This window comes from Sciurus vulgaris, assembly GCF_902686455.1.
Source record: "Sciurus vulgaris genome assembly, chromosome: 7".
Lineage (NCBI taxonomy): Eukaryota > Metazoa > Chordata > Mammalia > Rodentia > Sciuridae > Sciurus > Sciurus vulgaris.
The window spans coordinates 128090678-128162766 of NC_136467.1; the positions used below are offsets into that span (position 1 = coordinate 128090678).

General features: G+C 35.1%; 3 protein-coding genes and 1 pseudogene across 4 annotated transcripts; 3 read left to right on the top strand and 1 right to left on the bottom strand.

Annotated features, from left to right (window-relative positions):
- The first annotated feature begins 760 nt into the window (after positions 1 to 760).
- On the top strand, positions 761 to 4757 carry LOC306666979 (tyrosine-protein kinase RYK-like; annotated as a pseudogene). The gene is made up of 3 exons: positions 761 to 787; positions 1893 to 3038; positions 3838 to 4757. The product of its transcript is annotated as a tyrosine-protein kinase RYK-like (transcript).
- Positions 4758 to 25298: 20541 nt separating this feature from the next.
- Positions 25299 to 26240, bottom strand: LOC306666665 (olfactory receptor 2H2-like; the record flags this gene model as incomplete). Its single annotated transcript, XM_079148889.1, has 1 exon — positions 25299 to 26240. The coding sequence occupies one exon, from the start codon at positions 26238 to 26240 to the stop codon at positions 25299 to 25301; it is 942 nt and encodes a 313-aa protein (XP_079005015.1).
- A 17054-nt stretch (positions 26241 to 43294) lies between these two features.
- On the top strand, positions 43295 to 44236 carry LOC306666664 (putative olfactory receptor 2B3; the record flags this gene model as incomplete). The annotated part of the gene is made up of 1 exon (XM_079148888.1): positions 43295 to 44236. One exon carries the CDS (start codon positions 43295 to 43297, stop codon positions 44234 to 44236), a length of 942 nt encoding a protein of 313 aa, XP_079005014.1.
- A 12880-nt stretch (positions 44237 to 57116) lies between these two features.
- LOC306666676 (putative olfactory receptor 2B3) lies at positions 57117 to 58055 on the top strand (the record flags this gene model as incomplete). The annotated part of the gene is made up of 1 exon (XM_079148898.1): positions 57117 to 58055. The coding sequence occupies one exon, from the start codon at positions 57117 to 57119 to the stop codon at positions 58053 to 58055; it is 939 nt and encodes a 312-aa protein (XP_079005024.1).
- Positions 58056 to 72089: the final 14034 nt, after the last annotated feature.

Sequence of the window (72089 nt, forward strand, 5' to 3'; positions counted from 1 at the left end):
ATCAGTGGATTAATCCATTTGATGGATTGATAATTTGAATCAGTTAAATCCCAAAGAACCAAAGGCTGAATGTTTTTCTTTGATATGCGGTGGCTAATTCATAATGGGAGGGACTAGGGAAGGATATAGGTACTTTGGATTAGACAGAGGGAAGTAAAGGGAGGGGAGGGAATACAGGGGTAGGAATGGTAGTAGAATGAATCAGACATTATTACCCTATATTCATTATTACCCTATATTCATGACTACACGACTGGTGTACCTCTATTTCATGTACAACCAGGAGAATGAGAAGTTACACTCCATCTATGTATGATGTGTCACAATGCATTCCACTGTCATGAAAAACTAATTAGAATAACAACAACAAAAGCAAACCTAAAACTAAAAAAAAAAAAAAAAAAAAAAAAAAACCAAATAATAAAGTTGAAGACCATGCAGCACAGCACAGCACAATTAATTCAGTTCATTTCAAGTGTCTAGAACAGGAAAATCCACAGAGACAGAATGTTCAATAGTAGATGTGAATTGCAATATTAACAACAGGAAAAAATTAAATAAAATGAACAGACAAGCGTGCTGAACAAATAGGCATGCCACACATAAAACAGACATAATTAGGTTGAGGGATAGGGGGGCCTCTGCAGCTACAGGGTTTATCTCCAGGTTGGCATCTGCTGTTTGGAGATGCTTAGTGATCCAGTTTCTGAGAACAGTTGGATACAAATGATACAAGTTGGAAGAACCTGAGTGAGACAAGATGAAAAGCAAAGTGGCTATTTCTAAAGTAAGGCTAGGACCCAGTGTCTGGAGTGTTGGCCCTAAGCTCTATGAGCCAGAGTTTTCCTAACTACTGGGACAACCATCTGTTCTGCTGTGAGACCCCAAGATGCAACCAGCACATTCCCACTTGGGCCACATCTTGGCTCCATTATTTTCTGAACACTTTTTTTCTTCATTCTCTGTTTTTACTTGGATTTAACAGCAGATGGTGCCAAAAGACCGGGGCACCCTCAGTAAATTCTTCACCATCAACTCCAGCCTCCTTTCTTGCCTTGCTCCACACTTCTTAGGCTTCACTGGTGAAGTCTCTTCAAATTTCCTTCCCTTGGCAAATCCTCCTACTGTCCTGTTGAAAACAATACTGGTTTTTCTATTAAAAAAATCCTTGTGCCTTATGATCAGCCACTTTAGACCACTTATAAAATAGCAATATTTGTCCTGTTTATATTCAATATATTAAAATTATTTCTTTATAAGTGAAAATGTATTCTAGGTATAAACAACTGGTTCTGGGTTTTCCATTTTACATAATTTGGTTCCTGAGTTTCAGAATACAGAACCATAGAGTCCAGAACTGAAAACTCACCAGTCAGGGCTATTACATATGCAAAATATTATTTTGGGAGAGGTTTGTCAACTCAGGAGCCAAAAGTTGGTGGATGTAAGTTAGGGAGAAGGAAAAAGTGAGAAAGGATTTTGAGTAAATAGAGCCTTGTGATGATAGAAGAAAACACACACACACACACACACACACACACACACACACACACAGAGTATGTTTTCCTCATTTTTTGAAATAAAACCTGTGGGAGTTTCTTATCCCATATTACTTTAAAAAGCAGAGCCTAAGGCAAGAATAAAAGTACAGATATTTTAATTGGAAGAAGTAAACACAAAATATATACAAAGAATCTTTGAGGTTTTATTTTATTTTGATATGTATTAGTAATTTCTTAAACTTTTTCCTGAAGTCATTATGAATAACTTTCATTCTGTGCACTGATCACAGAGATGCTTGATTTATTCTGGAAGACTTTAATATGATTTGAGGTGCTTTTCTTATTTTCCTCAGATAATTTAGACCATTTTGTTTATGTTCCCTCCTATAGTTTTTACAAAAGCATAAATCAGATAGCTCGAAGCTATTTAAGTATTACTTATATTCTGATTTACTCATTATTCCTACTCTAAGCCACCAGCCAGCAGCTGGAGGGCGGCGGCCTCCAGCTCGGGGCTGCGAGGGGCTTGGAGCCCAGGGTGGGCGGCGGTGCCGTGGGTGGCCCAGGCTTTTTCTCGATCGCTGCAGCGGCCATGCGCAGGGTGGCGTGGCTGTTGCGGCTGGGCTGTCTGCCTCCCCGGGGGCCCTCAGGGCCCCTCCGCTGCTGTTGCTCCTGCTTGTGCTGCTGCAGCTGCTGCCTGCCCCCAACGCCAATGCCTACCAGGCCCACAGACCCCTGCACTGCCATCCGTGGCCCCGGGGCCCAGCGTGAGCCTCTCTCTACCTGAGTGAGGATGAAGTGCTGATTGGTCTTGATGCAGAACTTTATTATGTTAGAAACGACCTTATCAGTCACTACTGCTCTCCCCTTTTAACCTGTTAGTACCCAGTGAGACAAATTTCCCACACTTCACTTGGCATGCGAAGTCCAAAGTTGAGTATAAGCTGGGATTCCAAGTAGACAATTTTGTGGCTACGGACATGCCCCAGGTCAACATTTCTGTTCAAGGGGAAGTTCCACGCACTTTATCAGTGTTTCGGGTCGAGCTTTCCTGCACTGGCAAAGTAGGTTCTGAAGTTATGATACTAATGCAGCTCAACTTGACAGTAAATTCTTCAAAAAATTTTACAGTCTTAAATTTTAAACGAAGGAAAATGTGTTACAAAAATGATCCTGTACATGCAGCTCCAACTACTTCTACGTGTGTGTTTTATATCAGAGTAGGGGTTTGTTGTACAGTAATATCTCTTGTAGCAATAATATTAGCTGTTTTGCACCTTCATAGTATGAAAAGGATTGAACTGGATGACAGCATCAGTGCCAGCAGTAGTTCCCAAGGGCTGTCTCAGCCATCCACCCAGACGACTCAGTATCTGAGAGCTGACACACCCAACAATGCAACTGCCTATCACCAGCTCCTCAGGTTATCCTACCTTGCAGATAGAGAAGAACAACCTGAGAAGTGTCACTCTTTTAGAGGCCAAAGTCAAGGTGAAGGATAGAGCAATATCCAGGGAGAGGATAACTCTAAAAGATGTACTCTGTCGCTGGCTCTTTGTGGTACAAAATCCGTGGATATTTGTCAGCGCTTACAGCAACAACTTGCACAGGTCTTATGGGTGGTGGACTGGAAACTGAGCTACTTCTATCTTTCTCTTTAGTGCACTGCTTTCTTGCTTGTGTGTTCATAGAGGATAGAGGAAATGAGGTTTACTTGCTTTGAGAGGAGAGAGAGAGAGACTTTGCTTAAGAGAGACTTTGAGAGAAGGACAGGCTTTGCTTAGAGCTTAGAGGAAGAGAGACTTGCTACACCTTGCTTAAGGTCTACTGCTTCTTACTGGTGCATCCTGCATCCTGTGAACTGAGGGTGCATCTACCTAAGGTGCTTCAGTGATGTGTCTCAGTTCTCTGCTCTGTGATCTGCCGTCCGCCTCTACCCCTACTCGCTGCTTCTATCGGCTAGCCACTTCTTCTGCCGTTCTGCTATCTTTTCTTTCTGCTTGCCACTTCTACTAGCTGCTGTGTTTGCTAGCTGCCCCTGCTTTTTCCTACTAGCTGCTGCTCTGTGGCGCTGTCTCACTCCGCCTACGCTTATATCACCTCCAGGTGATATATCACCTCCAGGAGGCAGAGAGCAGGGCCACGCCTCTTACACAAAGATTAGCAAGATGCTAGATATCCGAGCAGGCACAATTAGGAGTGCTTGAGAACACATGCGCATACATTGTGTGCGTGGACGACAAATCACCTGAGTGTGCTTATGTCAATTAACCTCCTCGCTGCCGATGTGATCAGGCGCCACCCTGGCGTGGTCAACATGGCACAGCCCCCAACAGTACTCCAAGAAGGTACTTTTGGATGTATTTTCCATGGGATTTTAGTAGATGAAAAAGATCCAAATAAAGAAAAACCAACATTTGTGAAAACAGTTAAAGATTAAGATTCTGAAATTCAAGTGACAATGACGCTCACTGAAAGTTGCAAGCTGCGGGGTCTTCTCACAGAAATCTTTTTCCTATTCCTCACGTGTGTATAGAAGAAGGAGAAAAGCCCATCGTGATACTGCTTTACATGAATTGGGGGAATCTTAAATTGCTTTTACAGCAGTGCAAATTAGTAGAGGCCAATAATCCACAGGCAATTTCTCAAGATCTGGTACACATGGCTATTCAGATTGCCTGTGGGATGAGCTACCTGGCCAGAAGGGAAGTCATCCATAAAGACCTGGCTGCTAGGAACTGTGTCATTGATGACACACTCCAGTTAAGATCACAGACAATGCCCTCTCCAGAGACTTGTTCCCCATGGACTATCATTGCCTGGGGGACAATGAAAACATGCCTGCTCCATGGATGGCTCTTGAGAGTTTGGTTAACAATGAGTTCTCCAGCACTAGTGATGTGTAGGCCTTTGGAGTGATCTTGTGGGAGCTCATGACTCTGGACCAGGCGCCTATGTGGACATTGACCTCTTTGAGATGGCTGCATATCTGAAAGATGATTACAGAATAGCCCAGCCAATCAACTGTCCTGATAAACTATTTGCTGTGATGGTCTGTTGCTGGGCACAGATCTGGAGGAGAGGCCCAAGTTCCAGCACTTAGTCCAGTGTCTCACAGAGTTCCATTCTATGTCTGACTGCCCTCACAGTCCCTCAGCCTCAGAAGAAGTGCCTGTCATGGACACTTCATACACAGCACAACACCAGCAGAAGCACAGTTGTCTTCCAGAATGCCGTGCCTTAGGAATGCTTTAGAATCTGAACTTTTAAAGACAGACTTAATATGGAATATTTTCTAGACACCATTTTTAATAGATTAAACTGAAAGGGATTTTATAAATTTTTTGGCCCCAAAATTTTAAAACAGTGACTTTGGACTAGGGGGTGCATTCTTAAAAATAAACAGTTTTTAAATTGTTTAGACACAAATAGTTGGAATAGCTATTTTAGTGCCAACTGCTTTTTATTTTTTTACTTCATCAAAGTGGTGACTCACCTTTAAAGTTATAATTTTATTTTTATCACTACTCTTGGGAATGGTTTGTCTTCAAGATGCAGTACTTTTAGGAAAGGAAAAACAACACAAAAAGATGTCTGATTTGCCTTGTACAAGAAAAGGCAGTGATGGAAGAAGAAACAAAAATGAGAAAAAGAAGAATTTTTGAAAAAAGTTATTGGAAGCAAGCCGCCCTTTTAAGTGAAATTGTTTATTTTTAAATTTTTTAGTGAAAAGGAGATCTGCTTTCTTATCTTGGGGGAAGCAGGAACAGAGTTCATAGCACCTTAAATTTGTCAGAAATTAATTTTCTTATGAGCCAGAAGTGGGTTTGGGGCAGATTAGTAGGAAGCAATGGTAATTTTATTTATTTTTACTCTCTGGGAAAGGAGATAATGCAGTTCCAGAAAGTTAATCATGTTTCGAAGGTTAAGATTCCCCCCCTTTTTTTTTTTTCTTTTAAAGATTCCTTTTTGTTGCACCTAGAATAGTGCTATGCACAGCGTGGGTGCTTGAGTTGTTATCGTTTCTATTTTTAAATTGTAATCTGGTACATTTGTGCTTATCTTTAAGGTTGACTTGTTTTTTTTTTTTTTAAAAAAAAACACTTGAAAAATTAAAGGATTTGTTTTATTTTATGACAGTATGGAAAATATTGTTTATAACTTGTAATTGGTTAATGTGTCTCCTGCATCTTTGAACATTCAGCAGCTTGATGGTCAAAAAAAAAAAAATGATGTTGGCCATGGGTTTATCATAAATAGTCTTTACAATGTTGAGGTATATTCCTACACTCCCTATTTTTTTCTAGTGTTTTGAGCATGAAGGGGTGTTGTATTTTGTCAAATGCTTTCTCTACATCTATTGAAATAATCATGATTCTTAACCATAAGTCTATTGATGTGATGAATTACATTTATTGATTTCCAGATGTTGAACCAACCTTGCATCCCTGGGTTAAACCCCATTTGATCATGGTGCACTATCTTTTTAATATATTTTTGTATGCTATTTGTCAGAATTTTTAAGGATTTTTGTGTTTATATTCACCAGGAATATTGGTCTAAAGTTTTCTTTCCTTGATGTGCCTTTATCCAGTTTTGGATCAGAGTGATACTAGCTTCATAGAATGAACTTGGAAGGGTTCCCTCCTTTTCTATTTCCTGGATTACTTTGAGGAGTATTGGTATAAGTTTTTCTTAGGAGGTCTTATAGAACTCAGCTGAGAATCTGTCTGTTCCTGGGCCTTCTGGGTTAGTAGGCTTTTTATGACTTCTTCTATTTCATTGCTTGCAGTTGATCTGTTTAGATTGTGTATGCCTTCCTGGTTCAGTTTGGGAGGATAATATGTCTTTAGAAATTTGTTGATGTTTTCAAGACTTTCTATTTTGTTAGAGTATAGATTTTCAAAGTAGTTCTAATTATTTATTTCAATATTGTCTGTCATATTTCCTTTTTCATCACAAATTTTAGTGATTTAAGTTTTCTCTCTCCTCTTTGTTAGTGTAGCTAAGGGTTTATCTATTTTGTTTACTTTTTCAAAAACCAACTTTTTGTTTTGTCAATTTTTTGAATTGTTTCTTTTGCTTCAATTTCATTGATTTTAACTCTGATTATAATTATTTCTTGTCTTCTACTACTTTTGCTGTTATTCTGTTCTTCTTTCTCTAGGGCTTTGAGCTGTAATGTTAGGTTATTTAGTTGTTGACTTTTTTTCTTTTAATGTATGAGCTCCATGCAATGAATTTTCCTCTTAGTACTACTGCTTTGAAAGTATCCCAGAGAGTTTGATATGTTGTATCATTGTTCTTGTTTACCTCTAAGAATTGTTTCAGTTCCTCCCTGATGTCTTCTGTAATCATTATATCATTCAATAGCATATTACTTAGTCTCCAGGTATTGGAGTAGTTTTTGTTTTTTATTTTGGCATTGATTTCTAATTTCATTCTATATAATCTGATAGAATACAAGTGATATCTCTTTTTTTTTTTTTTTTTTTTGCATTTACTAAGGGCTGCTTTGTGGCATAACATGTGGTCTACTTTAGAGAAGGATCCATGTGCTGCTGAGAAGTGTATTTGCTCACTGATGAATGGAATATTCTATATATGTCTGTAGAGTCTAAGTTATTGATTATGTTATTGAGTTCTATAATTTCTTTGTTTAGTCTTTGTTTGGAAGATCTATCCAGTGGTTACAATGGTGTGTTAAAGTCACCCAGATTTATTGTGTTGTGGTTTATTTGATTCCTGGAATTGAAAATAATTTGTTTGATGTACATGAATGCACGTTATTTGGGGCATAAATATTTATGATCGTTGTCTTCCTGATTTATGGTTCCCTTAAGCAGTATGAAATGTCCTTCTTTATCCCTTCTTACTAACTTTGACTTGAAGTCCACTTTATCTACTATAAGGACGGAAACCCCCACTTATTTACTGAGTCAATGTGCATGGTATATTTTTTCCTATTCTTTCATCTTTAGCCTCTGAATGTCCTTTTATATAAGATGAGTCTCTTGAAGGCAGCATATTGTTGGGCCTTTCCTTTTAATCCTATTTGTGAGTCTATGTCTTTTGGTTGATGAGTTTATGCAATTAACATTCAGTGTAATTATTGTGCTATGATTTGTATTCCTTATCATTTTGGCTTAGTTTTGGTTTCTAACTTGACTTGGTTTCTCCTTTGACTGTTTTTTCCCCCTTTAAGGTAGTTCCTCCCTTTTCTGACCTACATTGTTGTTTTTCATTTTCTCCTCAGGGAATATTTTGCTGAGAATATTCTGTAGTGCTAGCTTTCTATTTGTAATTTTTTTTTTAACTTTTGTTTATCATGGGAGGGTTTTATTTCATCTTCAATTCAGGTTAGTTTTGCTGGTTATAAAATTCTTGGTTGGTAACCTTGTTACAAGGCTCTTTCAGAACTTGAAACATGTTTTTCCAGGTTCTTCTAGCTTTTAGGGTCTGAGTTGAGAAATCTGCTAATATCCATATTGTTTTCCCCCTATATGTAATCTGATGCTTTCCTCCCGCTGCCTTTAAAATCCTATTTTTATGTTGTATGTGAGACATTTTCATTATAATGTGCCTTGGTGTGGATCTGTTATAATTTTGTGCATTTGGGGTTCTGTAAGCATCTTGTATTTGATTTTCCATTTCATTTTTCAGGTTTGGGAAATATTCTGATATTATTTCTTTGAATAGGTTGTTCATTCCTTTGGTTTGTATCTCTGCCTTCCTCAATCCTGAAAATTCTTAAATTTGGTCTTTTCATGACATCTTATAGTTCTTGGATGTTCTGTTTGTAATTTCTTACCATCTTCTCTGTTTTGTCAACTTTATTTTCAAGATTAAATATTTTGTCTTCATTGTCTGAGGTTCCGTCTTCTAAGTGATCTAGTCTATTGATGATGCTTTGCGTTGAGTTTTTTATTTGGTTTATTGTTTCCTTCATTTCAAGGATTTCTGGGTTTTTTTTGTTTGTTTGTTTGTTTTCAGAATCTGTATCTCTTTGTTGAAATGATTTTTTGCTTCCTGCAGTTGCTCTTTCAACTTATTGGAGTGACAATTTATTGCCTGCATTTGCTGTCTTATCTCATCCTTTGCTTCATGAATCATTTTAATTATGTATTTCTGAACTCCTTTTCTGACATTTCTTCTACCATGCTGTCACTGGATTCTATTAATATAGAATCTTGGTTTGTTTGGAACACTTTCATCCCTTGTTTTTTCATGCTGTTCATTTAGCTTTCCCTCTAGCAGTGCAGATCTGGGGTGTTTCAGTTTCCCTCCTATAGGCTTATAGTGACCCTTCAGGCTTCCAAACCTCTTCTTTAAAGGGGAGATCAATATTAGTAGCACTGACAATATGCAGCCCTAAACCATATAGCCCTTATGAAGACATTAACAATATTGTCATAACAAACAGAGAGGATGAGTTCAATTATTATCTACAGTATAGCAAATAGGTTTGCAATGAGGTCTGCAGTTTCTAATGGAAGACAGAGGATGGGGAGGGGTGTAAGATATAAGTGTTAATGGGATAAAAAATAGAATATAGAAGTTCTAGATCATAGGACAAGTGAAAGCGTAATCAAAAGAAGTTGGTTGTTAGTGTGAGAAAAGGGAGAAAGAGACTTTGAGGAAACAGGTAAACGAAAGGAAAATAGAGAGCAAGAAAAATAAAAAAAATTAAAACTTAAATATTTCAAAAAGAAGAAAAAAATATACACTATAACAGTCATATACTATTTAAATCTCCTAGTCTTCAATAGCCTGATGCATGAGAGGTACCCGACAATGAGCTTCCAGTCTCCAGCAGGTATCTCAGGATGGGATTGACCCCACCTAAAGATGGCTGCTTCTGCTTCGAGAATAATACGAGATGGCCACACTGGCTTCCAAATGTGTTGGCAAATGGGGAGCTACATCACAGAGCATGGGTGCTGAGCCCATGTGGGATGCTGTCAGTAGGGCTGAGGAGTCCTGCAGATATTGTGACTGTGGACTTTCAGGCAACAGCAGGCAGCTGACATCCACTGGCAGTCTGCAGGTGATCTGCAAGCTACCAGCGGATGATCAGCAGGTGGACCTCGGGCGGTGGTGATAGGTAGGTAAAAGGCAGGTGATGGATAAGCAAAGGCAGGCAAATGGGCAAATGGTGGATGGTAGGTGGCAGTCAGTGAGCAATCTGCACTCAAAAAGTAGTTGATATGCTGGCAGACTGTGGGTGATTGAAGTGGACAAATGGAGTAAATAGCAGGGAATTGATGAGCAGAAAATACCATCTCACAGATAAACAGCTTATCCTCTGCTTAAAACTGGAGTTATGGAGCGACAAGGAATGGGCCTCCCTCTAGTCTTCCATCTTGGATCTCCCAACAATGTATTTTTCTTAAAATGGTCAGAAGTGATTTATGTTTTGTACAATTGAAGGACCCTGAGATACTACATATACTAAATATATGGTATCACTTTCTTTTTAAATTTTATTTGTTCTAATTAGTGGTATCACTTTCAAAGTATTAAATACCAATAAACACATCGAATCCTCCCTAAATCATTAATAGTCTCTCTGGGACTCTGATGTTCACAGTGATAACTGCAGGGCAGAATGCTATGTAGAACTATCTTCACACTGGCAGGAACTGGTATACTGCAGGTTAGCTGAGCTCCTCCTCAATATAGAGGTGGATCCCAAATCCTGAGGGACACAGCTTGCTTTGTGAACTTCTCATTTTGGTGAGATATCATATGAACTCTGATGCTCAATCTCTTTGGGAAAGCTGGGTGTGTTTGAGGAGAGTATGAGAAGGGGCTCACAATTCTGCCCTCTTTGTTCTCTTACTTTATGAGACTGGAAAATACTCTCACTGATATGCAGAGACAACAGGCTGAAAGCAGAATCTAATATAGAGCAAGTGCCAAAAGATAATGCTTCAGGTTTATGCTTCTATGCTCCTTTATTTCCTCAAAGTAATAGGAAAGTTCCATATTAGGCTAAGATCAGAGGCAGATAGAGATACTGCCACAGTAACAGTAAGGGAGAGAAACAGACTGGTAGAAAATAAAGAGAGAGAGAGAGAGAGAGAGTGCTGGGGTTGTGGCTCAGTGGTGGAGTGCTTGCCTAGCATGTGTGAGGCACTGGGTTCAATCCTTAGCACCACATATAAATAAATGAATGTGAAGGTCCATCAACAAATTTACATATATATATATATACACACATACAGAGAGAGAGGAGGGGGAGGGATGGGGGACATAGGAATTCTCAACTTAGAGCCCATTAAGCAGTAGTGTGGGAGTCCTAGACATTTAGTTGGCATCTAAAACAAGGACGGTCTTGTGAAACGGAGTCTTGTGGTATGTGATGCTAACTCCAGATAGATAATGTCAGAAATGAATTGAAATGTAGGATACTCAGCTGGTATATGCAGAATTGGAGAATTTGTTATTGATGAGAAGAACCTACATGTTTAGTGTTGGAAGAGCATGAGATAGAAAAATTGTTTTATCAGAATTTAGATTTGCTAGGGCATCCATGGCTCACAGAAACATGTGATTTGGGAAGGGAAGTAAGGAAAGTGCAGGGAAAAAGTAAGCTTTGACTCCTGAGTAGCCACATGGACACTTATGGTATGGAAAAGCAACTGGGCTGTGATTTGCTACTCTAGGTAAAAGTTACCAATGGAATTTAGAGATGGACCCAGGGAGTAGTTAGGCTGGATGTATAAGCAAATGCAAACTATTAAGGAAAAAAAAATGTGTGTGTGTGTGTGTGTGTGTGTGTGTGTGTGTGTATATATATATACATATATATATATATAACCTCTTGGTTATTGTGATCCATAACAGCAAAAATGAAATTCCAAATGAATGCTAGGTCAGAACTTGGTGCTTGACTATGCTTAGATTTTGTTGAATCTGAACTCCAAAAATTAACTTCAAAGCCACTCCCTAAAGGAGATAGTATGCTGGTACAGGGAGAGTACCTTTAGGACCTCTGATTACCAAAAAGGTAGTAAACATAGGGAAGGGAGCACCAACAAATTATCAAGATGTGGGGGGTACAGTGTGAAGGATTGTTTCATTTGGTAGATAACTATCATCAGCTTCCTGAAGAATCTTTACTAATGTGATTTTTTAAATTAGCTAATTTTGGGGTACTCCCTGGTTTTAAATTATACAGTAGAAACATGTGGATAGAGTTTCCATAGCTAAAACTATTTAACAATTCCCTGAGTACATATAATTTAAACACAAATTATTCTCCAGGGAGCAACTAGACAAAAGTTAGAGAGAGAGAGAAAGATAGAGAAAGATCTGTTTACCCAATGAAGTGGTCTGTCTCTTTCCTCCTTTAAATAACAAGTAGAACACTCACTCTAGATAAAGCAGCTGGCATGTTTCACATGCAAGCCATGTGGCATTATGATAAGTGGGATATTCATCCATTGAATGTGTCAATTATGGCAAATGCTGTGATTAAGGGGGTCCCCTTGTTATGGGAACCCCATATAATCTTCCTGCTACAAAATTGAGCAATGGTCTGAGAATCCTTATTGAATTCGCCATCTCATTTTCCCTTATGGGTTTGTTCTTATAGATCCTATTAGAAACATTAAATTAATTAACAAGAGAATGGGAAGATTCAAAGGATAGTCAAGGAACTCTTGGTAGGAAAATGGAAATGTTTAAATAATTATTATACAATAATTTGTATAACAAATATTGATAGGGATGAATCCAGGAGGCAAAAGAGAGAAGATAATCATAGAACTTCTCCTGGCAGGGTGGAAATATTAGATGGTCATTAAAAAACAAAAAGTTGTACCCCTTTTGTGTACAATGAATCACAATGCATTCTGTAAAAATAAAAAACAGCAAAATGTACTTTGGTAGATAATAATGTACTATATATTTTTAAAATTTTTTTTTTACAGACTGCATTTTGATTCATTGTACACGAATGGGGTATATCTTTTCATTTCTATGGTTGTGCACGATGTAGATTCATACTATTTGTGTAATCATACATGTACATGGGGTAATGATGTCTGTCTCATTCCACCATTTTTTATACCCCACTCCCTCTTATTTCCCTCTATATAATCTAAAATTATATATTTAAAAAAATGTAAATATGATTAATCAACAAACATATGAAAAAATGTTCAACATCTTTAGCAATCAGAGAAATGCAACTTAAAACTACTCTAAGATTTCATCTCACCCCAGTCAGAATGGCAATTATCAAGAATACCAGTAACAATAAATGTTGGTGAGGATGTAAGGAAAAAGGATGTAAGGAAAAGGAAACACTCCTACATTGTTAGTGGGAATGCAAATTGGTGCAAACATTATGGAAAGGACTATGGAGATTCCTCAGAAAACTTGTAATATAACCACCATTTGGCCCAGTTACCCCACTCCTTGGTTTATACCCAAAGGACCTAACATCAGCATATTACAGTGATGCAGCCACATCAATGTTTACAGCAGCTTAACTCACATTAGTGAAACTATGGAACCAACTTAGGGCCCTTCAACAGATGGATGGATAAAGAAAATGTGATATATATACACAATGAAATATTACTTAGTTATAAAGAAGAATGAAATGATGGTGTTTGCTGGTAAATGAGTGGAGTTGAAAAATATCATGCTAAGCAAAATATGCCAATCCCCCAAAACTAAAGGTCAAATATTTTCTCTGATAAGTGAATGCTAATTCATAATGAGGGATGGGGGCTAGGGAAGAATAGAGTTACTTCAGATTAGGTACAGGGGAGTGAAGGGTGGGGAGGGGCCATGAGGACAGGAAGGATAGTAGAATGAATCAGACATTATTACCCTTTGTACATATATAACTATACATCATATACAAACAGAATGAGAAATTATACTCCATCTATGTATGAAGTATCAAAGTACATTCTACTGTCATGTAAAACTAGTTAGGACAAATAAAAAAAGGTTCAAAGGAAAAAGAAAGGTTTTGAAAATTTTTAACCATAAAGAAATGACAAGTGTATGAGAATTCAGATATATTTGTACTGATTTGAACATTACACAATATATACATGTGTCAAAACATCACATAATATACCATCAATATGTTAATTTTTATGTCAATTAAAAATGGACATTGATGGGACTAAAACAAAAACCTTAATAGAGCACTCTGAAAGGTCGAGTGGCCCTAAGGGAGTTCTTCCAAGTCCCCAACATTGAAGGGTTCCAAACAAGTTTAGATTGTTCCAGTTTGGAGAAATTTAAAAATCCAAGAGGCAAAGGCTGCAATGAGAAATGTGGTCTCAAATTTTCTGGAGTAATCATTAGGCAGATTAAGTTGATAAAATCTCATATAAGAGCTAGAGTCACTTAACTCTACTCCTCAACGGGGACCCAAATCCTGTTATACATGGTAGGATAAAATGATCAGAAGGTGGAAAATAAAAGTTTGTGTGACATCTTGACATATGAAACCCATACACCATGGTACATTCACCATTGATGAAATTCTAACAGGAGATACAGAAATATAAGAGTTGGTAAGACTAAGATGGAGGCTTGGATTAAAGTTGAAAAGTTGAAATAGGTTTTATGTGAAGATGTTGTCTCCTTTACCTGAATATCTTATGGGAATGGATTTTATGTTTGGGGAATAATATTAACAAAACTCAATCCTGTTGGTGAAGACACAATGGAGGCCACAGTTAACAATACAAGCCTGACGTAGTATTAAGATCACAGTTGGAAGAACAATCGGTACATTTGAAATGGGTGTGTATCATTGATCTGACTGTGGTACATGTGAAGTGGTTGTGTATCTTTGATCTGATTGTGTTATGGGGGTGGCCATTTTATCTGATTGGTGAGTGCTTCTCCTACTTAGTGTTTCCTTTCAGGCAATATTAATTAGACCTGATAAATGAAAACCATAAGATTGAGTTCCAACAGCATAGAGTAGAAGTTGGAGTGCAGGTATTGACAAATTCATAATGGAGCATGGACTGGTGCTGTGACAAAAACTTGAGAGCACCTCCTAGCAACAACCGTTGGGATGCTAAAGAATTTGCATCTGTGGGACAATTCACTAACTTGCTATTGGACATTAAACTACGCCTATGATTGAAGGGTATTAAACAATCTTAAAACCTGAAGAACTCTTTAGTGATGTTGGACAAACACTCTATTGGGAAAGGCAATGTCTGGAAGAGCACTGTAATAACATGGGAATGATGTATATAGGAGCACACTATCAGGGAAATGCAAGGAGGTTTATGCTATATCTGTGAGCTGGGAACTTCTTTTCCTCTATGACTGATTTTAGAATCACCTCAGGTGCTATCAGAACTTATTTCCACTTGTACAGTGGCCTAGGAACAACTTTTGACTGACAAACACATTACTGCTTGGTTGTTCAAAGTAGTTAGCATGGCAGTTTCAAGATAAACAGTATCCTATTTGGAAAGCCATAACATTAAGACCAGTGAATGGAAAAACTCTAAAGAAGATAAGAATAAATTGGCTCAATGGGGGTGAACTGAATGCTATTTTTCTAGAAGTGATGGAAGAACTGAACAATGGTAAATGCTCCTGTATTTGGATTTTTCCTGATTTATAGGCAGTGGCCTATAGCTTGGATATATGGAAAGACAAAAAGGCAATGGAAAATCAGCCTTTTAAAGAGATATCTCTATGGGGCCTAGTTCTCTGACAGTAATCATGGGAATTTGAGGACAAAGTAGGACATATCAATGCCCATCACAAAGAACCATTTTCTAGATTAAGAAGGTGAATGGAATCAAAGAGTGGTTATCCCGGTATGCTCGCTGTAAGTAGCCACCAGGGTCCATGAATTGGGTGCACTACAATAATGCAGAGATAGACTGAATTAAGATATATTTCTCTGGCACCATCCAAAGCACAAAAGACAGATAAAAGCTGTTCTATTTGCCAAGAAAAGAGACCACAGATAACTATTTGGCATATTCCCAAGGGGAAGGCACTAAATATGGATTGTGAATCAGGCTGATGCTGGTTATCTCTGGAGGACTGCAAATGGATCTTGAGAGGGACACACAATCTTCACTGGACTTTGCTTACTGATAGTAGATGTAAATGCTTAGAGTGCTAGGAAAGGACAGGAACAAAAGAAACATTGTACTAATTGTAACAGACTATTATCATTTATTCAGACCAAGAAATATGCTTTATAGCTCATAATATCCATCAATGGGCACAGAGATAACTTCCTTAGAATAACAGTTTGATAGAAAATTAGAAAGGACAATTGAAACATTTGTTGTCTAAGCATGAAAGGCTGACTTATTTTTTCTTTCTTTTTAAGATTTGGAGAAAGGGTGTAGAATAATGATGGTGTTAGGTCATAGCTAGCAATGAGCAGTGAAATGCAGGCAAGGTCACAAGTATTCTTTTAATTACTCTAGGGAATTCTTTAAACTACTTCCAAAGTAGATGAGAAAGCAAAGGGTGGTAGTTAATTTGTAGAAAATAAACAGAAGCAAGGGAGCTAGTTGGAAATAATATTAAAGGAAAAGAATTAATGGGACTTACGCTTGACAGGGTCCATTGATGTTGACGAAAAGCTAGGAATTATGCTATAAGTGTATCCAATTGTCTGGGAAGGAAGATTCCTTTCACAGTGCAGGCACACTAAGGTAACTTCTGACTAGCTATTGACCCAGCACCCACATTAACATGGGATTGACTTGTAGATGAAGCCCCTCTAAATAGGATGGCCACCATGACAGTTCCAGAGGACCAGTGAAGGTCAAAAACTTCACTACCTGACATGCAGGAAGAGTTGAACACCTGATTGGCAAAGAGTACAGAAGGTGGTCCCCAGTTCTCTTGGTAGACATCAAACAGTAATAAACTTGGAAACAGCATTGTCTCCTTTGTTTTCTGCTCGGAGACAGCCCACTCTCTCTTGTGAGAGTGCTCTCTGCTGAAGCCTCATTTTACTTTTACTTTCACCTCATTTTCACTTATAGTAAAGTTCTCTTGCATGACTTTTGGTGTCTGACTTTAAATTCTCTTTTGTTGGAACATAAGAATCATGGTTTGGACTTTCAGCTCCCTGCTTTTCTGTGAAAACAGTATGGTGACTCTTATCAATGGTGTGGGGTATTGTATGTGGAAATACTTTTTCCCCCTTTCTTTCTTCCCTAGATTACTTTCCCCCCCCTAAAGGATGGAGTATTTGCAGGACCATGATTATAAGTACTAGAAAGAGGATGATTCCCAAATAAGAATCTGTAACTATATTTTTAAACCTTTGTATTTGAATTCCTAAGGTTCTCATTGGGCAGAGTCTGCTTTCACCCTATCTGGCATAATTGGGGTTATGAGGAAATGTGGCTGTACTGCCTACTAGTCAGAATAGCCCAATAGTTCTGTGCCTATGTAAACTTACCTTATCTAAATAGGAGCGGATGCAGGGGGAAACACTTGGTGGACTAGTTTTACTATCTACCGTTGGGAGCAGCACAGTTACTGACTAAATGTTCCCTTCAAAAGTGGAGAACTTTGGTGTAAATGAAGAAAAGATGGGACAGTAGTTGAGAGTATAGCAATGAACAAACGGGTTCCATGACGAGGGAATACAATATTACATTAATGCCTAGAAAAAGTCTCAAAGCAGGAGATGAAATTGTCTCCTAGCTCAATTTTATCAGATGCTTGAAAAGGTCAAACCATAGGTTGACTCTTCAAATGAATACCTGTAACCCTGGTAGCTTGGCTGGTAGCTATTTTCATACAATAGGATGGTGGACTTGGACAAATTGATAATGACTGAATGGGGACTCTAGTAATGCACCAGTAACTTATTTTTGTTCTTTTTTGAGGTACTGGGGATTGAACTTAGGGTCTTGAATATATTAGGCAAGCACTTTGCCATGAAGCTTTATCCCAACCCCTTTAAAGCAAATATTTTGAGATATGGTCTCACATAGTTGCCCAGGATGATCTTGAAATTTCAATCCTCCAACCTTGGCCTCCCAAGTAGCTGGGATTATAAACAACCACACTGGCTATACCAGTGTCTTTTAATTGTTATGACCTTTTCATTATAAAAGACCAGGGCATAGCCTATAGTCTACAAGTTTTATATCTGGTCTTTGTACCCAGGTCTTGGGAGACAGATTACAAAGCTCTAGGAGTTTACTGAATAATAGGATTGTCTTTTGTTATTCACAAGGAATTTCTTTTGACCACACTTGAATTATGGTAATGGTGACTTCCCTGAGGCCCCTAGACAGCTTAAGCAAAGGTGTGATAACCAGAAATACAAATGATTAGAATTTTCAATCTTACTTATTGACCTCTGGGAAAGGGGTGAGGACTGGAGATAAAGTTCTGTAAAAACTCTTCAACAAGGAATTTAATGAACTTCCTGGTGCTTGAATGCTTCATTGTGCTGAAAGGATGATGTGCTCAGAGAAGGAATGGAATCCCCACAACAACCTCCCCTCAAATACCTGGCCCTATACATCTCTCCTATCCGGATGTTCCTATGCATCCTTTATAATAAATAATTAATTTATAATAAATATTTATAATATTTATACTAAAAATTAATATTAAATATTAAATTTATATTTAAATATTAAATTTTTTATTTAATATAAAATTTATAATAAATATTAAATGTAAAATACTAATAATATATTGAATTTTGCCATAATTTAAAACTTCTCAAAAATCATCAAGACAGTAAAAAGAAAAGCCATGGAATGTGAGAAAATACTCAGAGCACCTACATATGCCCAAAGGTTTACATTCACAACTCAAAAATAAAAATATAAACAATTCAATTTTTAAAATAGCAAATGACACAAATAAATACCTCACTAAAGAAAATATGCAAATGACAAGTAAGAACACTGAACAGTACTGGACACAATTAGTCATCGGGAAATACAATGGTAAAACCACAAAGAGATGGCAGTACAGAGACATCGGAATGATTAAAATAAGAAAGTCTGACAATATCAAATTTTGGAGAGGATATGAAATGATCCAACCTTGTTTATATTGCTGGTACAATTATAAAATAGCACAGCCACCCAGGGAAACCTTTTTCTTTTTCAGTTTTCAAAGCAGTTATACATAGGTATATCCTATGACCCAAAAATTCTACTCCTAAGGTATTTGTCCCAGAGAAATAAAAATATTTGTCTACAAAAAATGGTCATTGCAGTTTTAATTATAATATCAAAACCATAGAAAAACAACATGATACTTTAGCTTATTTCTTTCTGCCCATGAATGCTTTGGTTGTGTCTAGGTTAGTCGTATAAAGAGTTTGAATAGCCGTGGAAGTTTTTCATGCAGGATTGAGCTTTGAAATAAGTGATGAGAACCTGAGGAGGTTTTTGAGAATGGAAAATGCTCATGGACTACGTGGTAAGAAAAGATCCAAATACCAAAGCACACCAGAGGCCTTGGGTTGGTCATGAGTACCACTGGGGGGATGTGGGTGCAGGCCACAAAAGGTGGGTGGAAGTGTTGTAGAGGGAAGCCTTAAGTGAAGATTCTCAGATTATCTCCCCACTTAACTATGAAAAAAGATTGTAATGGTAGCATTTCAAAAGATACTAAAGGGGTGACATCAGCATGATGTCAACAACACACATACACACAAGTATCTTTTTGACAAAAATCTACCTTTGTGAGAATCTCAGAACCCAGTAAGAAGTTCCAACATACCAGTGGAGAAAAAAAAAAAAAAAAAAAGAGAGAGAGAATTGACTTACTTAAGAAAGTTAGAAGAACTGTTTCACTTTACCCACATCATTTACTCCCAAAGTTGGCAAATCTCATTGTAAGAGAGACTCTTATTAGGAACAATTTCTTCCATGGGGAAAATTTGGAGCATTCCACCTCAGCAGTGTGGAATGCTACCCTGGAGGTTCACATCTCTCTTGCACCACCCAGAATACTGAGGTGATAGGCAAAATCAAGTGGTTGGAAGAGTCATGGAGAAGGGAAGAAGGCAGCACATGCTATTTACAGCTCCATGAACTACATCAGGAATTCCATCCACTAAGTACTTGGGACTTCTTACCTGTGAATGATCCCTCTTCACATGACTCCTAGGAACCCCAAAGACTCCATGAGACTTACCGTCCACAACCCCAGCCTGGCTCACTAAGTGCATCACCATAGCAGGTGAGTGCAAATGTTTCTCACACACAGCTGGCTCAACTCTGCAGCATTAGAACAAAGCACACAAACTTGAACATTTCAGGGTACGGTTTTAGGAAAACAAGAGGCTGTTAGCACCTGACTTGTGGGATCAAGAGAAGGCATATAATCTTAAGAACACCCCTATACAGAAAACACAACAACAAGGAAATCACAGAACAACAATGCTGTGGTTTGGATCTTAAGCAAACCCAATACTCACATGTTGAAGGCTTTGTCCCCAATGCAGTACTGGTCAGAAGTGGTCAGAATGTTTAGACCATGATGACTCTAACCTCATTTATAGATTTATAGCTTAACAAACTACTGGGAGGTGGTGAAAGCTTTTGGAGGCAGGGCCTAATTGGAGGAAGTAAGTCAATGGGGCTATCCCCTGACGCCCTCCAGCATAGTCAATTTGGCGCGGGGGACAAAAGAGTAGCGAGGCTCTTGAATTCGGAACAGTTTATTGATGAATCAGGAAACCCGAGAATTGGAATCTCAAACCTGGGACCTCGAACCTTGAACCCCAGTAATGGAGGAGAGCTGGCTTATATCCCCTCCAGGAGGTGAAGGGTAGGGCTGATGCCAATTATGCAAAGATTAGGAAAGGAGCTAGCTGCCCAATCATGGTAAAGGTCAAAACAAGCAGGCAAGATCAAGAGCACTCGGGAACACCTGTGCTCGCTTGTATGCGTGGACTTAATTGGATAAGGCCAATGACAAATCACCTGGGTGTGCTTATGTTAATCAACCTCCCCACCGCAGATGTGATCAAAGCAGTCTCTGGCTGGCTGCCAGGCGTCATCCCGGCACAGTCCACACAGCATAGCCCCCAACAATCCCCTCTCTCTCTTTTGCTTTCCGGCCACCATGAAGTGAGCCCTTTGCTTCATCATGTGCTTCCCACCATGATATTTTGCCTTGCACAGTCCTAAACTCAGTCTTAAATGATGGAATCAACTGATGATAAATCATGAGGCAAAATAAATCTTTTCTCCCATTAAGCAGATTTTATTAGGTATTTTGTCACAGTAGTAGCTGACTAATGCAAACTTAGATGTGTATCAATAGGCAAAATAACTTATGCCTATGTACAGTAGTACATAAATATATTTATAATAAGTATAAATATATTTATAAGTATAAATATAGTTATGTACTACTATATGAAATATATTTATGTACTACTATATTATTCAGCAATTCAAAGAATGATTTGATACATATATCTATGTGAATGAATCTCAGGAGTTTTTGAATAGCAGAACATGTGGAGGCTCCTGAAAGGTAGTATGTCCTGAAAGGGCATGAAAGCTCCGCACCCCTTCACACATACCTTATGTATTGTAAATTTTAAAAAAGTAGATTAAAAAAACATTGAATGAATCACAAAATAGTATATTAAATATAAAATCAAAGAGAAAACATGATGTATGATTTTATTTATAACTTATTCTAGGATAGAAAGAAAAAACAGTAGTTTATGATAATATAAATCTCAAAGATTTTTTTATGAGACATGGGAAGAAGCAAAGTGAAAATTTTGGAAATGTTCTGTGGTGATATACATGTATCAAAACTGACTGTATGATACACTTAATATCCAAAAATTATCCACACTTATACCTCAAAGGAACATCATGTCTCTTAGTCATTATATTAAAAGTTAAGCCTCTGATCTTAATACAGGATAAAACTTAATACAGTTAAATATTGACTTTGTATCTTGATTTCATATAGACCTTTCCTTCTCAGTGTCTTTAGCATTAAAATCTATAGGATTTCTGCATCTATTTCTGCTCTAACTCTCCTGGCACCATTCTTTATTGAGGAACCATTATAGTAAAATTATTTTAAAACTTAGAAATAGTCTTAAATTTATATCTTCTTCCCTGATCTGAATATAGATTTCTGGGAAACGCAAATTCTTCACTCATAATTCCTCCTCAGTGATGTCACCTTCGATTCCTTAAGAATTTTACAGTTTCCTTACAGTAAGTTAAGACATTTGGCCACTGACTGCACAATGGTGAATAAGATATCCTTATCTTCAAATGCTAGCGACTTATAAACCTGCTGTGATTTTGATAAATTATCCAGGCAACATACTGACTAAATAATAAAATTCATTAAGGAAGGCATGGTTAGTTTTATAAGAATGAGAAATAAGAGGGAAATTCTAATAGTTTTTTTTCTGTTTTTGTTTTTGTTTTTTTGGTACTGGGGATTGAACTCAACCACTGAGCCACATCCCTGGCCCTATTTTGTATTTTATTTGACAATTGATCTGTGACTTTGAAGTATAAGTAAGATAACAAATACAGGATTGAGGCCCTTGGAAAATATATTGGTGCACTGAGCATATAAGTGGAATAAGTATATGGTTGCTGGAATATATAGCACCTTGGTAAGGAAGAAAGGGATCCAAATTTAAACAAATTTAAACCCAATTTTTGAAAAGCTGTGAATTACATGCTTTTAAATGTATCCCTCATGAGTAGAGATTTTATTCCTCTTATTTGTTTCAAATACTGCACTTACTGGTTTCCCTACTCTCCATGTGAAAAACAGTCTTATAATTTTCATAAGTCACATTTAAAAATGATACTTCTTTCACATATATTTGCATTTAGATAGCAATATCCAAAAAAAAGAAAAATCAGACATGCAAACACACACACACTCACACATGCACGTGACACTCGTGATTGATTTGGAGACTGGTGATGATTAGATGCCCAGGACAGACTTTGAGACTTAATTGCAGCTGACCAGTCTTTCTCATTAAATATCATAAAAGCACAAATACTCTGCCCTATGGGAAATATATCGTCTGTGTTAAGGACCTCAGGTGGATTAAAGCTAGCTAATAATCAGAACTAACCATGTACAACATGAGCTAGAAAATGATGCTATACTCCTTGGGCTTACCATTACCCATTCTAGAAATTTCTAAGAAACTATCCGAAGCCATAATACAGCCATCCATAAGGATCTAAGGAATCATTATGTCCTTGTGTCATATGTTGATAATATATAAGGGTCAATAATGTATTTGTTAAGATTCTCCAAAATTTCTGATTTAGAGCATCTGATTTTTGGAATGGTAATTTAAGTAACATTGCAAGTGATTCTGAATTAGCCACTCATCTAAGGAAATATTCACCATTTTCTAGAATGTCTATGAAGGAAGAGAACTTTCTGATTTGTTCATCAATATATAAAAATGTGTTTGCCTATTCGTTTACATTCCATAATACTTGTGATTCAAATGAAATGAATGTTGACGAACATGTGCATAGCTAAGACCACAATGCCTCTTATCACTGTTTTTCTCAGTCACCTCCAAAATTATAAACAGGCAGGTCTGAGTCACTTATATTTATATTCCGTTCTCACAATGAAATCTCCTCCTTGTCTCCACACCTGTCTCTTTCTTTCCTCAAACCTTCCAAGGAACCATTTGCATAATTAATAAACTCATATTCTCAAAATACTTACCTTAAATTTTCTACACTGCCTGGCATTCACTGCAATTAGACTCTTCCCAAATGATACCAATTCATTCAAAACCTCTTTGTGAGAAGGTAATTCTACCCTCAATACCTCAAATTATGATAAATGAGTTACTGTCTTTATTTCATTTCTAGACCATTATTCCCTTCAGTCTTCTTTTCAAACTATATTGACTCATTCAAAGCCCATGCCATTTTAACTCAGTAACTCTATAGGTATTTCCTACACGATGACCCCAGACAGACTGTATCAGAATCACTGAGTGCTAATTAAAATGCCATTTTAAGGCAAGTGTGTTCTGATTCTCTAAATCAGAAATTCTGAAAAAAATCTTAATTTTAACAAATGCACTGTGTGAATCTTATGGATTCTCAAGTTTGAGCACCTTTGTTCCTTCTCTTCTTACTGCTGTGATTTATAGGAGTCACTTTGTCTAAATAGGCATTTAAAATTTGCCATTAAACAACCCAGTTTCCTTCAATACCAAAAGCTCTAGATATTATTCTGAAGTACATCAAAAGTAAGGTGAACTTTTGAACATGCCACATCCTTTTCTTCCATTTCCAAGATAGTTGCCACCTTTCACCCTCAAGTACACATATAATGCTGACCTCATGAACTTGGTCTTCCTGCAGAGTTACTCCAGTGCCACAATCTTGGAGTAAAATTGCTTGAATTGTCTTCTGTTCTAGTTTTCTTCTCAACTACTCCCTATATTTCTTGCAATTGAACTGAAAGATAACAAAATACTTGTGTATTGGTGTTTCGTAGGCTGTGAAAAATCATGACTCATCCTCAGTGATTACATTACATTTGGTTTACAAATAAAAATTCAACTTTAAAAAATTTAATGTGAAATATTCAATCGGAAATATGTGGTACAGTTCTTTTTGAACATGAGTGGGAATAGTGCCTGATCTTAGTTCCACCTAAACATGTGGCAGGTACCAGTGTACAGGGGCCGACTGAAGAATGAACATAGTAGATTAGAAAATCCATGCAGGATAGTCAACAAATCTGAGTCATGATTTTAGTTAAACCAACTAAAGTACTAGGCACTTAAAAGCAATGACTGAAAAGCAGCAATAAGTAAATCTTTGTTAGATAATATTTAAAAGTCAAAAAGCAGGAAGCATAGTAACCGGCCTAGGGCAGCTGATAAGGAACAATTCTCTCTCTACTAAATGAAAATTATTTTGATTAATATCTGTGTCTTTCATTTGCGCATAAGCTCCATGATGTTGATGAGTTTTGTATGCAGTATCTGCCATTATATAATCTCATATCTGATGCATAATAGGTACATAATAGGAAATCAATAAATACCTATAAAGTAAATGAATAAGAATTGAATTTGAGAAAATGAGACATTTTATTAAAATAGGGACACAGAATGAAGGGAAAAAAACAACCAAACAAAGCCAAGTGCCTGTAATTGGGGTCCCAGAATATCAATCCAAAAATTTAGAAAGGTGGGCATAGAATCTTAAAGTAATGACACCAGGGAACAGGAAGTGTGGTTGGTTACACTTTTCATGGGGTAGAGCTAGGTGCCTTACACAGCAGTGATGGTCATATTGAGGCAGGGAAACAGAAGCAATTCAGAAAAAAGATACATTTGATTAAATTATAGAAGTAAATATGATTTTTTTTTAAAGTCTGTGTCTCAAAACCTTAGAAACTTTGTTGGGACTAGACATTTAGATGAAAGCACTTGTTGAACTTAGAGAAAGATAGAATGAAAAAGTGAAATAAATGTAAAAGCGTGAAATATATTACTTGGTATTTTCTTTTGCAAGTGTCATGTTTCTTTTGTACCCCTCCCCTCAGTTCAACTGTATTTTATACTTTTTAAGAAAATGACTATTAAATGTATTAACTTCCATACTGTCCTGTGCCTAAATCACTATCATGAAGAAATTAAGGGCCTAATCAATGACTGATGAATGAAACTAAAATCACAAAATACAGTTCTTCCCTAGGTTCTGCATTTATCTCCAGCTTTTGTGATGAGGTTGCTCTCTTTTTTCATGTTAAGCAACAAGCAAATAAATATCAATCTTCTTAGTTATTCTGGGAATCCCAGGTCCTCCTCCCTAATCTTATTAGTGCCCCTTTTACCTCCTTGTTCCTCAGAGTGTAGATGAGGGGGTTAAGAGTTGGGGTTACTACAGTGTAGAAGAGGGTGAGAAACTTGGCCCGTTCATGAGCATAGGGACTTTTGGGTTGAAGATAGACACCTGTGACAGTACCATAGAAGAGGGAGACCACAAGAAGGTGAGACGTACAGGTGCCAAATGCTTTCTTCTGCCCTGCATTCGACTTTATCCTCAGCACTGCATGCACGATAGCACCATAAGAGGAAAGGATAATGATCAAGGGCACCACCAGGAGAAAAATGCTAGATATAGACATCTGGGTTTCATTGTAGGTAGTGTCTGTATTGGAGAGTTGAATGAGGGCTGGGACTTCACACACAATGTCATTTACTATCCTGGAGCAGAAGGGTAACTGGAGGGTGGCAGGGGATTGGATCAAAGACTGAACCAGACCAGTTCCCCAAGCAAGAGTAGCCAGCTGCAGACAAACTCTGGGATGCATGGCAGTGGTATAGTGCAGTGGATGACACACTGCTACATAGCGGTCTATGGCCATGACAACAAGAAGGACACACTCAGTGGCTCCAAGCCACAGGAAGACATAGAGTTGAATGGCACAGCCAATATAGCTAATAGTCTTCTGCGGACCCCAGAAATTAACCAACATCTGTGGCACACAACTGCTCGTAAAACAGAGATCTAGCAAGGAAAGGTTGGAAAGAAAGAAATACATGGGGATTTGGAGCTTTGGGTCCTTCATGGAGACAAGAACTATGACCATATTTCCTGCAAGTGTCAAACAATAAAAGACCAAAATGATCCAAAAAAGTACCTTCTCCAAATAAGGTTGGTCAGAGAAACCCAGGAGGATGAAATCACTGTGGCTGTCATTGCAAATTGTGATCATAGCTTCTGGGGCAATTGCCTCCTTGTGGGATGGCTCAAAAGTAATTATTCAAAAGCCCAGGATGATCCCAGTACAGAGACAGGAAAAAGGGCAGGATGGCTTGTTTGATTCCTTTCTGTTCAAAGATGAGATTTTTACCTGGTGTATTTTGGGAAAAATTACAAGATTTAGTGAAGTGTTTTAATATTCTTATATCTACCATTCATTCTGTTTCTCTTTCTTTCTTTTACATTTTCTTCAATTTTGTTAACTTCACTATAAACATTATGCAAAAGTATCTAAGCACTTGCTAGTGAAAATCACTTTGCTAAATATTAGACATGCTGCATCATTGATCTTAAAGAGTGCACATTTATCACATATATTGGATAATTTTGTACGTTTTTACAGTACTGTTCGTGGCATATTATCTTTCCATCTCTCTGTTTCCTTTTTTATTTCTGTCTTTGAATCTCAGTTCTTCTTTCTCCCATATTCCTCCTTCTCTTCCTCATCTCTCTTATCATTCTGCTTTGTGCAGTTTCTGTTCTTTACTCCTTCTTTTTCTTCCCTTTTCCATTTCTCTTTTTTAATTTATCTTTTAATTTTTGAATTTGAATATACTTCAGCCACCTTTATGCTGTGTCATCTTAGGAAACATATTTAATTATTTCAGTCCTATCTGGTTCTCTCCTTAGATTTGCATCTGAAGATTGAGAAATCATAGAACCCACCTATACTTGTTTGAAGACCTAAATGTGAAGCCACAAAGAAAATACTAAAAAGAACCTCTGATACATAGTAGCTATGCAACATGTGTTAGCCCTGATGATGATGAAAATGATGAGGATGATGACAATATTCAAAGGATTTTTTCCCATGGGCAAAACACCAAAATATATAAACAATGTTTTGCAGAGTGTGAGTAAAAGTAACATTTAGAAAAAAAAAAAAAAAAGAGTGTTGTATTTCTATGTTACCTTCTTTGCAAAAAAGCTTCAAAAACAAATACACCCTTTTAAAAATTTTTTCTTACACAATACCTTTATTTTATTTATTTATTTTTATACGGTGCTGAGGATTGAACCCAGGTCCTCACATGCTAGACAAATGCTCTACCACTGAGCTATAACCCCAGTCCTTTTCCATCCTTTATAAATTAGGCATATTTCTACTTCAAAACAGACATATCTATATTTGTATTTAATATCCTTTTTATTCAATGAATAATATCACTTGATTATTTATTGTAGTGTTTCACATTCTCTATTTTTTAAAGAATTTTCATTCCTGTTTAATAACCTAATTTTATGTATTAATATACTTGTATATTTTTAAATAATTTGACAGAGGTGATGATGAAAGTAATAAAGTATTCTATAGAGGATGAAAAACTTGCAAGGAAAACATTAAAATCATTAAAATAATATATCAAATGAACAACTTGATCCACAATTCTAAGAAAAACTGAAATAACATAATATTTACTAAATATTACATAGTCATACTCTTTAACTTGATCCATATACTAGAATCAGATTCTGTTAAAATTTTCACAATTAGTAATTCTAATGATAAAAAATATTAATCGACAGGTTACACCTCAGGCAAGTATTTGTTTTTCATGGCATTTAGATGCATTGATCTCTTACAGTTCATATTTCATCATGTTTTTAAAATTTTGCTCAACTTTTCTTTGCTAGTTCATGCATTTTAGAAAATCTATACATTCTCTCTGACTTTTTTCTGTGCCATTGTTTCTATAGAATTTTTTAAAAAATACTGATGAAATGTTGGTACTTTGGTTGTAAATTTAAGTTTGATATTATCAGGGAAGAATGGTTTGATGTTTCAAAGGACCTCAGTTCTGTAGTTTTTTTCCCATGTCCAAAATTAACAAATACTTATTCCATTCTTTGATTTTTTTTTTTTTTATACACTTCAGAGCAACCAACTTCTGGTTTATATTTGTTATTTGTTCAGAATGTTCTTCCTTCCTAGTTTCTTTTCTAATACTGGTGTCTATATATCCGTATCTATCTAATTCTTTGTATCTACATGCCTATCCCTCCACCTTATCTCTTCCAGTTCCTCATTAATTCCTAATCACTGGAGGGATTAGAAATTATTTTGTGTAAAAGGTTTTGATTAAGGGACAGTCTTAGCTTAGCTGGTTTTCACTATGCAAAATGAAAGAATTCTCTTCATCTTCATTTCTATTGAGATTGTCTTCTTCCTGCAAATAACCATTGTCCCAGTGGTTTTTTTCAGCTCACCTTCTCTGCTTTTCAAAAGAGAGTTTATGCAGAAAGGCAGTTCACTGTGATTCCAGCAGTTATAAACATAGAGTTCAGCATCTCCATTTCCCCTTTAAAGTAGGTGACTCTGGTGCCTGTGTAGCCTGTGTCCTTAGCCCAGATGATTCCAGCAGAGCAGCAGTGAAGAGTTCTGTGTGAACTCAGATTAGTCGCACGCCCACTATCTACCTCATCACACTGTATGTATCTTCCCTATGGCCTTGTCTGATACCATGGGAGAACTTTTGGCACATTGACAAGTGTTGCCCTGAAGTGCAAGAGATTTAATGACCCTAGGGGAGACCCTCAAAAAATGGAGGATGGTAGCAAGTGGGTACCACTCTTACTTCAGGTGAAAACATTCTTTTCCAGGATGATCCTGAGAGAACTGAGCTCCCATTGCACACAACCTGCCTATTATATCCCTGTGTTTCTTATATATCTTACCTGTTTCACTCTCCTTTTTCTTGTATCTTGTATCACTCTTCTGAATCAGTTGTTTGCCCCTAATTCCCTATCCTAAGGAAGGTTATTGAAAATGAGATCTAGGACTTAACTGAGTGTGTGTGTGTGGAGACAGAGAGAGAGAGAGAGAGAGAGAGAGAGAGAGAGAGAGAGAGAGAGAGAGAGAGAGAGAGAGAGAGAGAGAGAGAATGAATATGAACGGGAAAGCACAGCTTTAAGCCAGAGCACTAATAGGGAAGGGGTCAGACACTGAGACTTAGGATGGTGGATAGCTACATAGTTGCATCTCAAAAACATATATTTTCAGATTGATTTGACCCTTCCAAATTGACTGAACCAATCTCCTCCAGATTGCTAGAGAAAATCTTCCACTAGCATGGAAATAATGCAAAGCCTTTACCTGAGACAAGTTCCTCACAAGATAGTACAGTCTTCAAAACTTTACTGCCCTCACTTAACACCCCAGAGCAATGACAATGGTTCCTACAACAAGAAAGATATACCTTATTCTAAAAAGTGTAGACCTCAACAACAATCACCAGGATTCTTCTAAGGAGGAAATAGTATATAAAAGTGGATAGAGGAAAGTTTATAGACATGCAAATACTCTTCCATGACTTCCCAATGACATTCCTGGAAAAGAATACTGAGTCCAGTTTTAGGGTACTTCAGAGTAATTTATAATTTTTATGTAATGATATCAATGTTAAATGAAATGAAGTTGATGAAATTGCCTTGACAGAATATTGAGATAAGTACTCCCTGTTTTGTTCCAGAGACCACTCCCTTTATTAGAATAGGGAATGTAATAGTTAAAGAGACAAAGTAACCTGGAGAAGCTTAATGTTAATAGGCTGACTATAGGAAATGTTTTCATGGAATTAGGCTATACTTTAAGGATGAATGATAGAATTTCAAATATACAGAGACCAGATGAGAGCTTTTAACTATGAGAAACCATCTAAATATAATAAAGAGCAGGGTTTGATCAGAAGTCAGAATTCTTTGCCCACAATGATCTGTGGTGATGGCTAGTAGACTATACTCTTTTTAGAGCCTCAATAGATACAAAGCTGCTTGAGTTATGTAATTGGAGCAAATTACAACTTGGTGAAATTGAAATGGGAACTGCAATGAAAAAATAAAAGATCTTTCATCCAGTTTTCTTATCTAAGCCAGTTCTCAGACTTACGTACCATTAATTAAAAAGAAGGGGAAGTCTTTAAAAGAATTTTAGAATGTCACTTCAAAATTATAAGATAAATATTTCAACTGATATCTCCTTATAGGGATCTAGGGACATTTATCATAGTAATTATCCAAGGGGAAAAACAGATAATGAAATAAAAATCTTGAAGACTGATTAACATAGGAGCACATAAAATACCATCATGACTGCTAGCTAGAGGGTTACAGAATGTAGAAGACATAAGATCCAAGTTTAAGTCCAATGAGTAACTAGTCCAGTAGGTTTCTAGACCTACCAACAGTTATTTCCTGGATCCATGAATGTATTATGGGAATAGAATATACTTAACAGCTGGAAAAATTCTCTCATTGATGCCATAATGCAGTAATAGCCAAGGGAATACCCATAAAATTGCACTTCACCATCCAAGATCAGAAACAATAACAAATCCTGTAGAAAAAGCATAGTTTATTTCAGTCTTTAAAATACAAAGTTTGAAAATCTAAAAGGACTATAGTGGATGCAAGGGCACTGAACATTTAACAAGTGGTTGTCCCAATTGCAGCTGCTGATTAAATTGCAGAACCTTTACCAGAAAAAAAATAATACAGTCTTTGGCAAGTTGTTGATATGTTGAAGGGATCATTTTCAGTCCTGATCAGTAAAGAGAATCAAATGCAATTTACAGTTCTGTGGGAAGGACAGAGGTGCATATTGATTGTCTCACCTTAGAGCCATGTTAATTCTCCTTTCAGACAAAATATATTTGCAAGGATATTGGATGTCCTGACCTTTCACAGAATATATGTGTTCCACTGTATTGATGGCAGTATCCTAATCAAACAAAATGAGTAGGAAATGTAAAGAAGTCTGAATATACTATTACATGAATGCCAGAGTGGGACAAGAACCCTATAAAAATATAGGACCATTACATTAGTGAAATTTTAGAGGTTACATAACCTTTATTTTTACCATTTATTTAATATTAATATTTTATTTAATATTAAAGAAAATACATTGAATTTATATTTCTTGTCCCAAGAAAAGAGGCATGGTTCTTGATGGAATTCAGTAGATTTGAAGGCAGCATATATCATACCCAAGTATCCTACTACGGACTATTTGTTAGGTGACTGAAAAGGTTACTAGCTTTAAGTGGAGAGCAAGGAAGGGATTTATAGCAAATATAGCTTATTTTGATTAAGTTATATCAGTGAGTGGCCCTGTCATCTGTCACCTACTGCTGCTCCATCAGTGCTACACTCTCAATTCACATCTATGGTCTCATGGGATTCCCAATTGATCGAGTGCTGGGAGAAAAAGACCCTCACTCAGGACCTTTAAAAATGGTCAACCTTAAATTTGCACATGAACAAATGCTGCAGTATAGTCCAATTCAGAGTTGCCATAAAGGCACTAGAGAGGAAAAATTCTTTCAGTGAGCATAATTGTGCACAGCACACTTGATAGTCTCCTTTGTTTAGAAGGAAGAAATGGGCTAGGATATAAATATATATGAATTTCAGGGAAACACCTGTATTGTTGGTCAAGGGTCTGGAAGGGGAAAGATTAGAATATCAGACAGGGATGTCCATGTGGCTGCATGTGAATGGTTCTGTGAAAGTGGGAATAAAAAGTGTGAAGTTTATGTCGCATGATAATACCTATCAGAAAGCTCTTGCCTTAGATGAAGCAATTCCCAAACATGAGGCTGGTGCTCATATTCTGGCCAATTCATTTTTTATGCAATGGGTCCTCAATAGAGTAGATATGGTGGAACATATGAAGGCTAAGTACATGCCTAGCAGCATGGATGGTCTTGGGCCAACACTGAGGTAAAAATTTTCACTGCTGAGTGTGTGACCTTTCTGACTGTTAGAAAGGCAGAATTCAATGCTGTGCACATGCTACTTTGGTACCAGGCATGAAAGAGACCAGCCAGTCTATTGGCATTAACACCTTTAATCTCAGAGCATGGAATCATTTGTCTTTAAAGCATTGACACTTTCTACCAATATGTATTTGCCTTGCTTGCCTGCAGTGTTTTGCTTAGACAACTATGCCTGACTTATTGACATTAAATCATATTTATATAAATGCCTTATAGTAGGGATATATGTAATTTTGGTGTATGTGTGACTTCATGTGTGTAACTATTTGATTCACTGATCCTAAAATACATTTTGAAAATGAACTTGCCCAGGAAGCAGACTCAGAAATGGAGATTAGCATTTAGGAGGAGGTTTATTAGGGAAGGATTTTTGTGTCAACATCTTTGAAAGGAAAGGGGAGGAATCATGACTGGTGAGAAGGAAATGTTAAATTGTAATTCCAGATCTTCCTAAGTTTCACTGGACCCTAAAGAGAGTATTCAATATGGGATGATAGCTGAGAGACATTCTGAGTTGAGGGCAGAGGCCAAGCTTTACATTTCCCAGTTGATCAGCGTTGAATGTAAGCTCCCTGGAAAGGAACCATACGTTTAAATGAAGCAAACTTCCTTACTTTAGGTAATCCAGAAAGGGGGAATTCCAGATGACCTCTGTCTGTCAATATCATATCCAGCCTTTATATAATTATAAATTATGCCTTTATTTTGCAAGTGATCTGAGCAGGGCATTCTAATTTCCAATATCGTATACTCCTTTAAATGTTCCACTCCTTTGCATGAATTCTGGAAGTTCTTACAGGGTTATAAATGGGACATTATATTTAGGGAGAACTTATAAAATGACTACCACTGCAGCTGACCTCAGATCCACAAATTATATCCACTGTCTTCTAATTATTTTCATGTTGTGTTCCTCTCTATCTTAGCTAGCACCTCTATTGATCACAGTAGTTTACCCGAGGCATGATACTGAGGTAACTGAGCCCCTGGTCCTTTTGGCTTTAAGATAGTTGATTTTAAGTATACTCTACGAGTCAGAAGATGGCAGAACAGAGGAAAAGTGCACTCCCCAGCAGTTCCTCAACACAGTATTTAATCAGTGGAAAGACTTCATTTTAGCAAGGAATTCACTAAAATTCAACATTGGACAGTAAAATAATCATAGAGACAAAGTTAGAAACTTTGAACATAAAATAAGAAATAATATATTAGAGATGCACCAGCTTTTCCACAGCTAACCTGTGGAAAACCTGATCTTAAGTGGCCTGGGGATGATGGGAGAAAGTGTTGAGTGAAACACAACTATTCAACCCACGAGCAGACAGTCCAGTGCAGCAGGAACTATTTTTAAGCGGCCTGGAGGCATCTAGCAGAAACAGCAGACTGGAAACTCATAAAGACAGTTGCCTTCTTCACACCACAGTTGTTTATTGTGGGGTCCAGAGTGTGCCTGAGCCAACGTGATTAAAACATGTACATACAGAATTGTGACCAGGGCAATCAAGTTTCAGGATACTAAGGAGCGAGGTCCCCCTTTGTTGCTGGCGTTCCATATGAACAGCTCAAAAGTTGCCAGTAACTAGGCAGGCAGGCACATCTGCACTCCAGGTCTGATCCTGGGCAATTTACATCCATTTCCAGTGAATAAATGAGGCTTAGACTCTTCACCCTTAAGATGGGGGTGGGGGAGATCCTTGAGACCCAGATGTCTAGCAGAGATTGAGATTTGCCCAGTAATAGGGGGTCTCAAATGCCCACCGACAGAATTTCAAACATCAGCCAAAGTTAAACCTCACCTACTGGAACTTTCAATTTAGAACTCTGCACCAGCCCCACTGTGGAAGTACATCATGTGTCAGCACTCCCTAGGGTTTTCCAGCCTATATGGTGAGATGAGAGAGACCTACTATGGCAGCTTTGGTTCTTGACCATGGTGGCTAACAGCTTGATGAGATAAACTTAATAACCCCCAGCCCTTGACCCAAGGGTCACAGAATCCAAAAATAAGTGAATAAATAGATAAAAAAAAAATAGAAAGACACAACAGCATAAGCAATGAACATCCATCCTTGTCAATAGTTTTGACCATTTCAGTGGAAATAAACCCTTAGTTTCTCAGTAGGAAGTTTTTTTTTTAATTCCTTCCCCTTTTTAATTTTAATTTTATTTTTTATTATTATTATTTTTTTTTACTTTTTTTCAACCCATGTGATGGTGTATGTGTGTGGGGGGGATGTGTGTCCTCATTGTGCTGATAGGTTTGTGTATATGTATACATGTAGATATTCATATAATTTTTCTCTCTTTTTAATTGTTTTCATCTTCACCTATATTTTATTTAGCTTTGGTTTAACTTTAGTGGGGTGAAATTTTATATGGGTTTGGTTTGTTTTAATCTTGTATTTGTTCCTTTGTTTTTACCTTGGTTTTTGTTTTTTTTATTATCTCTTCTTCACTCTTTTCTCTTACTAATAGCCAAGTTTTCCTGTTTCCTCTTCCTCTCTTTCTTTCCTTTATTAGTTTTAGTTATTTTTATCTCTCCATTTTTGTTTATGTCATCTGTTACCTATCCCCTGCTTCTCCTTTGTTCACTTTTAAAATATTTCAAACTTTCTTTTGCCTTCCTACCATGTTTTCTCCTCATTTAAGGAACTGTAATTCTATCATCTTATATAAATATATAGTTTGTGTAATTCCTACTACGTTCATGTTGCAATTAATAATATAGTGGATGACAGAGTAGACATCTGCTGTCTAATGTCTGATCTATTACATGGTTGTTTATTGTTGGTGCTGATGTTAAATGATGACCTAATAATTCATCTGTAGGTGGTAATTAGTGTTGTAAATGTCAAAATAGACACCAGACATTTATTTTAAGACTGTACATTGATTGCTAACATTATTGCTTTTCATTGTTCCCTCTCTCTCTAAGAGGGGCTGGAAAGTGGGTGAGACACTTGAAATTCACAGAGAGGAGATTCTGTTGCTAAGTAACACTCATAACAAAGACAAGTAACAGCAAAGTTCACTCCATACATAAACAAGCCCCACTTGAGTCTCAATAATGCTTCAACACATAGAAGAGGGGATATAAAAAACCCCAAACCAATAATCAGGTCTCAAGTAGGAACAAATAGAAAGGATTCTCATTCCTGGACATTTATTCATACAACAAAAACATAGAGAAAGATAACAAGAGATAAATATACACCAAAATACATGTATAAAAAAGGAAGAGGAATCCATCTTTGCTGATACATAAGTCCAAGACCTTAGGAAACATGAGGAAATAGGCAAACAAATCCCCAAATTCACAATTTCTCAATAAAGAAACTCATGATATGGAAGTGTAAGAAATTCCAGAAAAGACTATAAAAGACAATGTTTTATGAACAAAAAAAGATCTAAAGAACAAATGAAGCAGACGATGACACATAATGAGGGGTGGGAGGGGGCAAGAATGGAGGAAGGAGGAACTGTATAGAGGGAAAAGAGGGGTGAGAGGGGTGGGGGGAAGAAAAAATAACAGAATGAATCAAACACCATTACCCTGTGTAAATGTATGATTACACAAATGGTATGCCTTTACTTCATGTACAACCAGAGAAACAACATGTATCCCATTTGTTTACAATAAAAAAAGAACAAATTTTAAGAGAGCAAATACAGGTGGTGAAAGATTATCTCAATAAATAGATATTTTGAAAAGAAACCAATCACAAATTCAGGAAATGAAAGATACAATGAATAAAATTAAAAATTCACTCAAAGTATCACCAGCAGAATAGATTTCCCAGAAAACAGAACTTTAGACTTTGAAGACAGAATTTCAGAACTTGAAGACAAGGAATATCAACTTGAATACTCAGTATGCAATGAAGGGGAAAAAAGCGCATAACCAAAATATGCAAGAACTGTTGGACAACATCAAGAGATCAAGTCTGTGAGTCACTTGAATAGAACAGAACATGCTAAAAGCATTAAGAGCCTCTTCAGAGAGATAATAGCAGAAAAATTTCCTCCCCTTAGAAATGAGATTGATAACCACATATAGAAGACCTTTAGAACCACACATAGACAAGATAAAAATAATCTAAGACACATAATGATCAAAATGTCTAATTTAGAAAAACAAGGAAAGAATATTAAAAGCTGTAAGAGAAAAATGTCAGGTCACATTTAGAGGCAAAACAATAAGGCTAAATTTGACTTCTCAACTCAGACCCTAAAATCCAGGAGGGCCTGGATATTCCAGGCTCTGAAGTAAAATGATTGCTAGGCAGGATTTCTACTTAAAGAAAAACTACCTTTCAGAATCTATGAAGAAATAAAATATTTCTGTGGTAAAAATAATATAAAAGAATCCATGACCACTAAGAGCAGTACAAACTGCAAACAAACCAAAGTAAAATGAAATAAATTTATCCATGATATTATGGAATGATCTCAACTCCTGAATTAAAAGACATAGTCTGGTAGGATGGATTAATACATAAGATGCTCTTTGTAGGAGATTCATCTCATAGGCAAAGACACACATGAGCTGAAAGTAAAAAGATGGAAGAAAATTCTATGCAAATGGAGTTCAAAAAGAAGTGGAAGGAACTATTCTCACATAAGACAAGGCAGTTGTCTAGGAACAATTAATCGGAAGGGAAACAACATATTGGTAAATGGAACAATCCAACAAGAAGACAGCAATAGTGAATATTTATGCCCCAAATGTCAGTGAACCTAATTACATAAAAATAAAAAAAAGCCTTCTTGATATTAAATGCTAGATAGACCCCAATACAAGTATTTCACCACAACCCTATCATCAGTATACGGGTCACTCAAACATAAAATCAATAAAGGTATTTCCATCCTAAATAATACTATAAATCAAATGAACCTAATGGACATTTACAGAATATTTCACCCAAAATCAGCTGAATTTGCTTTCTTCTCAGCAGCTCATGGAAACTTTTCCAAAATAACCATATTATAGATAATAATATAAGTCTCAGAACACAAAAAAATTGTTCTGATTACATGCATTCCATGAGATCATAATGGAATGAAACTAGAAATCAACGACTAGAAAAATAATAGAAACTACATAAACAACACAGTGGTTGAACAATACTCTTAAATGAGGAATGGATAATAGAAGAAATGAGAGAATAAATCAAGACATTCTTAGAAATCAAAGAGAAAAGAAATACAGCATTATCAAAATCTCTGGGACACTATAAAGACAGTTCTAAGAGGAAACCTTATAGCATTGAGTGCCTATGTTAGAAAAAAATGAAGATTCCAGTAACCTAATACCCCACTTTATGGTCTTAAGAAAGGAAGAACAGATTGATGCCAAAATCAGTGGAAGGCTGGAAAGAATAAATATCAGAGTCAAAATTCATGAAATTGAGAATGACAAAACAATACACAGGATCAATGCAACAAAGAGTTGGTTCTTTGAAAATATAAATAAGATTGAAAAACCCTCAGCCTAACTATTCAAAAGAAAGAGAGGACCCAAATTTATAAAATTAGAGATGCAAAAAGAAATTTCACCATAGCACTTCTGAAGTTCAGGGGATTATTACAAAGTATTTTGAAAATGTATACATTGATAAACTGAAAAATCTAGAAAACATTGGCAAATTTTTAGACTCATAAGACCCGCTCAGATTGAATGAGGAAGACATAGAAAACCTAAACAGACCAATATCAAGCAATAAAATTGAAATAGCAATTAAAAACATTCCAAAAGAGAAAAGCCTAGGACCAGATGGATTTTTAGCTGAGTTCTACCAGACCTTTGAAGAACTAACACCAGTCTTTCTCAAATTAGTTAATGAAATTGAAATGGAAGGAACACTTCTGAATACATTCTATGAAGCCAGCATAACCCCGATACCATAAAACCAGACAAAGACACATCAAGAAAAGAAGGCTTCAGATCAATAACCCTGATGAACATAAATGCAAAAATTCCGTAATAAAATATTAACAAACCACATTAAAAAACACATCAAGAAGGTAAGAGATCATGATCAAGTGCTTTTCATCCCAGGGATGCAGTTGGTTCAACATGTGCAAATCAATAAATACAATTCACTGAACTAAAGTCAGTATACTATAGTCATGTAGTATGATACAGACATATTGAAACAGAATATCACTAATCAGTTATCTATTTATATATATGTATATACACTTATATATGTCTATATATATACATATATATACCAATTAAAATAAATAGATAACTGAATAGAAGAAAGAACTGTAGAGTACAGAATACAGAATAGGGAGAAGGAGGAAAGAATGGAAAAAGGAGACACTGGAGACTAATATGGGCAAATTAATTTTAACTTTAGTAGATATAGGATTATGTCAAAATGAATTCACCTGTTATGTATAAGTACAAATAAAAGCAAAAAAAAAATAGTAGACTGGGTCTGGGAGGATGGGATTGTATCTGAGCTGGCATTTCAAGTATATCTTCAATTGGTCACTTCATGATAGTCTAGTAGGAGACAAAACAATAGATTCCATTTTCTACTTCACATTTTCTTTATCTACTCATCTATTTATGCACATCTAGGCTGGTTCCATAACTTGACTATTGTGAACTGTGCTGCTATAAACATTGATGTGACTGTATCAGTATAGTATGCTGACTTTAGTTCTTTTGGATAAATATCAAGGAGTGGGATTGCTGGGTCTTATGAGGGTTCCATTGTAGTTTTTGGGCTACATAAGAATTTCCCAGGTAGTTGTACTAATTTGCAGTCCCACTAACCATGCATAAGTGTACCTTTTCCCCCACATTGTTGTCAGCATTTATTATTATTTATATTCTTGAAAATTGTCATTCTGACAGGAGTGAGATGAAATCCTAATGCAGTTTTGATTTGTATTTTTTTGATTGTTAGGGAAATTGAACATTTTTCATGTTTGTTGGTCATTTGTATATTCTCTTTTGAGAAGTGTCTGTTTAGATCTTTTGACTGTTAATTGATTGGGCTATTTGGGTTTTGTTTGTTTTAGAGACCAATCTTTATTTTTTTTTCTATTTTTTATTGGTTCTTCTTAGTTATACATGACAGTAGAATCCATTTTGATAAAGTTATACAAGTATGGCATATATCTTATCCTAATTTGGTTTCCATTTGTGCAGGTGGGCATGATTCACTAAGGTATTTTTATATGTGTACATAGGGAAATTATAATTGCCAAATTCAATTATAATTCCCTTCATTTCATTGAAAATCTTAAGTGCACACATATTAAGTTATAAATCATTTTATTTTAATAACTATTCTTGGAGGGGGTAAGAGAAGAATGAAGGAACTTTAGATTACATAGAGGGAAATGAGAGGGTGCAGGGGCAGGGGTATGAAAGATGGTGGAATGAAACAGACAGTATTACCCTATGTATATGTATGATTACATGAATGGTGTGATTCTACATCGTGTACAACCATAGAAACAAAAAATTGTACCCCATTTGTGTACAGTGAATCAAAATGCAGTCTGTAAAATTTTAAAAAAATTCCTGCTCCAATCTCATATTATTTCTATTTTTGATACCCCAGTGAATTCATTTTAACTTTAAATGTCTATGTGGATTAATTTATATGTAACTTTGCATGACATAATTTCATCTTCTACTGGTATATATTCTTAATGTGAATATCCCAGGCATTTTTAGTTCAAACTTATTCATTACAAAAATCAATGAAGTATAGAAATGCTGTTTTTCCCTATATACCAACAAAAGACTCCTTATTTGACCCTGAGACTATTTGAAAGGAATTTAGGGCTATAAATTTATTTAGCTTTGTGCTACCCTAATTAAACAACTCTGAATTTTTAAAAATGTTTTATTCTTTATGACTCTAGTTTTCACCTATGTTTTAAGATTTTTTTAACCACATTTGTGCCAGTAGTATGCTGCTAGGGCAGTTGGAAATGAGTTCACTGAATTCCTCTTTGGACACAGTGACCAATTAAACTTCAGGGACTCAGAATCCCTTGGGTTAAAATAGAGGACCTAGCACTGTGAAAATAGTTGTCCCTTAGTAAATATTGGTTGGTTTTGTTTAAAAGCACATCCTTTTCAAAGGTACAAACAATGATATTGCTCATTCTTTAAAATCAACTTCTCATAGAAGTCCATTAGAAATGTGGTGAGCAGAGACCGAGTCAGTCAAAAATGCCCCAGTGATTGAAGACAGAAACCATAATCACTTTCACTTTATTGTAAGGACTTTTCTCATATACTCTTGATGCAATCCAGATTTTGTGTTAGTTTCATTCTCAATTTGTGGGCAAAGACATAGTTGAGCAAGAATGTCACAGAGGCTGAAAACACAAAAAAATCATTGCATTTATCAACCTGTGTTTGGACCAGCCTTCCTTCTGCACATGGTACTAAGGCATGGATGCTCTTTGACACTTAAGAAAAAGGTGAGTGGTGTCTATTACAGAGAATCATGCTACCACATATAGGAAGAGTATCTCAAGATCATTTTCAGCCACATCTTGAAACATATTAAATAACTAGAGGGTCCAACTTTTTCCCTGGGAACTAGTTCTTTTCATCCTCTTGAATGAACATATATATACTATTATATCTCCACATATACATTTCTCCAAAGAGTTAGTGGGATTTTTTTTTTCAGTTAAAGAGAAAAGAATCAGTGGTATTTTTTTTTAATTTGATGTAGCATAAACAAATAGGACAAAAGTTGAGATGACAGCAGAGTTAACATGTTCTTGTCAAGGGATGAGTTCATTTTCTAACAGCATAAAAGAATAATTTGTAGGTAAGCTGGCACCAGTGCCATATAAAATGAAATGTGGAGTATTGGGTATGAAAGAAATAGAAATAGGCAAAAAACAACTGCTGAGTAGAATCCTCTTTGGCCCCATGGCCTTCAGATAAACTGGTATCTCCTACCATTGACTTGACTTTCATTTACTGGAAAACTGTGTTTTAGGTCTTATGTTAGAAACAAAGACACAGTGACATATACATTTAGTCATTTCATATCATAATATTATAAAAATATAATAAGCACAGGACCAACAATAATAAGTTGTTTTCTCATACATAAAACAGAGATAATTTGATGCAGTATTACTATCAATGATCATTATTGGTGTTAGTATTACCCTCTCTGTAATTGATAACCAGTTCACATTCTTTAAATTCTTACTGTTTCAGGCTCTTTCCAAAATTCATACTTGTGTGCATTGTCTCATTTGAGCTTCACAACAGCTCAGTTTTGATCAACACAATGATTAAAAATAGGTATACATGGCACAAGGATGTCCATCTACTTGTTCAGGATCACACAGCTCAGAAACAAAGCCCTGGATGATTCTAGCTCCAGAGAGGCAGAAATTCTAATGGTTCACTTTTGTAAGGTATCTATTGAAGGGATATTTTGAAAGCTTGTTGTTGAAGTGACAGGATAAGAAAGGATAGGCAGAGTCACATGCCTAATCTTCAACTCAAATTTGCAGACTTAGTTCTTCCAGCAAGTTTAGCTACACCTTCCTACCCTTCCAAACCAGGGTTAGCAGGAAGGTTTCTTCTGCTTTACAACTCTGAGAATGTCTCAGTCCTTCAGAAAAGAGTGCAGAGAGATGATTATTAATGTCTGATGTGGCCACTGTTGCCATTCCCTGCCTTCAATCTGACCACATAAAGGTAACTGTTTTCCAAATTTTGCCTTTCCTTCCTTTTCAGTAGGTAGAGAAGGTGTGTGTGTGTGTGTGTGTGTGTGTGTGTGTGTGTGTGATGTCTATGTAGCTGTATGTGATACATTTAATGATGTTTCATAGCTTAACCCTTTTCCTACAGTTTTAAAAGGTATTTCAATATTACTTGTGCTTCTGGTAATAGTTTGGGCCAAGGGATTGTGAAATAGTGTATTTTATGAAGCACCTGGCATAGATCTCATTATATTATGCTTTAAGTTTCTTGGTAGATTTACATTTCCTATTTGAAAAAGGTATTGCAATAGTGCCTCACTAATTTTTTATGCATTTGCATATGTTCCTTTCAGTATTGGGTATGATCAGTTTAATTTGTGTTAAAGCACTAATTATTTTCCTGATGTTTTGTAAATTATAAAAGTAATATATTAGATTTTTACAAATTAGTAACCCCAGAAATTAAAAACCATCCCTATATTCATACATGTGTGTGTGCATGTGCACACAAACACACAAAACTCCTCTAGTATCAACCTCTTCTGGTGATCAAGGTTAGCATTGTTTCTTCTACATCTTTCTCACATGGTCAACAAAATAAACATGATTAAATATTTTTAAAGAAATTTTTAAAAACATGAGATAATTCACATGACTCTCCACCTCTAATTTTTTTCATTTAACCATATTTTAGATTTATTTTGAAGGCCATAAGAGCAGAGAGATATAATTTACTATTTTAATGCTGCATAATATTCCATAAAGAATAGTTTGTTGAACCTTTCTGGTATTGATAGAAATTATCAATACCAGTGATAATTGGTGTCTGTCATGTTGAGTCAAACAATGGTTAGGTTATTGGTCTTACTATTTTCATCAAAGTGTTTTTAAGTAGGGAGATGTTAATTTTGATCATTACTAACAAGTAAGCCATAATTTTATTATCTGGAATCAAAGCATCTAATACCCAGGATTGCATTTGGTGGGAATGAACTTGCATACATGTCATTAGGGGAAAAATAACTCAAAATGTTATGCAAAGATGTTGCCAAATTTAGAAGAATTGCTTTAGCTCAATTACAAATTTATATGAAACTCTTTTAACCTTTATATTGCTCAGAATTTTAAGTCTTAATTTTAAATAATTGGATTTAAAGTGGCATTTATTATTGAAGATGTTTATTGAGGTAGAGTAAGAGGTGATAAGAGAGAAGAGTTGAAATGTATTGGGTACTTACAATTTTTCATGCATTGTGCATGTAATTTTACATACTTTATGCCATTTAATAACAATGTATATTTCATTACATCTGACTACTGGAAACAGAAGAACAATATTTTAAGCAAATGATAAGTATTTCAGAAGGGTTTCATTATTTTTATTGTATATTATATTTGGTGCAGAGTTAATCATTATAATTAATCTATATTCAATTCAATTCCAAATATCTACTGACCTATTGACTATTTTCTTATTCTCTATTTTTTTAGGAATAAAAAAATAAGTGTTATCATGAACTGGGCAAATGACAGTTCCCCAAAAGGATTTATTCTACTTGGTTTCTCAGACAAACCCTGGTTGCAAATGCCACTCTTGGTGGTTTTGTTAATATCATACACTTTCACCATCTTTGGCAATGTATCCATCATGATTGTGTGCATTCTGGATCCCAAACTCCACACACCCATGTATTTCTTTCTTACTAATCTCTCCATCTTAGATCTCTGTTATACCACAAGCACAGTCCCTCACATGTTAGCAAATATTTGTCGCAACAAAAAGACCATCAGCTATGGTGGCTGTGTGGCCCAGCTCATCATCTTCCTGGCCCTGGGGGCCACAGAATGTCTCCTGCTGGCTGTTATGTCCTTTGACAGATTTGTGGCAATCTGCAGACCCCTCCACTATGTCGTCATAATGAACCGTTGGTTCTGCTTAAGGATGGCGGCCTTCTCCTGGCTCACTGGATTCAGCAACTCAGTGTTGCAGTCTTCCCTGACACTGAACATGCCACGCTGTGGTCATCGGGAAGTGGACCACTTCTTCTGTGAGGTTCCCACCCTTCTCAAGTTGTCATGTGCCGACACAAAGCCTATTGAGGCTGAGCTCTTTTTCTTCAGTGTCTTAATTCTGCTAATACCAGTGACATTGATCCTCATCTCCTATGGTTTCATAGCTCAAGCAGTGTTGAAAATCAGGTCTGCAGAAGGAAGGAGGAAAGCTTTTGGGACATGTGGGTCTCACATGGTTGTGGTGTCACTCTTTTTTGGAACAGGTATTTATATGTACCTACAACCACCTTCATCTACCTCGAAGGACTGGGGAAAGATAGTTTCTCTTTTCTATGGGATCATCACCCCCATGTTGAACCCTCTCATCTATAGCCTTAGAAATAAAGATATGAAGGAGGCCTTCAAGAGGGTGATGTCGAGAATTTTTCTCTATAAGAAATAAGTACTTCATGGAACATACTTTGAATCTTTCCTTATCCTTGAAAATGGTAATAATATTTGAAGTGATTTTTTAATTTTCTAGGCTCTCATGATTTCATTGAATTATGCCAACAGATAGAAAATTCTTCCTCTGTCCAGAAAATAATGCTGAGGAAACATAACATATGCTTACTAAATTATAAACTCCATTGTTTTCCAGAAGTTCCCCAATGTACCCTGTTCCTTGAGTCTGAGTCATACTAATTTCTTTTTAACCATGTCAGATGAGTTAAGGCTTGGATTTTTTACCTTTCCACCTGTATACTTTTATTCCATGGTCATCTTGTCTATTTCTTAGTTAAGGATTTTCATGTCTTCATGATAAAATAACCAATGATCTCAAATCAAAAGTTCTTCCACCAGAACCCAAATTCTCAATCCCTTCACCCCCTCATCCCTTCATAAAAACTCATTGTACACACCTTCCAAACTGCTCTGAGCAAGTAGAGTGGCTTCAATCTAACTGGTTTTAAGCTAGTTAGAATCTCAGAGAGGAGAAATAATTGGGTTATAGCCTTAACTTGATCAATAAACTAATCCCAGATAGGGATTAACTGAATGGTAACTGAAGTGGTTGGAGAAAGTGGGAATGAAGGGCATTGGCTTTGGGATATATATTTGTATCTGGCAAGTGGAGACCTCTCTCTCTGCTTTCTAATCACCATGTGAGCTGATTCCCTCTGCCACACTCTTCTTCCATGATGTTCTGCTTCACCCCAAGCCCCAAGAAATGGACTGACCTTCTAGGGACTAAGACCTCTGAAACCATGAGCCCTCAAATAAACTTTCTCCTCCACAATTGTTCTGGTTCAGTCCTTTTAGTCATAGCAGTGAAAAAACTGACTAAAACACCTTTCTTATTTAAAGTCATTGATATTTTTATTACTAAATTATAATGTAGCTTGTCCTCATTACTGAAATTAATAAATAGTAATGGGAATCTGATGTTAAGAAAAAAATTAAAATAGGAGACACTGGCATAGCGTCAGGTATCATGGTAAAAGGAAATCAGTTTTAAAGATCGGAACCATGCTATGATATACAATAAGACAATTTTGAAAAAATTATCACTTTCAGTAATTTGAAAGGCAGATAATGAACACAGTGATTGTGACTCTAGATGAAGAGGTTGGAAAAAAGTATGCATTTATTATAATGGTATATATTTGACAAAGTATAATAAAAAAAGCTCAGAAAAACTTCCTTGTTTTCAAGTGGAAATTAAAAATAAAATATAAAAAGGCAAGAACATTCTTTGAGCAACAAAGGACAATTAAAATGCAATTTGTAGGGATAAGAATGAGTACAAGAATGTAAACCAATTACTTCTTTCTAAACTTTGGATTAAAATAGCACCTAATATATTCCTTCACAGTTGAAATAAATGGTTCAAGGAAAACAATCCTGCTGATGACTGATAGTACCAATAAACCTACAAATAAATTTGTAGAGAACAAAATGTCTTACTGAGAATTGTGGAAGTGACATTAGTACATTTGCCCAGGTATTTGCAGAATTTCTAGGGACTTGTGACAAATTTATTTCCAAATTTTCCTGTTATGAATGGGAGTCATCTTCTGGTCATCTTCTTCCAGGTTTACATATTACATTTTGAGCATATGAAGGATAGGCAATGTGTCATTTTAGTCTTGGATCTCTGAGTCAGGAGAATTAAGTACTTTTGATGAAGAGATTAGGAGCACCACTTATAGATTCTGAAATTTGAGGTTTATTTTAACTGGTTGGAAGTTTTTGTTTTTATTTTTTCAAAAGGGAGTGTATAGGAAAAATAATAAAACTATAGAAATCTTTTAGACTTTGCTTGGTCCTTCTAAGTATGCAATAGGATTATCACTTTCTCCCCTATGGAACTACATCATTTTCTGTAACTAACTTTAGTCTATAAATGTAGTTTCACTGATTGTAAACTTCTGGCAAGAAATTTTGAGAGCCAATGTGCTCTTTATATTTCTTACTTTACAACAACAATGTAGAAAATTTTAGTTTATACTCTGCTGGTTTCAATCTTTAGTGGAGAATGATATGGAAGAGAGACAAGGGACATTCATGGATGTGAAACCTGAGTAAAAATTAAATATTTTTTGGTTAAATGCAGTATGATTTTGGACTTGTTCACTGATAAATGTTCATAAGTCATTTCTTTTAAAAAACAATATGGAGAAATGCTCATTGTTAAGTGGGACAGTAGAAGTCAGAAAATAAATCTATACTTAAGATGTGACCCTAATTTTGTATACATCTGTACATGTAAGAAAGTACTATAAACAAACTCTCCAAAAAGTTAATTGTGCTGTGGTAAATGTCAGGATAGCACAACATTTTACTATAGCCTTTATAATTTTCTGCATTTTAAAGTTGCATCATACATTTTCTTAAGTATCAATAAAAGTGATACTTAATGATGCGCAGTGATACTGAACATCAAAAACTGATGCTCTGAATATATTTTACCTTGAAGAGTTTTCCAATATGTTATTTGGTCCCTATTGAACATTATCATAGAATTATAATGATGTAAATTGAGTTTAACTTGAAATGACAATTATTGATAGTGAAATTAGTATTAGACCAGTATAATTAAATTTGTAACCAATTTCAATTTTCCAAAATCTGCTTGCAAATAATTTTATATTTATAAATTATGAGACATTAATAACAAATAATAAATATAAGGTGAATTGGGTCCTAACATTTAAATCACCACCAGTATTCTAAATTTTTTATATTGCCCATATCTACATTATTGTCACATATACCTTAACCTGAGACACTTTAAAGTATGTCTGTACTCCTAAACTTAGTACACATCCAAAAACAGGGCTATTTTATTTATTTATTTGCCAAAAGCTTCTCAACTACCTACATACATAGATATTGCTAATTGTGAGGTTCATTGTGAATGAAATATGCAAAATTCTCCTTCTCACAGAATAACAAATCATAATATTAAACATCTAATTATATGTTGTAATAAAGGTCGTGCTGTACAAATGACAAGGCTTCATGAGTAAAATAGAAGGTGATTCATTTAAGCCAGGAAGATTCAAGTAAAGCTCTTCTCAGGAGGTGTCATTTAGGCTCAGATCTGTAAATAAAGTAGAAATGAATTAGCTGTAGTATCAGAAGAGAAAAGCATTCAAAGAAGAAACAGCATGTGCTAAATCCTTAATCTGAAGCTCAATATCTTGACTCAGTATTTCTTTTTAGTTTTACCTTTTCATATTAGTTATTGTTATAATACATTTTAATATAATCTTCAAAGTTGCTATAATACACTAATACTGTATATACCCTTTATGGAGAGTCCCTATTCATTTACATTTGGTGCCATTTCAAAATATATAATATGTGACTGGAGATGTAACTCATTTGGTAGAGTGCTTGCTTAGGTTCAATCTCCAGCACTGCCAAAAAACAAACAAATAAAAATATATATAATATGTAAATATAATTTAAGTATAGATATACTTATACATGAATTTTCCAAAATCATTAATTACTGAACACTTCAACAGGTCATTCTCTGACATTGACAGTTAGTTATCAAAACAATTTTACAGTAATATAATATAGTATCTAATACATGATTTTATCTAATCAATCATCTCTAAAAGTTTCCTTTATATCTCAACCACGCAGGAATGAATTTTTTTTCTTTTCTTTTTAGGTATACATGACAGTAGAATGTATTTTGACATATTATACATACATGAAGTATAATTCATTCTAATTAGAATTCCATTTTTGCTATTGTACATGATATGGATTTTCACTGGTCATGTATTCATATATGGGAAATTTATGTCCAATTCCTTCTACTATTGTTTCTATTCCCATCTTCTCTCCTTTCCTTTCATTCCCCTTTGTCTAATCAAATGAACTTCTATTCTCCCCTACCCCCACATTGTGTTTCAGTATTCGCATATCAGAGAGAACATTCAGCCTTTGGTATTTTGGGATTGGCTTATGTCATTTAACATGAGAATCACCAGTTCCATCCATTCACCTGCAAATTCCATCATTTCATTCTTATGATTGAGAAATATTCGATTGAGTGTATGTACCACAGTTTTTTTTATCCAGGCATCTGTTGAGAGGCACTTTGGTTGGTTTCATAGCTTAACTATTGTGAATCGAGCTGCTATAAATATTGATGTGGCTGCATTTCTGTAGTATGCTGATTTTAAGTTTTTTTTAGTACATACTCAAGGCGTGGGATAATTGTGTCAAATGGTGGTTGCATTCTAAGTTCTCTAAGGAGTCTCCATACTGCCTTCCAGAGTGGTTGCACACCAAATTGCAGTCCCACCAGTAATGTATGAATGTACCTTTCCTCCCCACATACTCCTTAACATTTATTGTTACTTTTATTCTTGGTAGTTGCCATTCTGACTGGAGTGAGATGGAATCTCAGTGTAGTTTTCATTTGCATTTCTCTATTGCTAGAGATGTTGAACATTTTATATATATATGTTGACCATTTGTATCTTTTCTTCTGTGAAGTGCCTGCTTAGTTCCTTTGCCCACTTATTTATTTCTTGTTGTTAAGTTTTTTGAGTTCTTTATATATCCTAGAGATTAATGCTCTATTTCAGGTGCAGGTGGCTAAGATTTTCTCCCATCTTGTAGGCTCTCTCTTCATGGTCTTGATTTTCTCCCTTGCTGTGAAGAAGCATTTAAGTTTGATACCATCACATTCATTTAGTCATGATTTTACTTCTTGTGCTTTCGGAGTTTGTTAAGGAATTCGGTTCCTAAGCCAACACCATGGAAGTTTGGGCCTACTTTTTATTCTATTAGGCACAGGATCTCTGATCTAATGCCTAGGTCCTTGATCCACATTGAGTTGAGTTTTGTGCAGGGTGAGAGATAGGGATTTAATTTCATTTTGCTGCATATGGATCTCCAGTTTTCCCAGCACCATTTGTTGAAGAGGCTATTTTTTCTTCAATGTATGTTTATGGCACCTTTGTCTAGTATGAAATACTTGTGCTTTGTGCATTTGTCTCTGTGTATTCTATTCTGTTTCATTTGTCTTCATGTCTGTTTGGATGCCAATACCATGCTCTTTTAGCTCCGTAGTATAATTTAAGGTCTGATATTGTGATGCCTCCTGTTTAACTTTTCTTGCTAAAGATTGTTTTGCTATTCTGTTCTTATTTTTCCAAATGAATTTCATGACTGCTTTTCTAGTTCTATGAAGAATGTCATTGGAATTTTAGTAGGAATTGCATTAAATCTATATATCACTTTTGGTAGTATGGCCAGTTTGACAATATTAATTCTGCCTATCCAAGAATATGGGAAATCTTTCCATCTCCTTCATTTTCTTTCTTTAGTATTCTGTACTTTTCATTGTAGAGGTCTTTCACCTAATTGTTACATTGATTTCCAAATATTTTAAGTGTTTTTTGATGCTATTTTGAATGGGCTCATTTTTCTAATTTCTCTCTTGATGAGTCATTTCAGAAAGGCACATGGTCTGTCTTAAAATTCAATATAGTTAACTTTAATTGCTTGACTAAGATGGTATTTTCAAGGTCTCTCTGGTGTGAAGTTATATTTTTTTCTTAAAAACTAAGTAGTAATCTGTAGGAAGATAGTCTGAAATTATGTACATATGTTGATCTTGATCAAGCTTTCACCCACTAAGTTAGTATCTACTAAGCTAACTCCAGTGTAGCTTCTATATTTATAGTTTGACATTCTAGAAGTAAGTTTTATTCACCATTTACTTATTTATTTCCTTTCTTTCTAAATTCTTTTATTTGTTCTATTCTTACTTTATATTATTGTTTTACTTTATTTTGTTGCCCCATATTGTCCCAGATGTAGTTGATTAAGCCCTTCGAGCTCTACCAGTGCTTTATTTAGGAGATTATTAAGGCATATTTCTAAAATAAACCCAAATTTCTAAATCATGGGTTTTCCAAAACACATACAATATTTAATAGGTCATGAGATGATGGTTCTCATTGTATTTTCCAAGACATCAGCTATTCTGTAGTTAACTGAATAGAGGAAGAGTCCAAAAAGAAAAGCCAAATAGCATATTCAAATGATTTCAGAATTCTGTCAATTGTAATTCCAAATTTTTTTTTTTTTTTTTGGTCAACATTCAGGCCCATAGTCAAGCCTGGATTTATGGAAGAATAGGAAATGTGATCTTTTTAAAAATTATGAATAGTCATAGATCTAGCTAAAATTTCTATTAATATGTAGAAAGGAGGATGGTTAGTCTGAGACACCTAATAGTCTTGTCCACAGTCTACCCCTTTAGCTTCATAAGTATCCTTATATATTCTCTCCCCTTATCTCTCTCTCTTTCTCTTTCTCTCTCCATATACATACATATATATGAGAAACTCAAACAACTCAGTGGCAAAAAAGCAAAGTAATCCAATTTAAAGATGGTCAATAAACCTAGATATTTTTCTAAACAAATGAATGGCCAACAGGTATATGAAAAATACACAGTATCACTGATGATCAAGAAAATAAAAATAAGAATCACAATGAGATATTTACCTCACTGTAGTCAGAATGGCTATTTCCAAAATAGCAACAAGTACCTGAGAGGATGTGGGGGAAAAGGAACCCTCCCACTCTTTGCTGGGAATTTAAATTAGTCTAGCCATTATGGAGTACGGAGGTTTCTCAAAAAATTAAAAACAGAATCACCATATGATCCAGCAATCAAACTACTGGGTTTATATCCAAAGGAAATGAATTCGTATGCCTCAAAAACATCTGTACACATATGACCAATGCAGTGCTATTCTTAATAGCCTAGAAATAGAATCAGTCTAAGTGTCATTCACTTATGAGTCATTAAAGAAATGTACATATACACAACAGAATACTATTCAGCCACGAGAAATGGATAACATTTTGTCATTTCCAAAAACATGGATGTAACTAGAACTGATTATATTAAATGAAATAAGCCAGACAGAGAATGATTAGTAATGTATGATCTCACTTACATGTAGATTCCCACATGAGCTGAAAGTAGAATACTGATTACCAGAGGCTAGAGAAAGTAAGGAGAAGGGAGAAACTAGAAAAGGTTTGTCAACAAGTCCTGAGTAGCAGTTACATAGGAGTAATAAGTTCTAGTGTTCTTTTGCACAGTAGGGTGACTATGGATAGTATATTGTGTATTTCATAAAAGCCAGCCTTTACCACAGGAAATGATCAATGTTTAAGAAGACTGACAAGTTTACTCTTATTTGAATATATAAAATAAAAAATATACATTTCAAAATATCACATTTTATCACATAAATGTGCACAATTTTATGGATTAGTTTAAAAAATGAAATGAAATGAAAAAAAAATAGCCATTGGGAACATTTCCCAGCACTTGTTACCTGACAAATGTTGATCATAGAGCTCAGTGCATGAATTGATTCATATTGGGAACCAAGATGTGTAAAACTCACTATATTTTGCTTTTTTAACTCAATGTTGGCTTTGATTGATGAAATCTGGTAAAGAAAGGAATAAAGTAGAATAAATATGTATGTTTCTTTCGTTCTTTTTTTCTTTTTTCTTTTTTTTTTTTTTTTTTTTGCAGTGCTGGGGATTGAATCCAGGGCCTTGTGCTTGCAAGGCAAGCACTCTACCAACTGAGCTATCTCCCCAGCCCTGTAAGTTTCTTATCAAAAAAAGCAGAACTACCAGAAGCCTCAGCAATCCTGCCATTGGGTTTATAGACAATGGAAATTAAATCAATATAATGATGTTCATTACAGTATTATTGACCATAGTCAAAATATGGATCAATCTAAGTTTCCAACTCTCGATGAATGGATTTAAAAAAATGTTATATATATACAAGGGACTACTATTTAGTTATAAAAAAATAAATCCTGTCACTTATGAACATTAATGCAAGCAGACTTCATATAAAGTTTAATAAGATAGGCACAGAAAGATAGTGTATGGTATCATTTACATGTGGAATAAAAAATTTATAAAAGTAGAGAGTAAAATGGTGGTTACCAGTGGCTATGTGTTTGAGGAGCATGGGTTGGGGAGATGATGGGAAAAGGATATTATATCTTAGTTATTGAAAGAATAAGTCCAAATGATCTACAGTACAACTTGCTGACTTTGTTAAAAATATATTGTATTCTATTTTTTTCTATGTAGATCTTTTAAAAAACTATTTTATTTGTTCTAATTAGTTGCACATGACATTAGAATGCATTTATACATTTTGATAGATTATGACTTTGTTAAAAAATATATTGTATTTTTATAAAATATAAGACAGTGTATTTAGTCTGTTTTCATCACAAAAATAACAAAATGTTAAGTAACCATGTATTAGCTACATTTATTCATAGTACAATTTGTATATTCTGCAAACCATCATATTGTATATGGCAAATACAGACATTCTATGCTGTCAATTTTAAAAAATATGTAATATGCAAGAAAAAATAAACAAAAGGTTAAAAAAATCCTGAAGCAGGAAACTCTCTCAATCTGCTTATAATGGACAATGTCACCAACATTCCCAGCAGAAGAGATGGCACATTCCAACTAGAACACTGAGGATAGTTTCACAAAGGAAGTATTTACAAAGTATGGGAAAGGCTGAGAAATACCTATAGGGGGATCCTAAGTGTGTTTTATATAGGGGCTACCCTGATAATAACCAGAGTACAGTTGCCAACCAAAGCCTGTAGTAGTAAAAAGAAGAAATAGTATTGGAAACCAGAAAGAGAGACCATCTGAATGTACATGGCCACCTTCAGGAGCTGTGTCCTTTGGTTTAGCAACAAAGTCAGTCTCACATGTTCAGCTGAGAAGGATCTAAGAGAGTATACACCCCTTAATGCTCATGTGGTGACTCCCAATAGTTAAACTTGACCAGAAGCCAAATATGAAAGAATCTTTGTGATTTAACCTCCAGTGGAACAACATAGTAGAAAATATTAATAAAAATATATGGGAGGCCATTGATTAGGACTAAGTTCCTGTATGTGATCCCAAAAGACCAGACCAAGTCAAATGGAGCCATTTATGATGAATACCACATAGTTAAACAGAACCTTTAAGAAGGCAGATAGATCCAAAAAAAGGAGAAATATTCTTCCTAAAAATGAGAGATTATGACCTACCCAAGTCAGTGTAATAAGGAGGTTCACTCTCTTTTTACAATAAGAAGAAAGAAGAAGGAGAAGGAGAAGAAAGAAGAAAGAGGAGGAGGAAAAGGAAGAAGAGGAGGAAGAGGAAGAGGAAGAGGAAGAGGAAGAGGAAGAAGAAGAAAAAGAAGAAGAAGAAACCTGAAGAAGTGAGGTGACATCTACCAATCAGCAATCAGTTTTTTCTAGTGTTAATTCTTTGTTCCCATCTTGCTGAATTCTGTTCTGCCATTGCCCAGTGTGAGCTCACATTCTATTTAGGAGAAAGGAAGCTGCCCACATTCATGAATCATGAATAAAGTCAATTAGATATGATAAAGTTTGTTGTAATTTCGTCTTCTGAAAAAATTATATATTATGATAGAGGGTGGATCTAGGAAAGGGAAAGCAGACTGAGAAATATTTATCACATATATGATGCATAAAAACACACACTCCTGTGATATTAATGGTAACCCATTAATTAAGAAGATGGATGACATACCATTGGACAGAGTAGTCAAAGGAAAAGTTTATCATTTGTCTGTCCTATTCTATGAATTTGATTTTGTTTTTCTAAATAATTTAGTTTAAAATAATACAAGTAATTAAAAAATCTTAATTCTGTCTGCATATGTGACTAATATGTGAAGAAACAGAAAGACAATAATTACATCAGAGAGAAAATCATAATTACATCTTTTTGTTAGAGAAACAAATGCTGTGAAGTTTTTATTTAAATATTTCTTTACTAGTTCTCATTGGAAAGATCATTTTTTCTTGTCTTTCAAACTTATTTTATGCTTCTTTACTATTACTACTAGAAATAATTAAATCTAGGTCAGCTATTCTAAGAATTAGTGAAGTAAGATATTCAATAAATTCTCATATAAATTCCCCTGAATCATTCATTCAAACTATCTCTACTCTAATTGTATGCTTTTTATTATTATTTATTTATCTTTCATTGTATTCCATTTGACATTAGTATTCAGATTTTTGGGTAATTGAATGAGCTCATTGTAAACAAATCTAACAACTGAGAGGCTTACACCCAACCACAGTTCAGTAGCTAACTAATTGTACAAAAGAAACCTTTCCATAGAGAACTCTGTCCCAAAATTTTTTCTCTGATAATTCACCTGGGAGAAGGACAAATGAATTGTCTATGTAAAAAGAATGCCCAAGAGTTTTCATGAACAGCATGTAAATATTATGCTCAAAAAGCACTCTGAATATTTTCTATTTTGCCTTCCTAACCTAGGCTTTTTTCTTTGGCACTTGCATCAACAGAAAAACTAGTTGGCGTTGAAGCAGATAGTTAAAGATGCATCTGTGAACTGAAGTTTCTCTGTCCTCTGGAAATTTAAAAATTCAAATATACTTCCTCATATTTCCTTTATATTGAAGAATATCAAAATAAAGTAAGTAAAGGATACTTGTTTTTATGGGCAATGCATTCTCAGAGGAGGTTGGAATGTGTGTACATTATAGTACCCAATACATATACGAAAGGCAGAGTGTATTTCATTTCAGGAATCTTTTTCTAATGTTCAGTGCCTTTGTGAGCTACTAGACTTCACATGCAATTAATTAGTTTCTCACTTAAATTGATGATAAAAAAAAGATATTTCAGACAGATATTAACTACTTGAATGAGATAAGAAACTTTCAATTACTTGAGTATCTCCTTTCAATCAATTTTAATATATGTTCAAAATTTCATGGATTGATTTCTCCATGTTTCAATCAGAGTTTGGGGTCAGATGAAAATAACCTAGATTTCTTCTTGGGATCTTCTACTCTCTATATAACTGAACAGTACTTACAAGTCTAAATTAAATATTGTATAGGATGAAAATGAAATAGAAGCAAGATATACTAGAATAAAATATGAGGTAGATACAAAGATAATGTCAACAGGAATTCTGTCTACCAACTTACTAAGGTGATTTTAAAAATTTGTGCATAAGTAGATTCCCATGTAGTAAATAGGGATGGAAAATCACTGGAAGTAAAAGATCCAAATGTCAGAGAATCCAAGAGTTAAAAGTAATGAAATATGAGAATGATATGGAAAAGGTGAGAGAGTTCTATGGATAGAATTAATGACCTTAAATACACGTCAGAGTGACTTGCATGGATTAGACATACCTACTATTCTGTCTATAGGCAAGTACACAGAAGAAAGGAAGGGGCTGCAAGGCGAGCATCATTCACAGTCAAAACATACTTAATAAGAAAAAATATGAACAAAATCCAAAATAATGCAAATTAAATAAAAATTCAGAAAGCACACTGGAGGGATGATTGTCATCAGAGTTAGAGAAAATAAATTATGGAAAAATTCCTGAAGTATAATTGAAAATTCCTCTTTAAAAAAATTGAAGAATGGAGTCTAGTTCAATAAAGCATTTTTTGACATAAAAAGAGAATAGAAAAAAAATGATTGAAGAGTGGTCTCTGGTAGAAAAAGATGTGATGTGGATATAACAATGTTTTAAAACTAGAAAACATGTATCTTATATTGCAATTATTTAATACTGTGGCTGGACTGTAATTTTTAGAAAATTGTTTTATCAATATGATAATTATGACTTTGCTTATTTCACATCCCTTCCACATCATGGAATTTTCGTATGAAAGAAAACCTGGGCCCAGAGACGTTCCTAAATTCTCTGTGCTTCTATAACATCTTAAGTAATATAGCTGAATTATAGGGGCCACAGTAATTCAGAAAACAAACTTGCAGTACAGATGTTTTGTTTTCCTTTAAGTCTTCAAACTCCAAGTTTATTGTCTGGACATCTCACTATCTCATTTAAGGCATTGATTATATTTTGATTTTTACCTTTACCTTTCCAATTATAAGGACACTCTAAGAATTAATGATTAATAATATCCTAAAATATGGATACTAAAATTTCCTTTGTCATAGGGTCTGGGGGTGGGTGAGTATTACTGATTCACACACTCAATTTATACCTGAAGAAACTGATGTTGAAAGTGTTTGATTTCTTGCTCAATTTCAAGTAGCTAGTAGTGATGGGATTAAATCCAAAGATCACTCACTCCCTACACAGGTGGTGAAACTATTCAAGCAACTTGTTGGGGTAGGACAGGCCTAGCATGATGATTCTCAGAGCTCAAAATTTCCTACTCCTTCTTCTACTATCACTACCTTGATATTGCACCCTTCCTAACATTTCTGAAATGATGCAACACTGCTTGTGAAGAGGATTTATGTGATTCCAGGATTCCATGCTATACCTGCTTGATCAGAGAGCTGGAGACAAAAACCAGTAAACTTTTTTAACAACCTCCCCAGCTGATTTTTATGCTAGTCAAAGTTTGAAAACCACTGTCTGGGAATTTCCCTAGCATAGTCACCTCTACTTGTTATTGAATTTTCAACATAAGGAGATCGTTATTGTCTTCCTTTATTTTTCAAAGGAGGAAATTCAGTTTCAGAACATTTATCTATTTTTTACTGTAACTGCCATTTCTTATAGTGCCATGAATGGAAATTTGGTCACTTAATGACAGACCTTTGCCTTCTTCCATCCAAGAGTTATTGTACAATATCCTCTATAATTGTATGACCAATGTGTGGTTATGCTTTTAATTCCTTATAACTCTAATTTTTTGCCATTTCCTTATTACAGGTGAAACAAATTGAAGAGAATGGCACTCATTAATGAAAGTCAGCCTGAAGAATTCATTCTACTAGGCTTTGATGATCTACCTTGGCTAGAGCTTCCTCTATTCATTATTCTTTTGATAACATATCCCATGACCCTGATGGGAAACATTGCCATCATCCTGGTGTCCAAATTAGATCCCAGTCTCCACAGTCCCATGTATTTCTTCCTCACCAACCTCTCCTTTTTGGACATATGTTTAACCACAAGCATTGTGCCTCAGATGCTATTAAACCTTGGAAGCTCTAAGAAGACCATCAGCTATGCAGGATGTGTAGTTCAACTTTATTTCTTTCACTTTATGGGGGCCACAGAATGTCTGCTCTTGGCTATCATGTCTTTTGATCGCTATGTGGCCATCTGCAGACCTCTGCACTACACCCTCATCATGAATCAACGCATCTGCACCTTACTAGCATCCATTACGTGGCTGACTGGAGTGCTCTTTGCTTTCTCAGAGGCTACTCTTACATTGCAATTGCCATTGTGTGGTGTCAATGAACTGGATCACTTATTGTGTGAGATTCCAGTTCTGATAAAGACTGCCTGTGGGGAAAAGGAGGCTAATGAGCTTGCACTCTCCATGGTGTGTATTTTTGTATTGGTTATTCCCCTATGTTTAATTCTTGCCTCCTATGCTAGTATTGGACGTGCTGTACTTAAGATTAAATCTTCTGAAGGAAGGAAAAAGGCCTTTGGTACATGTTCCTCTCATCTCATTGTAGTTTCCTTATTTTATGGTCCAGCCATTAGCATGTACCTTCAGCCTTCATCCTCCATCACGAGGGACCAACCCAAGTTCATGGTTCTCTTCTATGGAGTGGTGACTTCTACAGTCAACCCCTTCATCTACACCCTGAGGAATAAGGATGTAAAGGGGGCATTAGGCAACCTAGTGAGGAACATTTTCATTTCCAAGTGAAAGGTTACAAACCCAAATAAAATTACCTAACATTAACAGGTTTGTGTGAGTTTTCTAAGAATTCACATTTAAAAATTTTTTTAGATGTTGAGAGACCTTTATTTTACTCATTTATTTATATGTGGTGCTGAGAATTGAACCCAGTGCCTCATGTATGCCAGACAAACACTCTACCACTGAGCCATGACCCCAGTCCCTAGTAATTCATTTTCAATTAGTAATGGAATCTCATGCTATGTGTTCTTCTTGACAAATATATTTGTTTCTCACATTTTATAATCACATTAGGCATGAATGTTATTAGATTATGTACACTAGTATGGAAAGCCCATTTGTGAAAATATTGAAAAATAGTATTTTCCATTTGAATTTTGAAATAATAACTGTATTGAGTAGTAAAAGGAGCATATTAAATTTTAATTATAATATAAACTTGTTAGTTTAAGCACATCATCATAAATTCATACCACATAAAATGCCACCAGTGGGTTTCCTATTGGTGTCACCTATGAAACTTTACATGACTCTTGCATTTTGACCCAAGTCTCTGTAGACAGTATGGCTTCACTTTATGTTTAAGGAGAAACATTCTATGCTTCAAAAAAATCATGTGTTTATCAGCTTCAGCTCATGTAGATCCTATCACGTTTTCAAAAATGGATTGTAATTCCTGTATACTGAATTAGTATGCAATGTTTGATATGTTTAATTAAAGAATTTATCATTAAATATTAAAATGAATAAAATTTAGAGAAAAAGTATGAATAAGTATTTTTAAAGTTCATAACCATGAGTCTTTTGAATCAATGAGTAAATAAGTTAATAATGGACCACTATCTGGAAACATTTTTGAATATAAATTGGAACAGCAAGAAATGCCTTTTGAAACTGGGCAACAATAACATAAGAAGGAAATAATTTGTATTTTTGGAAGGTCAGTGACTAGATAACATCAACAAATACTATAAGTATCTTTTTATTGATGCAAATTTTGGATACAAATGATATTCAAAAACCTGTGACATCCTGAAAGTTTTAAAACATTTATAAAACTCACACTTCAACTTTGAAATGCTGTTATAAAATTAGTTATAATTTATTAAAGCAGATTCATGATTTTTGTGGTTAGTATTGAATTCATATTTAAGAATTCAATGTGATGTTGCATATTGAAGACATATAGACTTGTATAAAAAACGCCCCTCCCTCATTTGAACTTTCCTAATGTGTCTTCTGGTATGATAAATATCTGAGAAAAATCACTAAAAGAAAATTCCCATGGTACACTGAACCAACAACCAGAATCAATTGCAACCAGATCTACTCTTTGAAAATAACAGAATATCTGGTACTAGATCAGGTCTTGAGACCTTTGGAGTTTGGTAACAATTTTGAGTGACTTAAAAATTAATTTCTGGGCAATTGTTAGGGGATCAAAGTTTTTAAATTTCAAGACTTTCATACTTAAGACTTTCTCTGTAGTTTTGAAATATTTGCATATTCATTAGGTATGTTGAGGATGAGACCCATTTCTAAATATGGCAGAATTCATTTTTATTGAAATACAATCTGTATACATAGCTGAAGATAATCTTGAGAAATATTTTTGTGCATTCTGACTATAATCCATTATGACAGATGAGTATAGAATTTTCCACTTGCATTACATGAGTATTCAAAAAGTTCAGATTTCAGAGCTTTTTGTATTAAGGGTACTCAACCTGTAAAAGTATTTTGAACTTTGGCGGGGAAAGAGATCAATTCTGTGTTAAAAGCATAGCTATTAAGGCTTACTATAGTTGTTCATAGTGCTTTATTATATTATCCTGAGTCCTGACTCATTTGATGTGTATGCTCCATTCTCAGCCTATAAAGATTATTCATTTTGGAAATGTAAATGTAATACAGACTCAGTGACATATCAGAACATCCTAAGAATTAACATAAAAGTCTCAGGATAAAGAATACTTAAAATAGTGTTGAGAAAAACCCACACAATCACTTCATTTGTACTACAGAACTTCACATTTCTAAGGTATGTATATTCAGTATATTTCATAATTTAGTTAACCTTTAAGAAGCCTTGTTGAAGGAAAGGGATATCATTATATCAAAGTGAAATTGTACTCTACTTCTGATGCAAAGCATAAACAATCTTGAGAGAGCCTTTTTCAAGAAAGCTAATTAAAAAACTTTTGTAATTTCCCAAAGAAACCAGACTTATTCCAAAGAACAAATAGGAATCATTAAAACATTTTAACTTTTGTTGTAATGATAAAAAACTTGGGAAAGTCTTTTAGAAATCAAGATGGTAAACTAGAGATATCCTCCTGTATCCATAGCATAAAAATGAAAATTGTTTCAAATGCATCTGGATGTAGACATTTAATTACTGACCTCAAGATCTTAGTATCATCATATATATTGAACTTTGGTTATTAGTATATGTAGAGAGTTAGGAGGTTAACTTAAATAACCACTGCTGCTTTCTGTTATTTTATAAAAGCAGAAACCAAGTCCAGTACACTAAGAGGTTTCTAATTGTACTTCTCATTACTACTCTTTCAACTACTACATTGTATTGTATATATGACCATCAAACCACCATACCTTCCCAAACCAATTATAATTTGTTATAATAATTCCATTTTCTATACTCTTCTGCATTGTCTCCTCTGTTCTTTCATTTATTTTTTGCAGTTGTAAATGCCTCTTCCAGCCATGTATGAGTGTTGGTGCAAACATTATGGAGAGCAGTATGGAGATTCCTCAGAAAACTTGGAATGAAACCACCATTTGACCCAGTTATTCCACTCCTCAGTATATACTCCAAGAACTTAAAATCAGCTTACTACAGGGATGCAGCCACATCAATGTTTATAGCAGCTCAACTCACAATAGCTAAACTAAGGAACCAACCTAGGTGTCCTTCAACAGATGGATGAATAAAGAAAAATGTGATATATATACACACACACACACACACACACACACACACACACACACACACACACACATAAACACACACAAAGGACTGTTACTCAGCTTTAAAGAGGAATGAAATTATGGCACTTGCTGGTAAATGGATAGAGTTGGAGAATATCCTACTAAGCAAAATAAGTCAAATCCAAAAAACCAAAAGCTAATGTTTTCTGGGATATTCGGATCCTAATTCACAGTAAGAGTGGGATAGTGCCAAGGAAGAACAGAGTTACTATTAGGTAAAGTGAAGTGAAGGGAGGGGAGTGGGGATGGGGATAGGAGGGATAGTAGAAAGAAACAGACATTATTACCTCATGTACAAACAACTGCATGATCAATGTGATCCTACAACATGTACAATCTGAAAAATGATGCATACATTTATGTATGATTTATCAAAATGTATAAATGCCTTTTTTTGTCATGTATAACTAATTAGAACAAATACAATTTAAAAAAAAGAAATGCCTCTTCCAATTTTCTAAATCTTAAGATCTTTCTTAAAATGAACTAATGTAATAAGTGGGAAAATACATTTCCTAAAATATGGTTCTGTCTATTGCTAAGGAAAAATGCATATTACCAAAGGAAACAACAGGAAAGAAATAAGGTCACAAAGTATCTACAAAACAAACAGAAAACTAGCAAAACCCTCGGCAACTTTATGAAACCTTGTCTCAAAATTTAACAAAAAAGACTGGGGATGTAGCTCAGTGATCAAGTACTCCTGAGTTCAATACCCAGTACCAAAAGCAAAACAAAACACAAACAAAATGAACAAACAAAAACGCAAACAAACAGAAAATAAAAAGAAAAAAAACCCTGACAGAATGAAAAGTAAGTCCTTACCAATTCATAATTACCTCTGATGTAAATGGACTAAAGTGTGCAATTGAAAGACATAGAGTGACTGACAGATAATAAAATAAGCTCCAAATAAATGCTGACTACAAAGATTCCTTTCATCTTTAAAGATAAACAGACTGAGTGAAGGGATGGAAAAAGACTGTAAAAGAAAATGGAAACCAAAGGAGAGCAGGATTAGCAAAACTTACACCAGTTACGATAGACTTTAAGTAAAAAACCATGAAGTTAAATAAATAATTCATTATGTAATAATGAAGCCAATTTCACTGAGGACATAATAACCACAAATTAGACAAAACTAATATTAAAACTCCTGAAGAGAGAATTAGACAGGAATACAATTAAAGTAAGGGACATCTATATTCCATTTTCACCAATAGGCTGATCATCCAAACAGAATATTAATAAGAAAACATCGTTCTTAAACTACACTTTAAAGCAAGTGAACCTAAGAGATGGTTATAAAACATTCTTTCTCAAATCATTGGCATACACATCTTCTCAAGTACATGGACAACTTTCTCCAGGAAATGTTATGTATTAGTTCATAAAACTATTTCTAACTATTTTAAGGAGTTTGAAGTCATATCATGTAAACTTTTCTGAATAAAGTGGTATGAAATAAATGACAAAAGAAATTTACAAAGTTTCAAATACATAGAAATTAAGTAACATGTGTTGTTTAAACAATGAATAAATTAAATTAAAAATGACAAAGAATTCTAAAAATATATTGAGACAGATAAAGATGAACATGCAACATTCCAAAATCTGTGCAGAAGCAAATGAAGCTAAGACTGGAAATATAAGAGAAAAATAGATAACAAAACTAAGATTTTTAGATTTTTGAAAATATAGTAAAAAATCAACAAACCATTAAAGAAAAAAGCAAAAATTCAAATAAGCATAATTATATACAAAAGAGGAGCTACCACAGAAATGCAAAGGACAATTAGGTTACTATGGATAATTCATATTAATAATTGGATAACCTAGAAGAAATGTACAAATTCCTAGAGCCTTACAACCTATCAAGACCAAATCATGAAGAAAGAGAAAGTGAACAAACCAATAACAAGTAAAGAGATAAGATCAATAACAAGAAGTCTTCCATCAAAGAAGAGCTCAGGAACTGATGATTTTACTGCTAAATTCTATCAAATATTCAAATAGTAATCCTCAAACTTTTCCCCCCAAAATTAAAAAAGGTTATACTTCCAAATTTTTTTGAAAGCAGGAAAATTTATTATAAGAAATGGAAATTATAGGTCAATATAACTGATGATAAGAATTGAAAAAAACATCAAGAAAATGCTAGCAAATTGAATTCAACAACACACTAAGAGTATCACTCAACTTGAGCGAGTGGATTTAACCCTGGAACACAAGGATGATTTCCGTATACAGATCAGTAAATGTAACACATCATTTTAACATGATAAAAATAATGAAAAATGATAATGATAAAATAATAAATGATAAAAATAATAAAAATAATAAAAATCATGATAATTTCAATAGACATGGAAAATTATCTGACAAAATCCAAGATCATTTTTCTGATTAAAAAAATTAACAATTCAAGCATAGTAGGAAGGTACCTCAAAACAAGTGTAACAAATGTCGGTGAGTGTGTGGGAAAAGGTTCACTCATACATTGTTGGTGGGACTGAAAACCAGTGCAATCACTCTGGAAAACAGTATGGAGTTTCTTCAGAACACTTGGAATTAATCCACCATTTGACCTAGCTATCCTACTCCTTGGTTTATACCCAGAGGACTTAAAATCAGCATATTACAGTGACACAGCCACATCACTGTATATAGCAACTCAATTTATTGAAGTCAAGCTATGGAACCAATCTGGGTACCCCTTAACAGATAAATGGACAAAGAAAATGTGGTATATATACACAATGGAATACTACTCAGTCTTAAAACATAATGAAAATGATGGCATTTGCCAGGAGTGGATAGAACCTGAGAATACCATGCTACGTGAAATAAGCCAGTCCCCCAAAACCAAAGGTCAAATGTTCTCTCTGATATATGGCTGCTAAACCATAACAAGGAAGGATAGGGAGGGGAAGTATAGAATTTCATTGGATTAGAGAGATGGGAATAAAGGGAAAGAAGGGGGGATGGGAATTAGATAGCAGAATGAATTGGACATAAATTTCTTTTGCTCACATGTGAACACATGACCAGTATAACTCCATATCATGTTTAACAACAAGAATGATCAAAAGTGTAATGACTTGCACTCCATGTATGTATAATATATCAAAATACACCCTACTGTCCTGCATATCTTAAAACAAAAAATAAAAAAGGAAAGCTCTTGAATGAGAAGCCTTCAATGAACCTCATCCTCATTGGTGAAAAGTTGAAAACCTTCAAGTACTGGAATAAGATGGGATATTCAGTTTCCCAACGTTTTTTCAGTTTAGTACTGTAAGTCCTAGTCAAAATAATTATGTGGGATAAAGAAATAAAAAGCATTCAAAAAAGAAAGGAAGAAGTGCAGTTGTCACTGTTCCATAAAAAACAAACAAACAAACAAACAAAAAACAGAAAACACACTAGAACTAATCAGCAAATTTCATACAGTTGCAGGATACAAAGTCAACACACAAAAACCAGTATGGAAAAAAAGATTTTCTCCCATTCTGTAGGCTCTCTTTTCACATTATTGATTGTATCCTTTGCTGAGAAAAAGCTTTTTAGTTTGAATCTATTGCATTTATTGATCATTGCTTTGATTTCTTGTGCTTTGGGAGTCTTGTTAAGGAAGTCTGTGCTAAGTCAGCATGATGAAGATTTGGGCCTACTTTGTCTTCTATTTGGTGCAAGGTCTCTGGTCTAATTCCTAAATGGTGAGGACTGTTTCTGCCATGCTGCTTGACAAAGTCCAAGCATGGGGATGGGCTTGACAAGGTCACCATTCCAGGAAATTGCTGCTGTCATCTCTCCTAGGAATTGGGTGTTTTCTTGTAATTATCATACTTACAACTATGCAACTACAAATCATATTCCCTGCATCATTGTGATAAGAATTTAACTTCAGTGAGTCTGTGGAGCTTGGGGGAGGATGAGGAATGCTTTAAAAAATGTACCACTATCACACATAATAAGTCTGAAAGTAGAGAGTTTGAGGAGTTCTTCAGAAAACTACAGTTACAGGAATTGCTTGCTCCTATGCTCCTAACTGCTACCCCACTTAATGCTTTACCAGTAAAACAACAGCCTGACAAACAGAACAGGAGACTTGTTGTCCCCACAGTGCAAGGACCACCCTACTTAGCTTATAGGATTGGGGGACATTTGTGGTATCCACCTAGAGAGAAACAAGCAAATAAGTATAAGGACCCACCTCTCACAGATCCCCCTCTTCCCTAAACAGGAGTGTACAATGAAAATGGAAAATGAAAAATTAATATTAATGGTAAATGGACAAATGTCCAATAATGGTCCTTCCTTCAAAGGCTTAGATGTCAAGGGCCACCCTGGAAATGTAGGACTAAAGAACAAAGAAACAGCATTTGCAAACACCTAGAAAAATATTATCTTAAGATCAAATGCCCTCATTGCATGTTAACTGGTTAAGCAGTTTATGCTGGCTTAGGTCTCATGTATGTATTATAGTAGGTAGAGGATAAATCAATAACATAAAGAATATTAGGATAAAATTAAGCATGCACATTGATTGTTTGGTAGTAAATAACCTAACTTAGTTTTAACTGAGCTTGGTTAGGTAATAGAGTAGACCTTTAAGGTTAAATCAAAAGCATAATAATATGAGCTAAAAATTAAGTACATGTTTTGCTTAACAGTTCAGTAAAATTAGTTTAAAACAAAATAGAGTCATTATGTTGACAATAGGTCTGACACCAAAGGGTAAACAAAGGCCAGTAGGATGAAAAGAGGAAAATATCTTTCACTGTAATATGCTTATGTGAGTAACTTTAAGTAAATATAGAAAGTTGACTAATGTACCCACTATGAGTTAGACACCTGCTAGAAAGTGTGGTTAATGACAAATCTTGTAGTAATTTCTCTATAACTTGTATCTTGTTTAATCCTACTTTACTTAATACTATAAAAGAAGAGCTAAAATAAATCTGAGTGGCACTTGCTTCAAGTTGCTCCAGGGGTTCGTTTCATTCCTCTGCGTTGACTCCACCCATCCTTCAGGGAACCCGAGAGTTGCTGGGGCTGGCTCCTGGGACCTAGATCATTGATCCATTTTGAGTTGAGTTTTGTGCTGGGTGAGAAATAGGGGTTTAATTTTATTTTAAAACTTCATATGGATTTCCAGTTTTCTCAGCACCATTTTTTGAACAGGCTATCATTTCTCCATTGTATGTTTTTGGCTCCTTTGTCTAGTATGAGGCAACTGTATTTATGTGAGTTTGTCTATGTGTCTTCTATTCTGTACCATTGGTCTGCCTGTCTTTTGGTGCCAATACCATGCTGTTTTTGTTACTATTGCTCTGTAGTATAGTTTAAGTTCTGATAGTGTAATATCTCCTGTTTTACTCTTTCTGCTCAGGATTGCTTTGACTATTCGAGGTCTCTTATTCTTCCAGATGAAGTTCATGATTGCTTCTCTATTTCTATGAGGAATGTCCTTGGAATTTTAATTGGAATTGCATTGAATCTGTATGGTGCCTTTGGTAGAATGACCATTTTGACAATATTAATTCTGCATATCCAAAAACATGGGAGATCTTTCCATCTTCTAAGGTTTTCTTCAATTTCTTTCTTTAGTGTTCTGTAGTTTTCACTGTAGAGGCCTTTCATCTGTTTTGTTAGATTGATTCCCAAGTATTAAATTTATAAAGAACGTACAAAACTTTACACCAAAAATACAAAGAATCCAATCAATACATGGGTCAAGGAACTGGACAGATACTTTATAAAAGAAGATATACAGAAGATTAATAAATATATGAAAAAGTGTTCAACATCTCTAGTAATTGGAGGAATGCAAATTAAAATAACTCTAAGATTTAATTTTACTCCAATTAGAAAGGCTATTATCAAGAACACAAACAATAATAGATGTTGGCGTGGATGTGGGGAAAAAGGAACACTTTTACATTGCTGGTGGAGTTGCAAATTGGTGCAACCACTCTGGAAAGCAGTGTGGAGATTCCTCAGAAAACTTGGAATGGACCCCCCTTTTGACTGAGTTACACCACTCCTCAGTTTATACCCAAAAAACATAAAATTAGCATACCACAGTGAGGCAGCCACATCAATGTTTATAAAAGCTCAATTCACAATAGCTAGATTGTGGAACCAACCTAGATGCCCTTCAGCAGATGAATGGATAAAGAAACTGGTGTATATACACAATGGAATATTATTCAGTCATAAAGAATAATAATATTATGGCATTTGTAAATAAATGCACGGAATTGGAGAATATCATGTGAAGTGAAATAAGCCAATCCCAAAAAACCAAAGGTCAAATGTTTTCCCTGATAAGCGGATGATGATATATAATGGAGGTGGGGAGTGAGAGAAGAATGGAGGAGCTTTAGATTATGTAGAAGGAAATGAGAGGAAGGGGGGCTATGAAAAATGGTGGAATGAAATAGACATCATTACCGTATGTGCATGTATGATTACATGAATGGTTTGAATCTACATTGTGTACAGCAATAGAAATGAAACGATGTACCCCATTTGTGTGCAATGAATCAAAATGCAGTCAGTAAAACATAAAAAATAAATAATTTAAAACAAACAAACAAAAAAACCCCGAATACTTTTGGTTAAATACAAAATGTGTAAAGTATAATCAAAAGCTTATTTTACCATAATCAATATTCTAGGCATTTTATATGCTAACTGAATAATCTTCGAAACAACCCTTTTGGTGGGAATTCACATAATTGTGTATGATTACATGAATGGTATGAATCTACATCATGCACAATCATAGAAACGAAAAGATGTACCCCAGTTGTGTACAATGAATCAAAATGTGGTCTGTAAAATTTTAAAAAAGATAATATTTGTATCATGCTGAGTTGATTTCTTTAGAAAAATGTGCTGCGTGTTTGGGTGTCCTTTCCATTGTACACCCTCTTGTCAAGTACTGTGATGATAACTGCAGCCCCAGCTAAACAGACATGAACACTGAGCTATACTGCCTGACCTTTCACTTTGTGGGCAGTACTGCGTCTCTAGTCTTCATTACTTTCTTCAGCTTCTTTCAGAGTTCTAACTGACTACCTAGGTTACCTCAGTGCATTCTGTTGTATAATAAAGAATATATCTATTAAAAGAGTATGTTTCTGTGTACTAATAGTGAACTATATGAAAAATAACTCAAGAACACAATCTCTTACAAAACCAGAAAATTTTAAATATCTATGAATACATTCAACAGATGAAGTGAAAAACCTGCACACTGAAAACTACAACACACTGATGAAAGTAACTGAGACAGACAAATAAGTGGAAAGATACATGTTCACTGGAAAAATTAATGTTGTTAAAATATCCCACATGACATACAGATACATTGCAATTCCTATCAAATTTCTAATGTTATTTTTCATGGAAATGTAATAAACAATCCTGAAATTCTCATAGTTTTTTTTTAAAACATCTAATATTACAAAGGTGGTTATTACCAAAATGAAACTGTAAACATAGTTCTATCTGATTCAAAATATACTTTGAAGCTATGGTAATAAAAATGTGGTACTCATAAACAAAAAGGCACATCAGCATATGGGGCAGAAGAGGGAGTTCAAATATGAACCCACAGATATATGTTGAATTGAGTTTCAGCAAACATGCTGAGAATACACTAAAGGAAAGTATAGTCTCTTCAATAAATAGTATGGGAAAAACTGGATATCCACATAGAGAAGAATGGAATTGGGCTCTTACCTCATATAACCAATTCAAAATGAGTTAAATATTTAATGTAAGGTCAGAAACTGTAAAACTACTAGGAAAAGCAGGGGGAATCTACACAAAATTCATCTGGGCATTTTTTTTTCAAGATATTACCTTACAGGATAAGCAACAAAATGAAAAGTAGACAAATTAGTCAATACTGAAAAGCTTTTGCACAACGAAGGAAACAATAAAAACAAAGAGACTCTATATGGAATCAGAGTAAATATGTGCAAACCATACATCTGATAAGAGGTTAACAACCAAAGTAAACAAGGAACGCAACAGTAAGAAAACAAATGACTCCATTGAAAAGTAGGCTAAAGATCTGAATTCACTGGACTCAAAAGATGATCTACCAATAGCCAACAGGCATATGAAAAATTCCTCAACATTGTGAACTATCAGAAAAATGCAAATTTAAACTACAGTGAGTTAACAGTTCCCCCCTGATAGAACATAACTATCAAAAGGAAGAAAGAAATCAAGTCTCTGCAAGGATGTGGAGAGAAATGAATACTTGGCACTGTTGGTGGGAGTGTAAGTCGGTACAATTACTATGGAAACCAGTATGGAGTTTCCTCAAAATATTAAATATAGAAGTAGTATATGATCCAGCAATCCCATTTCTGGGCATACATCTAAAGGAAACAAAATCAGTATGTAGGAGAGATATCTGCATTCTCATGTTTATTATAGCACTATCCAATTAACACATGATAAGTGTTCATTAGTGGAAATAAAACATGGTATATATGCACAGTGAAATATTTTTCAGCCATTAAAAAGAAGGAAAATCTGTAATTTATAACAAAAGGGATGAGCCCACAAGCTCTTAGGTTAAATGGAATAAGCCAGGTGCAGAAAGATAAATACTGCATGATGTCACCCCATATGATGGTTGCCAAAAGTTAACGTCATCGGTAGTGTTGGGTGGGTAGGGAATGGGGATGTGTTGGTTGAAGGACAGAAAATTACAATTTGATCTGTGGAATCCGTTCAAGGAATAAAGTGTACAGCATAGTGACAACATACTATATGCTTGAAAAATGCTGAGTGAATGTTAAGTATTCTAACTACCCAAATGATGTACATATGAAGTAATGCATATGATAATTAGCTACATGTAACTATTCCACAATGTATATATTCATACAAATATCATGTTGTATACAAAAAAAATTAATTTTATCTGTCAATTTTAAAAAATAAGTAAACTTGTAAAAACAAATAATGAAGAAATTCAGATATGAATACTTTTTTTCTGAGTGTCCTATAGTATAAAGTGAAAGATTCAGAAAATAAAAATATTTAATTGTAGAAGAATTATTGAAAAAGTATATAAAGGTAGATATAATTTATGAATAAATTATTAGTTTAAAAAAGCTTCAAAAAGTATTAGAAATGATGTAATTTATAAAATGATTATATTACACAAATATGATTTTATACTTTATAAGAATACTTGATGCACAGAAAAAAAGGGAAAATGAATACATTAAAAGTTAACTCAATATTTTATTTAAAATTTTATCTAGATTAATGCTTAAACTAATTATAACCTCTAACTTATTAAAACCTTAGATAAGCATATCACATTATAAGATGCACACATCAACTTATTTTCAAAAACAAATCCTGTAGGCTCAGTATGTTAATTTCTATTTTGAGGGATGTTTTATGACTTATTTCCTTAACCTGCAAATCTGTGACAGATTCACTTCAGAATTACTCATTAAAGAAATCACTGAAGAATAGAAATGTTTTCATATGCACTATTTTGCACTGAGACCATTTAAAGGGAACTTTAGGGCTGTAAGTTCATTTACTTTTATGCTTTCCTAATTAAACAACTCCAAACTCATTTTCATGGTTTATGTTGTGTGGCTCAAACCTTCACCCTAGTTGTAAGAATTCTGCAGCATTTTTGTGCTACCATTACAGTTGGTAATGGAGTTCTCTTCTTGGTTTTCTGGTACAATGACCAATTAAACCTGAGGAACGCTGGAATCCCTCAGGGCTAGAGGACAGCACTGTGTGAAACATGGGTCTTTAATATTGGTTGCTTTTATTTACAGGTATGAACATTTCTCATCAATGTTGTTAATATCTACATCAGCTTCTCATTGTGTAAGTCTACTAGGATCCTGGTGAGGAGAGCCTATGTCAGACCAAAATACCTCATTGAAGACAATATCTATAATTTACTTTCAGTTTATCATGAGGACTTAAATGTTTTTGATGTAGCCCAATTGCACCCTAATTTCATTCTCGACTGGTGGGTGAAAGGTCACAGGGCTGAAAGCTTAAAAATTCACTGAGCTTATCAACTTCCTTCCAGACATGGCACAACTTCCTTCCAGACATGGCACAAAGAAAGATGTAGACAATCTCTGTGTTCCTGAAAAAAGGGTGAGAGTATCCACTACAGAAAATTATGATACCATGAGTGGAAAGTGCCTCTCAAGGTCATCTCATTCACATCTTGCAATACATTAAATAATCAGAGTATCTAATTTGTGTTGGGAGTAGCAAATGAATTTTGGTCTTTGAACTGCCCAGAGAAAGAGGTGATACCTCTCTAGGGGATTTCTCAGTGCAAAGGCACTGATCAAAGATTTTTCCAGTTGCCATGTCCAAAGGAGAATTCTGTGCCAACCTAGAATTTTATCAGTTTATAACCTTGAGTTCAAACACCAGCTGCCTGTAGGCAGAGAATTATGGGTGTAAGCAGATAGTTCTAATTGGGCTACTTTTTCTCTTAACTCTGATTGTGTTTATCCTGAAGAAACTTTCTCACAATATATATTTTTGATGTTCAAACCTATATAATGCTGAGTTTGCCTGTAGTCAGTCTTCCTCCGTTAGAGGCTGTCTGACCGCCCCAACATCTTATCTACTTTTGTGTCTGTTTGCTTTTTCTCAATCGCTTTACCACCCAGTTCAGAAACCTGAATAAACTGCCATGCAGAATATATGTATATAATAGAGACAGTTCCAAAATCTCAAGTTATAGAAAGAAGTGTATATAAGTGACACATTCTGCTCTATTAGTTCTGGACATATATTATTACATTATCTGGTGAACTGTAAACTAAAAAACTGCAAAAATTCTTCAGAGAATTAGAAAATAGAAAACACAGTATGATCTATAGAAATTTTAACATAGTGCTGGCCCCAGTATCAGAGTGTCCCTTTTCTAAAAATAAAGTATGTCTATCAAATAGTCCACAGGGAGGAGTTAAGAATCAACAAACAAAAAAG